Source organism: Ochotona princeps, chromosome 7, assembly GCF_030435755.1.
Source record: "Ochotona princeps isolate mOchPri1 chromosome 7, mOchPri1.hap1, whole genome shotgun sequence".
Classification (NCBI taxonomy): Eukaryota; Metazoa; Chordata; class Mammalia; order Lagomorpha; family Ochotonidae; genus Ochotona; species Ochotona princeps.
The window spans coordinates 1,786,806-1,857,603 of NC_080838.1; the positions used below are offsets into that span (position 1 = coordinate 1,786,806).

A 70,798-nucleotide genomic window follows, 5' to 3' on the forward strand; every position below is an offset into this window, starting at 1 on the left:
AAGCTCAGGCTCTCACTGTGTGGGGCACATGCACGAGTGAGTGACTGACACGTGAATGAATGCAGCACCCTCTGGTTGGGGGCAGAGAAGAGGATATGCGCTGGGAGGGGCCAGGCCAGCAGCCGTCCATCTCCTTCGCTTCTCTGTCCCCTCAGGGTTTCTCTGGACTTTCCTGGGTCCTGCTGCAGCACACCATGAGGGCATGAGAAGTGAGGCCTCAGAATCCCACACTGCCAGGGAGAGGTACTTCCTGCTGCCTCCAACTGGACAAAGCCCTCGGGGCAGTTCTCAGATGCCCTTGGCCCTGGACCTCCTGAGGGAGGAAGGGAAGCCCCATGGGGGGCTGCAGGGCTAGAGAACCATCAGAAGACGAAGCACCAGAGCCCTGTTTGAGCTCAGAGGCTGGAGCTGTGGGTGGGAGCATTCCAGTCACTGGCAGTCACTTGTAGGGGGGGACAATGCCTTCCCACAGCACAAACATCACTTCCTGGGCCCCAGCCCTGGGGACTACAGGCATCCCACACACCTGGGGCACTTGGGCTGCTGTTGGAGTGAGTGTGTCCAGCCTCTGTCCTCCAGATGAGCCCGGGAGCCCGCTCCAGGAGGTGCCTGGATAACCCCACGGAGCCCACAGGAAGGAGAAGAGGTGGGTATCAGCAGGAATCAGCAGGCACCTGCACCTGCTGGCTTCACCCACGGAGGACAGGGACCACCGGCCATGGGAAGTGGGTCCTGGCAAAGGCATGCAGGAGGACGTTGTGCTGGAGCCTCCAGGAGTTTGCAGCCCTCCACACGTGTCCGGGCCTGCATACTAGTCTCTGACTTTTGAACTGATAGCTGACCTGTGTGTGCCACTGGAAGCCACACAGGGTGTTCCAGCAGCCACAGAATGGGCCATGGGGTCACACACCATCTGGAGAGCTCATCTACTGGAAGCCAGGGATTCTGCTCACGGCAGACTTGACTCCAACCAGGGGTCCCAACAGTGACTTCCTGGCCCAGTGGCTGGGCTCCATCCCAGCCTGGGCACTTGCATGGGACACTGGGATGCTGGGGGGCTCACTTTTTGGCTCCATGACTGAGTTTCTCCACTTGGAGCCATCGCAGGTGCTCCCCACTGCCTCAGGGGGCTGGGGCCCATCCTACACGCATGCCCAAGCATGCTGGGGGCACCATGCAGAGCATAGCCACTCGTCCACCTGACTGGAGCATCCAACACCGAACTCTGAGGAGCAGATTGTGCCCTCAGGAAGCTGCCAGCCTTCCTGCAGCTCAGCTGGCAGTTCCCAGGCATCCAGTCTCCCAGGTGGCTGAACAGCCACCTGCTTGGCTTGTCCAATGTCCACCAGGCGCTGGACCCACACCTGCTCTCTGGCCAGACTTGATGCAGGCATGCTTTGTTTGAATCATCACAGTCCAGAAGCTGCTGCGTGGGCTCACAGAGCTTGGCTGGCATCGCCTGCAGACTCAGTCAGCTTCCTGCGTCTAGCCTGTGGTTTGACTCCAAGTTCAATGCTGCCAGCATGTGGCAAGGGCCCATGTGGGTGGCTGAGTGGACCCTCTCCCAGACAGCCCCCACCCTTCTCTTGCATTAGCCATTTGATGTTCAGACACACTTAGCTTTTATCTTGTGGATCCTCTGGGTACCAGCCCTGCCTGCCACCCTGCCCGACCTGGGGTAGCATCCGGCACCATGTGATTTATCACATTTCCCTTTTCTGGAGGATTCTTCGGTCAGCTGCTATATGTGGACAGCCCTGGGCCTGAGGTTCCCTCGGCAGCAGATCCAGGCTCTACTTCCTGTCTGGGATGTGGCGGTGCGATGCTGCCCGGAGGTGGGAAAAGCTGGGGTTGTCCGTTCTCTGCACTTCGTCATTGCTCCAGTCTCTCTCAGAATTAACAGCTTACGAAGGGGCGAAGGGGTCCCTACAAGGAGCCTGCTCCTGGTGAAGGTTTCTCCCACTGGGCCCAGTGCTCACCAGCGATTTCCTGCATGCTCTCTTCCCACAGGCGTGCTCACAACAGCATGGATGCCCCTGTGCTCTGCAGACTCACTGGGGTTGTCTTAGTCACTTGTCCACAATCTCTCACTGCTGTTCTTTATCTTGATGCCCACACCGGGCCAGGCACAGCCGCCACAGGTGCTTCCTGTGGCCCGGCTGGCCTGCAGCTCTTGAGCTTATGTGCACTCCCTGATGTGGAAATCACCCACGCTGGCCTGCTGCTTCCCTGCTTCTGTTCTGCAGTGTTGGCAGCACTCACTGGGCATCTGCTGGCTGTATCCAGACCCCTGGCAAGCCCCTGCCAGACACAGGGCCCTGGCAGGAGCTGAGAGTGTCCTGACTTGCATGTGGTTATAAGGGAGATTGTCTCAATGTACTCTGAGGCCCTTAACACCAACATTTGAGAAAAGTTGCAAATGACTGTCATTTGAGAAGACCCCAGAAGGACCCCCAGCCTTTGCAGGTGCTAGGCTCTGTGTGGCTTGAGGAAGGCAGCATCCCAGGCCAGCTGGGCCAGCATAGCGGGCTCTGGGGTGGGCAAAGGGCCTGGCTGTGAAGACCCACGTGTCCAACAGGAGAGTCTACAGGTGCAGTACACAGTGCCAGGTCCTGGCTCCAGCTTTCTGCCATTGCTCACCCTGGGAGGCACCAGAGATGGTGTGAGTACCGAGTTCCTGCCACGGACATAGGAGACCTGGATGGAGTCCTGCTCCCTGCCCCAGCCTGGTGGTCATGGAGACAGCAAACCAGCAAATAGTATCTCTCTTTCTGCCTCTGTCTGATTCATTAACTAACTGTAAAAAGCAAGATGGCCCCAGACACCTTCCACGCAGGCCGGCAAGAGTCGGAGCTAGGCTGACTCATCAGGCTTTCTCAGCTTCCTCTTCACCACGGAGCCCCAGCAGAAGGCTGGGAGCCCCAGATCTCAGCCCTGGGGGCAGGCACAGAGAAGCCCCTTGCTGGCTGTTTCTTCCTTCTCCCTGGCTGAGGGTCTCCCTGCAGATCTCCATTACCTAATTGCAATATTAAGGCCATCCATCTCCCGGTAGCAGAGCCGTAAAGCCAGGGTTTTATTGCCCACTTACAGCACAGACCCTGACTGTTCACAATTATTCCACAATTACTGCTATATTGTTAAGTAAATAGCATGCCAGAAGCAGCAATTCCAGGGCTCATAAATATATAAACAAGCATGGGGGTGCGGGAAGCAGATGGGACAGGCGCAGGTGGCCACAGCCAACACAGTGCTTGGAGACCTGCAGCCACAGCTTTCGCCCAGCAGGGTGCTGGCAGCCGTGGGTGCCCAAAGGGCAGAGCTTTAGGTCCAGTACCCTGCAGCTGGGTGACCCAACGCAAGACATGGGCAGCTGCCTCAAATGGACACAGTCCTGCCATGCCAAACTGCCCTTCGCATGGGCACTCTGGGGACTCCTGACTGGGCCAGGAAGTGTTTGGGTGGAATACAGACAACCTGACTCCCCTGCCTGCTTGTTTTAAACAACAGTGTCCACAGCATCTTTGCTGATCGTAACCAACAATGGGAACCTGCCCAAAGGTCACCAACAGGAGGGTGGACAAGCGAAGGGTGCTCATGTGGAGGCATGAAATGCCAGCCTGTAGCCAAAGGAAGGACCTGCTGGCCCACACAGGCACACAGCTCCAGTTTCCACTCTGGGTGACAGAGGACAGAATCCAAGGCGCAGTGGTGCTAGCTCCTGCTGTGAGAAATCCCCAAGCTGGCCACAACTCCTGGTGAAGAAGCTCCCCTGATGTCCCAGTGTCTGGTACTGCCCTCCCCCACCCTGCCAGGCCCTGCCTCCAAAGTTCAGAGCAGCCCAGATGCTTCCCCAGCCACTGCTTCCTCCTCCACTGCCCCAACCCCCAACCCCCAAGCACCATGGCACTGATAATCCCTAGGGACCTTATCTTCCCTGGCCTGTGACCTTAGAGATTCAAAAGTGGGAGCCAGGCCACACGTTATCACCGAGAGAGTTGTGGGGCGAGCTCACAGCAACTGCCGGCTGTCACCCAGCGAGGCACCTGGGACGGAACACAGCACACTCCCACCCCTGAGTACTGACAGGGCCAGCCCAGGACACATGCCAGGTCCATTGTAACCAAGAGCACACCCAGCCATGGGGCCAGAGCATGGGACACGTGGCCAGATGAGTGGCCTTGCCCAGAAGTGTACACCTGTCCATGCCCACATGGCCAGACCACGCCCTGAGCCAGGACATGTGGCTGGCAGACCAGGCTTAAGGGTGAGCACCTGCGGACCTCCCTCAGTGCCTGTTTGCTCCTCCACAGGAATCACCAGGGACCCCATGGCTGCCAGTTGGACTGAGCCTCTCCAGGGGCTCCTCACTGTCCTGCTCTACAGCCCGTTCTCCCAAAGGTTTAAGCCCCTGTCCTCCTGCTGTTGGCATGGCAGAGGTAGAAGCTGGGGCCATGTTCACCTGCTCTGGGCTCCCTGAGTGCCACCCAAAATCAGCCAGATGCAAAGGACTCCATCACCGGAGCCGGCAGCTGGGCATGGTTTCTGTCGCCCTTCAGCTCACATTACTTGAGGGCCCTTCAGAAGTTCTTGCCTCACAGACAGGTTCCTCCCATGATTTTAAGACAACAGCAGTACAGTGAGTGGGGGTGGGGAGGGGTGGACGCATCTGTCCCAGGAGCTGGAGGGCTCAGTAGGAGTTGGAGAGCTTCCTGTCCCCACAGCTGCTGTGGCTGCAGCGCGGGTGGAAGCTGAGCAGGGACTGCCAGGCATGCCCTGGAGTTTGAATCCTAGGTTTCGCACAGCCCACCCTCCTTATGCTCAGGAGTCTGGGGTCTGCCTGGTGGCGTGTGACACTCAGCACTTTGGTGCAGATCAGATGGAGGGGCAGCTGCTTTCTGCAGCCCCTGGTCTGTCCCATCTGCTGGCAGGGAACCGTTGCTGCTGGAATCCATTCTCCTTCCCTTTCTCCCTATTTTTTTCTCTCCCTCCCTCTCTCGGGAGAAGAACCCATGTCAGCCCAGACTAGGATGGCTGATTGCCTGCTCCAGATGACTTGAGGTGGTCAGGTATCTGGGACCATGAGCTTCGGGCACCGGGACCTGCATAAGCCCCAGCAAACCAGGACAGAAGACCCCAAGTTGGGGGTTCGAAACAAAGCTTGCTCCATCAAATGTGAGACAGGAAGGTGCAAGTCCTCCATTCAAAACTGTCCAGAATAATTCCCAGTGAAGGTACAGTAGAGTCCTAGACTGGCAGAGCGGCTGTGGGATCAGTTAGAGGGGAGGGTACTCTGAGGGAGCAGGTGATCCCCCCACCTCCAGATCCTGCTGACGCAGAAGGCTTAGGCACAAGCCAGAGACAGCAAGTGCGAAGTGAGGCCCCTGCCCTGTTCTTCCCCAGGTGTCTGCCTCAAGTCGTGCAGCATTGCCAACAGCCCTGGGCCTTAGCCCAGTGTCACCAATAGCCCCTGGACCGCACTGTCCCCAGTTCTGCAGTGTCACCAACAGCCCCTGGGCCTCACTGCCTGCCACCCAGCATCACCAACAGCCCCTGGGCCTCACTGCCCGCCACCCAGCATCACCAACAGCACCTGGGCCTCACTGTCCGCCATTCAGCCTCACCAACAGCCCCTGGGCCTCACTGCCCACCACCCAGCATCACCAACAGCCCCTGGGCCTCACTGTTCACCAACAGCCTCTCCAACAGCCCCTGGGCCTCACTGCCTGCCACCCAGCATCACCAACAGCCCCTGGGCCTCACTGTTCACCAACAGCCTCTCCAACAGCCCCTGGACCTCACTGCACACCACCCAACATCACCAACAGCACCTGGGCCTCACTGCCCGCCACCCAACATCACCAACAGCACCTGGGCCTCACTGTCAGTCACCCAGCCTCTCCAACAGCCCCTGGGCCTCACTGCCAGCCACCCAGCCTCTCCAGCTTCTGCAGGCTAAACGATTTTGTTGCACGTCCCAGGTGTTAAGAGGGTGACTGATCCCCCAGGCCAGCAGCAGAGCCTCGAGGCCCTTTCTTCACCAAGGGCAACACCTCTGCATGGGAAAACCAAGGCCACCTGCAGGGGTCACAGCTACATTCTTGGGGTCAGTCAGCAAGAGATCAGAGCCTCTATCTGCTGTGTTCTACAGTCCTGTGGCCCTGGGCCAGAGGCCCACATTCCCTAACAATTTCCCTTGGTTTAATGGTGCTAACCTCCGAATGTCCCACATCAGGCACGAAGCAGAGGGCGCAGGTGCACAGCTGCGCAGTGGACGCGGCAGGAGCACTGAGACCCACTTCCGGAGGCTCACTTGGCAAGGGTAGCATCTCCTCCACGCCGCTCTCGGCCACCGTTTCCTCGTCCCACACGCCGGCCTCCACCACCTTGTAGCGGCTGTGTGGCTGGCGCAGCACGTGCGGGTCCTGTAGCGCCGCCTCCCGCTCCGCGGCCAAATCCAGGTCTTGCTGCGCCAAGTGTGCATGCAGCTGCCGGATCTCAAACTGCAGAGGGAGAAGGGCCAGGCACGTCGGCTAGGTGGGGAGGTGGGGGACAGGAACCCTGGCAGGGTTTGTCCCCAAAGAGGAGGAGTGAGTTGGTAAAGTGACTGCCTCGTGCGCGTGTCCATCGGACGAGCCCACCCTGGTCTGGGGCCCCCGCCTGCTCTGTCCCCTGCCGCGCTCTGGCCATGTGGCCTTGGATCTGTCTCTCCCTCCCCAACCTTTTTCCATAAGTTTTCACCTCTTTAAAGGACCTGGGTTGCCCCATCAGGGGGCTTTATGAAAACCACACATTTTAATTTTGGTTTAATTTTGGCCTTCTGTGTCTGTGGCTTGTGGTTGTTGGCATTTGGGGTAACTGGACTGTGACATTAAAAGATGGGGTAGGGCATTGGGGCAGGGAGAACTCTGTGTCCTCTGCTCAAGGAGCAGCAGCCGGGAGCATGCACAGCCCCCTGTCTGCCTGCCCCCTCCCTCCCACCTCCCCTGCCCTGCCTGCCCTCCCCAACTGGAAGTTCCCTCCTGGCTGGTGATGGCCAAGTACACGCAGCCTGTCCTGACCTCTCCCGGAATGTCAGGCCCACACCTCCAATGCCAACTCAAGCTGCTGGAAACAGGAGCAAAACCTGCTCCTCCGATAGCCTCAGTCCATTTCAGCTGCACCTTCTTCAAGTGTACATGGCCTGTCACTCTCCCTCACCCAAACACCTGTGCCCCAGTCCAGCTCTACCTCCAAGTGCTGGCCATGGCTGCCTCCTCCCCGGTGTCCACTGTCCCCACGGCCAGCACTCGCCTGCACCTGGGCAGCCACACTCCTTATCCCCCACCAGCACCGGCCCTCCCCACTCCCAGCTGGAGCCATGAGGGTCCCATAAGATCACTGCAGACTGTGACGTCCCTGTCACTCAAACGCCATGGTGTCCCACCTCTCTTGGGAAACTCCCGAAGCCTTGCAGGTGCACTGTCTGCCAGTGCCCACCTGGCCAACAGTCTCACCCTCTTTCCCATTGCCAGCCCCTCCACACAAGCTCACTGTCCCTTGAAGATTCAGAGACCATGCGCTCTCAGGGTCATTTCCCCAACTGCTTCTTCATCCTACAACCCCTGACCTTTCGTGGAAGGTAGCTGGCCCAGGCCGTGGGTCACAGCAGCCTGTCTGAGTGCTCGGCATCATGCTTACCACCTTCTGGCATTTTGTGTGTGTTTATTTTAATGTTCTCTTAGTTTTTCTCTTTAGGAAAGTCAAACATGCACACTAATAAAAGCAGTTACGAACACCAGCAAAGCTGGCATCCAGCAGCCACTCTGGGTTAGTGTCTGTGGGCTTTCTCTCTGGCATTGTTCAGGTTTCCCAGAGAGGCCTTTAGTTTCTTGCCTATGGATAAAACCTCGAGTTGGCTCTGTACTGTGCAGGAAAGTATGAGATGGGGAGGGCGGGTGGAGGGAACTGGGGATGGTTAATGCACCTCTGCCTAACCTACACTTGAATATTTTGTGTGCACATTTTTGAAAAAGATTTATTTCCATTTGATTTATACAGGTAGAGAGAGGGGGAACAAAGGGACAGAGCTCCCCCATCTGCTGATCCAGTCCTTAAATGTCCTGAGCAGGCGCTGGTGCAGTGGTATAGTGGCTAATCCCATGTGGGTGCCCATTTGAGTCCCAGCTGCTCCACTTCCCATCCAGCTCCCTGCTTATGGCCTGAGAAAGCAGTCGAGGATGACCCAAAGCCTTGGGACTCTGTCCCCATGTGGGAGACCTGGAGGAAGCTCCTGCCTCCTGGCTTTGGCCTGGCTTAGCTCTGGCCGTTTGGGGAGTGAACCAATGGGTGGCAGATCTCTCTCTTTACTAACTCTTTCAAGTAAAATAAATGAATCCTTAATATCTATATCTGTATTATCTATATAGATAGATAAAGATACAGACATAGATATAGATCTCCTGTAATACCTACCCATGGCTGGGCCAGGCCACATCCAGGAGCCCAGTACTCCATCCAGGTCTTCCACATGGCTGATAGGGATCCAAGTATTTGAGCCTTCCAGGGTGTACACCAGTAGGAATCTGATCAGAAACAGAGCACCGCAGCATCAGATGTGGGTACCCCAAGCAGTGTCGGTATCCCAACTACTGCAAAAAAAAAAAAAAAAAAAAAAAAAAAGCCCGCCCCTGTGTGCAGACTTAGCCAAAGCCCTGCCTCAAGGCCAGCTTCACCCCGTCTCCTTCTTCCTGGACTCCAGGGGTTTTCAAAGGAGAATTAGTCATGTCTCCCCTGACCCCTGCAGCAGGTGCCCTAGTAATTAACTCTCCCATCTGCAGTCCGCTAGATCAGCTGTCTCCTGTCTGCTCTCTACCCTCTCCTAGCCACCTGTCTCTCTATGATTCTCTGTACTTTATGATTCTTTTTTCTCTTCCTATCATTTGAGTGGCGTTTGGGGGAGGAGAGCAGGGTGTGGTTCCATCACCATTTCCCTTAGGGACTCCCAGCATCCCCTTCCTTCTGCCCCCAGGGAGCCATGTGCTGGTGAGGGAATGGGCTTGAAGAGGAGTCTGTGTGATGTCAGCGACTGTAGACTGTCGTCAGGATGTCACAGGGAGCTGAGAGGAAGTGTGTACCACAGCTGTACAAGCAACTCTTCTGTTCTCCGCTCCCCGCCAGAGTTTTCACACCCCGGGTCTGCTTTGGTGCCTGGTGCCCAGGAGGCACCCAAGAAACAGTCTTGAATTAAAAATGAATAAGCAAAGGCATGAAACTTGTTAATTGCATGAAATTCTGTACTTTAGATCAAGCCCCAAACTCTAGCTACAGTCTGAGCTCTGACCTTAGCCCAAAGCTGAGACCAAGACTGAACTTCAGTGCTAGCTGCACATGAAGTTCTGACCCTGGCCACACACTGGCCCCTGACCCTGGTAGTTGGTTAAGTCCTAGTCCTGGCCATGCCCTAAGCCCTGATGCTGGCCATACTCAGGGCCTTGATCCCAGCCACACTGAGCCCTGATCCCAGACATACTCTGAGCCCTGATTCCTGATCCCAGACACACTTGGGGCTCTGATCCTCTAACCCTAGTCCCAGACTCAGCCCTAATTTCTGATCTCAGGCTCTGGGACCTCAAAATCAAGTAGTTACATGGGCTGGGGGCTTCAAAGGGCCAGAAAACAGGGTTGGGTTGCTTCATGACTGGGTGCCTTCTGTGTAAGGGGACAGCATGCAAGCTACCCCCCTGGCAGCAGATCTCAGAGGGCCTGTAAGGCAACCTTCCCAGCCCTACTGGCCTGGGAGTCCTGCCTGGCCCTGCGTGATCTGAACTTCCTATGGGCACACCCTGTCCACTTTCTCCAAGCCCATGCATCTGGCCCCACAGGCCTGGCTAATGGCTTCCTGGCCACTCTAAAAGGATGCATTATTGATGGCTTGTAATTGATATGGAGCTGCCCAAGAGTGTCCCACTGGAATTCTGGCCAGACAGTCAGAGGCCAGCCAGGACTGGCCCTGCTTGAGCCCCCACATGCAGGCCCACACACAGAAACATGTCCTAAGCTGAAGAGGCAAACTCCAAACGTGTGGTAGTTCTCCTAGTCACCTGCCAAGAGGCCAGGTAAAACAAGGGTCCACATTGAAACTGTTCCGTGGTTTAGAATGAGATTTCCTCCCCTAGCTGAGAGGTGAGTGCAAGTAAAGGCAGAAGGACAAGAATCCCGTGGGGAGCCGGGGAGCCCTGGGGTGGGGCTGGCAGCAGATGATGTAGAACAGAGAGCTAGCTGACAGTTCAGAGGGGCTGGGGAGGTGGCAGGGGCCCCATTAGCCGAGCCTCACAGCACATCAGGGCGTGTGAAGGACAGAGTCTGCCTGTATTTGAAGAGCCACAGAAGCCACTGGTATGCTTTGGCCTGAATATTGGAGTGGTGGAGGCAGCGTGCAGTGACAGGCTGTGAAGGGACTGTGAAGATAGCAGAGTAGATGGTGGACCACACGAGGCCAGGGGGGCCATGGCAACAGTCCAGTCTGGAGGTGATCGCGGAGGTGGAAAGAGGCACATGGCTTAGATTGAAATGCTTTATGTCGAGAGAGTGGAAGTGGCTGGGTGCACTCAGTCCTTCACTGTGAGGAGCCAGTGACTCCTCCCAGGAGCACCGCAGAGGGGTCTGGTTGCTCTGAGCTCTGACCTCAGCTGTGATGGCCCTAGAAGACTCTGGTGTGACTTTCAGAGAGTGGTTCTGGATGCATGTGGATGCATTCTAACATGAGTGCTCCTCAAAGCCAACTTCCAGGTCATCAAGGGATCCCAGCACATCAGGACCCCTCAGATGGGGAGTGGCCTCCATGCTGGACAGAAGATGGAAAGGCCAGAAGCTACAGTGCACCCGTGGCAAAGCAGGGTCCCATAACCCTACTGGCAGCCCTCAGGACTACGGGGGCCTGTAGCCCTCTGAGCAGGATGGGAGGGACTCATTGAGTTCAGGGGCCAGGACAGGTCAGGGGTTACACCCTCCAGGGCAGTCAGGAGCCTGAACCCAGACCCTGAGTAGGTCCACGTGTGCCTCGGCACCTCAGCCTCACTGGGTGGCCAGTAAGGTGAGTGGAGGAGTGCTGAGTCTGTGGCGAGCTCTGTCTGCACCGGCCCCAGAGCAGCACCTGGGTGGGGACAAAGTACAAGTGCTCTCTGTGCTGTCTCTGGCTTCCTGCTGGGAATGTCCCATTCACAGAAGACCCAACTCTTCAGTGTCAGATAACGCAAGCCAGAATCTTCGTGTGTCATCAACAGTGTGTTGCCTATAGGAAGAATGACTAGTCATGCCAACAAGCAGGAAAAGTGGTTGATGACCAATATGTAAAGCAGCACACAGAAGCTCGCCTGTATAAACATTTGAGTTAACAGATAGGGGATTCAAAATAACTGATTAGGGGCTGGTATTTTGGTGTCTTGAGCTAAGCTACCACCTGCAATGCCATCATCCCATATCAGAAAGCCAGGACCAGTCCCAACTGCTTCACTCCCGACCCACCTCCTTGCTCTGGGAAGGCAACAGATGATGGCCCAGTAGCTCAGACCCCTACCCCGCCGCCCCACAGGAGACCTGGATGGAATTTTGGGCTCCTGGCTTCAGCCTGGACCCAGCTGCTGTGGCCATGTGGGAAGGGAGCCAGCGCACGGGGGATCTGTCTCTGTCACTCTGCTATTCAACTAACTTTAAAAAAAATAAATATCAGTAATATGTTAAAGGAAATAGTGGAAAAGATGGACAAAATGAATGCACTGTTTCTTCAGAGAACTAGACTCAAAGTCAGATACAAATTTTGAAAACAATACGTAATATATATCACACGCATAATGTTATTATATATTAAGTATATGGGTAGATGGGATTCATAGTATACTGGATATAGTAGAAGACAGATTTGTTAAACTTAAAGATAGGTTTCTAGAGAATTATCAGAGCTTACAGCAAGAAGACAGAGGTGGGAGGTGAGAGAAAATAGGGGAATAGGACAGGCTGTAACAGAGGTGTGAGTGTTGATCAAATGATGTAACATACTCACATTTAGAACCCCAGGGTGAGAGCAATGAGAGAATGGGTAGGATCAATTGAACAGAGAAGTCACAGACAAGAACCTTCCAAACCTAATAAGAAACCTCAAGCCACAAGTCTCAGAAACTAAGACACCCTTAACAGACAACAAATGCCAAAAAGTCCCTACCCAGACACCTGCTCAGAATGAGTGGCAAGGGCCAGCATAGCCCTTGGAAAAAAAGGTGCACAGTGGTGGCCTGGGTGACAAAGTGGAGCGAGTATTCCACCAACAGACAGGCCTGAGACCATGCCCAGAGTTAAGAAGAAATAAGGCACACCCAGAGCCCTACCTAAATGCACATCACAAAGCATTTCCAATTAGAGAATTTACCCAGATCAGGCAGGGTCCACAGGGAAGTCCTCTGCATGCATTACTGGAGGGGCCAGGCTTTTAACATTTGCCCAGGTGGGACCAGACCTGTCCAGGCAGCTGGGCAGCCACACCCAGCGCTCCTTAATGGGCTGGCTAAGGAGTTCAGTCAACACAGGCCCTGGGCCTGATCAATGCACACTTGGGCCAAAAGCTCGATGGGGTCTAATGCAACAGCAATAACCCTATTGCATCCTATTAGTGCGGTCGGCACCGACTGCCCTGCTTTCCGACCCATCTGCTTCTGGCACAGCACCCAATGTTTATTTCCATTGGCATCACCGTTGTTGGTCGCAGTAAAAATCGGAGGCAGTTACAAACACATGATTTAGGTGCCCAGTGACACTGGGAAGGACCTTGGCCCCTCTCCATCCACTGTGAAGATGATGGGGGTGGGGTGGTGGGTGGCCATAAATCTAAATCTTGGCAAAAGAATAACATAACTTATTCCTCTGATGGCTAATTTTATCAGCTAAATGGGCTTGTCACTGAAGCTATCAGCCGCTTTACAAATCACTTCCAGTTTGACACACACACACACACACACACACACACACACACACACACACACACTTTCCAGGGTGGATGGAGGGCTAGAATATTCCATCTAACAGGCCGTTGTGCTGAATTGCAGGATGGGAAGGAGCCCCCTGGAACAACAGCAGACCCCTTTCCGGAGGTTTCCCTACTGCTATTCCTGTCTTTCAGCTCCTTCTCTGAGCACAAAGGTGAGCCCTCTGTGTGCAAGCTCCCAGGCCTTTTCTTAGGGAAGCAGCAGGGTTTAGGGGGTAGCCCCTCCCCACATACCAACAATAGCCAGAGTGGCCAGAAGCTGGGGCAAGGGCCTGAGAAGGCCCCCTCCCAGCCCCAGTTCCCTCTGTCAGAGATGCCCAGGCATTTTGTTTGCTCAGGAGACAGGCCATGTGTTGCCGAGCCTCCTGCAGGGAGTGGGCAATAGTGTGGTCCCCATGTTCTGGATTAGGTCACTGTGCAAGGGGACTGTTCTTCCTCCTGGGCACACACACCTGCTCCTGTGACACTCCTCGGCTGAGAGTCACGTCTTCAGGGGTTTGGCTGTCCAGGTGGGTCTCAAAGTACAGCTGAAGATGCAGGGTCTCTGCCTTCTTGTTCCTGGGGCACAGCCTGGCTGGTGACCCACAAAGGCCCCAAGTTCTGGCCAGGCAACTCCTCCACCCCCACCCCGCCATGGCCCCACTGGGATCCCATCTGGCCCTTTTTGCCACCTTAACCAAGATGACAGGTTCAGGTATTTTTACCAGGTTCCCTTGGTTGGTTTCTGTTCATCTGTGTCCCAGATGTCAGTGCCTGGGAAGAGGGTGGCGGATTGAATCTGTCTTCATTTTTTGGCACCTTTCTGTGCAGTCTGTGGGCATCTCCCAGCTCCCTGGGGAGGAGGCCACATTCCTAGGGCATGACCAAACCAAGATGGCAGGAACCGGGGTTCCAACTGGGTAGGGAGTGGGATAGGCCAGGACCAGGGGTTGTGGTGGAATCTCTGTGTGGGTGGGAGGAGGGGGAAGGCTGCTTGACACTGGCAAATGTTGATGTTTGCTCTGCCCGCATGGCTCATGCATTGTTGATGTGGTGTGTACAGCAGGGAGCAGGTGTTCTCTGCCAGACCAGGAAGTAGGAAGGAGCTATGGGCTTCCAGGAGTGGACCTGTGCTGGAGGATCCATGAGGCCAAGCCCAGCAAAACAGAACATTTGCTGGCCCACGAGGAGTAGACTGGGGACTGCTCACCCTCAGCTTCTGGGCTTGAAAGAGATTCCTTCCTCTATCTCCTTCTCTGCCCACACGCAGGACCTCTCTCACCTCAGTGGGCCCTGACCCCCAACAGCAGCCAGAAAACTCCAGAAGCCAGCCTAAGAAACCCCCAATCCCACTTCTAACACCCTGGTTATCCCTGGAGGCCCTGCCCAAGCTTGCCTCCCATCCCTGCCCTTTCGCCCACACTCAGAATAGCCTACAGCTCCCCAAATACAATGCCCACACCTGTGCCCCACCCACACATTGCCCAGATCTCAGGTGGCCCTAACTCCATGCCAGCTCCTCTGCAGGCCTTCCCCGTGTTGGTACACAGAGCCCCCAAGCATGTGTCTTATGAAGTCTGCATCATAGCAGGTGTCGCCCTGGTATGCAACAACAGCCCAGCTCCCCGAGTCCCAGGAGAATAGGGCCCTGTCCTGACCAGGCTAGCATCCCTGATGCCTATCACCAGCCCAGAATGGAGCCTGCTGGCTTTGAGCAGCAAGCCAAGGGCTGTAGTATCCCCTGAGGGTCCTTCCCAGGACATGCATGTCCCCCTGGGAACATTACTCAGAGGTCTATTTGTGAGGAACATTCCTTAAAAAATGGAGAGGAGTGATGCATCTGAACACACATCCTCTAAGAACCAAAGGTGGACAGGGCTGGCCTGGGGCTGGGGCACCATGGGGGCAGATGGAGAAGCCATGGTTGCCCCTGGTGGGTGCCTGGGAATAGAGAGGGAGGTGCCCAGGGGTGGCCAGAGGACCCAGGCCCACATGAGGCAGGCAGCTCTGGGCTGGCCTGGGCCCTGAGCCTGGCAGCCTTGGGTTTAGCGTCTCAGGCTCATGGAGCAATCGGCAGCAGCCCCCTCTTTCCCCCCAGAAGCCAAGGGTCCCCACATCCCAGGGTGGGCCCTCACAGGGCCCACTAGCCATCCTTAAGAGCTAAGAGCACACCCAGCCTCTCATCATGGTGTGTGGGCATCGTGGGTGGCAACTGGCACCCTGTGGGAGGCTCAGCAACCTTCAAGATGAACTGGCGGAGTCTGCTGCAGTGTCACCCAGGTGACCGGGGAGATGTCCCAGCCCTGGGACTTGGGCTGCCCCAGCAAGGCAGTGGACAGCAGTGGGCAGAAGGGGAGGTGGTGGTGCCTTACTCCCTGCTCCTGACAGATCTGTGTCAGCCTTTCCAGCTGCTCGTCCTGGACGGCCTTGGCCTTCTCGTATTGCTGGATGACCATCTCCATCTCCACCTTCACCGGCAGCACGTAGGCTGGAGTGGGGGGCAGCCCTGTGAGCAGCTCGGCAGCAGCAGCAGGGCTCGCTGGGCCGAGGGGCAAGTGTGGGCCCCAGACTCAGTCCCCCCAGGATGGAGAGTGGGGCGGGGTGGGGGAGGACAGAACTCAAGGCATCCTGAAGCTGCACCCGTAACTCAGTCTCCCTCCTTGTCCACAGTGGTGGCACCCTTCACTGGGCTTAGTGCAGAGCTACCTGCAATATGGCCTGGGCATGAGGCCATATTCTGGGGTCAAAAACAGGAGCCAGTGGCTTCCTGAGAAGGCAGCTTGGGAGGGGGCAACTGATGCAGTGGTTAAGACACGCCTGGCTCAAATCCGAGGCCTGAAGTTCCAGTCCCAAAGCTGGCTCCTGACCGCTGCTCCCTGTCCATGCAAGTCCTGGCTAGCAGCAGGTACTTGGCTCAGGTAGCTGAGTTCCTATCACCCCCGTGGGAGACCCAGATTGAGTGCCTGGCTTCAGCCCAGCCCAGCCCACCAGCGCTGTTGTGCACATTTGGCGGTGTGAACCAGTGGCTGGGAGCTTTCTGTCGGCTTGTCTGTCTCAGGAGGTAGTGTTACGCCCCTCATCCACAGCAGGTGCAGCCACTGTGGAGAGCAGCTTGGTGCTTCCTGGCAAATGTTAAAGAGGGACCACCTGGCCTGGGAATCCCACTCTAAAACTAGGGGACAGGAAGACACCCACCCACACACAGACTTCTCCACTAATGTGGACAGGAGCACCTGTCCCAGTCACCAGAATACAAAAGGCTTTGTCTAAATCATCATTCGCCTCTGTGAGTCCACGACACTCGTGAAGACGTGCTTATGTGACTGAAAGGCGGAGTGACAGAGAGGGAGTGGAGGAGGGGAGAAGGGTCCGGCGGAAGCCAGGAGCCCAGATCTCCCATATGGGAGGCAGGGTCCCAAGTACTAGAGCCATCACCTGCTGCTGCTTCCCGAGGGGAGGGAGGGAGGGACATTAGCAAGGAGCTGGATTGGAAACAGAGGAGCCAGGACTTGGCCAGTCCCCAGTACAGGGCAGTGGGCATTGCAAAAGGTGGCTTAAAGCACTGCCCAACTCTGTAACTGATACACACATAGGAAGACCCAGAGGAGACATCCTGTGCCCAGGAGAGGGAGGGCCGGGGGGCTTTCCCAGGTAGTTCTCTGCAGCTCATCAGCCCTGAGCTCCCGGATGTCTCAGTCTCAACTCCTAACCTTGACCTGACTGTCACACCCTTCTTGTGCCTTCCAGAATGCAACCCTTCCTGGCTGTTTGGAGGCCTGGGTCCCTCATCTGACCACCATGTTCTCTAACCTTCCATGTTGCCACACACCTCGAAGCCTCCCAGGTGCTCCCTGGCTGACACAATAGCATCCATGCAGAGGGGAAATTCAGGACTGTGTTGGCAGTGGCCTTCCCCGGCTCCAGGCCCAGGGACTGCCTCCTTGGCTCTGCCCAAGACAAGAACAGCCAAGTGACATCCATGGGTGTCACCAGCATGCCTCTCACAGTGGGGGAGAAGGGGAACAGCCAGGGGGAGCGCTCCCTTCAGAGAGGACGCTGTGCGACCATGCAGCTGTCTGCAGTTGGCATGATGCAGTACGCACCACCCTACCCTGCCCTGTCCTGCCGAGGACGATGCTCTCAGCGGTCCAGGGCTGCTCGCATGGGGCCGAGCAGCCCTCAGCCCTCTCGCCTCAGCTTGCCTATCTGTCAGATGAGAGGAATGCGCAAGATGACCCTCCCTCTCCTCCTCCCCCACCCAGGGTCTTCTGGATTTCCAAAGTCCAGGACCCAACCACATTCCACTTTCATGAAAATTCCAGGTTAGGGGCTCCCTGATGAGAGATGAGCTGGGATGTGGGGTGGGAGGCCAGGGAGGGGTACTTCCCCAGGGCATGGGAGACCCTGGAGGCCTAGTTGCCTGCCTTCATCCCTGGGGACCAATCCAAGTCATAACCTCCACCATCTGCAATGAAAATCTAGGGCTTTGGGGGTAGGGGCCGGCCAGCAGTGTGGCGCAGTGGGTTTAGACCATCACCTGCATCCTATATAAGCACCAGTTTGAGTCTCGGCTGCCCCACTTTCAATCCCATTCCCTGTTCATGTCCCTGGGAAAGCAGCAGAAGATGGCCCAAGTGTTTGGGTCCCAGCACCCACGTGGGAGACCTAAGGTGTGAGGGGTCCTGACCTAGGGGACAGTGACACTGGGGAGGGAATTGACTCTGTCCTAGGGCAGAGGGAAACTTAGTCATGGTCCCAGGAGCAGGTGGGCAGGGACACACGTGGCTGCCCCCAGAAGGGCGGGTCATTGCATGTGCTGTGAGTAGCTGCACTGGCCGCCACCAGGACACTCACCATAGATGACTCTTTTCACGCACCACACCCGGAGCACGATGATGAGGCTGATGGCGTCCCAGGGGTTCCGGGGCCCGTTGGCCACCGTGGACGCCACCATCGGGGCCAGGGACAGGTTGATCAGCCCCGTCAAACACCTGTGAGGGGAGGCGAACCTCAGCACCCTGGGTCTTGCCGCCAGCCCTAGAGTCAGAAACCCTGCCCATGGTCAAGGGTGAGGAGGACCCCCTGGGCTGGGGCCGCGGGTGGCTCCAGTGTTTACCTCGATTTTGCTCTCGATGTAATCCCAGATGCCAAGCACCACAATCCGCAGGACAGTCTGGGAGGTGCGGAGGAGAAACAGAAAGAGAGAGGGTTTAGGGTTCTGCAGCAGCCCCCTACTTCTCCCCCACTGAGAAAATTCCAGAACTCAAGGTCAAGAGCACTCAGTCTCAGGGGAGGGTCTTCCCTACCCCCTACCACCTCACCTGCAATGGGTCAGGTGGCCCCTCTGCCTTTCCTCTTTGTGCCACTCCCCAGTGCACCCCTCACAACTCCCAACCCCATGCCAGCCTTCTCTGTGTCCCACGGTGGAGAACGAAGCCCCCGCCACCCAAGAGGGAGGCTAGGAGGGGCTCCTTGTCTTGGCTTTGATGTAACCCAGATGTGCCTGTTGTGGCTGAGCCGGTGGATGGGAATCCATGGCTCATCCCTGTGTCTTTCTGTGTCTCAAACACATACATAAACTATAAAAAAAAAAGAGCACAGATATGCTCTTGGGCAGGTTTTGCCCGGGGCTATCGTTGGACAGCAGGAGGAAGCCATGGGTCCCAGGATCCAGCTACAAGTGAACCTAGAGAGAGAGGAACAGCCCTTGCCACGCTCAAGTCCACACAGCGTGGAACAGATGGCTAGGGAAGGCCGGTGACTGGTGCACGAGCGCCCCCTGGGGGCAGCCATTGGCAAAACAGGAGCACACGGACTGGTCCAGCCTCTCACAGCTCCCAGCTCCACCCCAGGGTTGCTGCACCCGCGGGCTCAAGGGCCTGTCCTGGGCCTAGGGGAGAAATGCACAGGTGCGGGAGGTTCGCGCCCAGCTTCCACTCCTCATGGGAACAGTCTCAATAAACCCCCTTGCCAAAAACCTCTCCTGGAAATGGGTCTCCTTTAGGCTCTACCTTTGAAAGCCAGGTGCGTGTGTGTGTGTGTGTGTGTGTGTGTGTGTTTCCACCTCTCCCTGGCCCCTGCCCACAGTTCCCATGGCCCCCCTCATGGCTGCATCCCAAAGGCCACCTCAATCTGAAGAGTGCCTCCGTAGCTTCCCAGTCATCCCACTTCCCCACACCCCCTTAGCTTCCCCTTCCTGTGTGCTCGGCCAGGCTCTTGTCCTTTGTCTGTCACCCAGGACCCTGGTTTCTTTTCTTCTGGGACCCCCTGTGTCCCTGGGACTCCCCTCCCCCATGGTGGCAGCTTTGGTGACTCTGGAGTCCCCAAGCCCATGGCTATGGCTTTGTCTCCTCTCCTGAGTAGCTGTCCTCAGCCCAGCCAGCAGTGTCACCGCCTTGGGGGCTCAGCCAGAGGCCCTGGGGACTGCAGGGGATCCCTTACCTGCTCTCTGTCACCCCAAGTCCTTCTCCCTAACCTCCCATCCCCACTGCCCCATGATCTTTCTAAGCTAAACCGTGCCTTCCACTGGCTGGAAAAGGCTGTGTGTCCAGCTCCTTCTGGCTTGGAACCCTGGGGATCCCTTGCTGTTGCAGGCTGGCCCCAAGTCCAGGCCCCACACAGTCTTTCTGCCACCAGCTCGCCAAGTCTCCCTCCAGAACCCAGCATGCCAACTAAGCAAGTTGCCTTCCAGTGTGTGTCATGTACCCGGATGTGGGTCGGGAGACTGCTGTCTCTAAAGTTGGCCCCCTTAGCTTCCTCACTGGCCAGTTTTAGCCTCGTGGACCACCACTAAGGAAACAGCAAGATGGGGGCAGTCCAGTGTCTGATCTCTGCTTACTGTAGTACTCTGACTTACGCCAACCCCTGCTCTATTCATTTCAAAGATTTTTAAAAAAAAAAAATTTATTGGAAAGGCAGAATGGCAGGGAGATAGACAGAGATCTTCCATCCACTGGTTCACTCTTCAAATGGCCAGTTAGAGGCAGCAGCTTCCTCCAGGTCTCACACATGGGTGAGGGGCCCAAGCACTTGGGGTATCCTGTGCTGCTTTCTCAGGTGCATAGGCTGGGAGCTGAATGGGAAATTTGGAAATGTTACTTTGGGTAGGTTTGTACCCTGATGCCACTGCTGGGGTGCAGTCATCACAGGCTGTCCCATGTCACTTCACTTCCTATAGATGTGTCACTGAGCCACAGGTGACTGTAGGGACCTCCTCATTCTCTTTCTAAGATGTATTTGTTTTATTTCAAAATCAGTCACAGAGAGAGAGAGACAGAGAGAAAACTTCCATCCTCTGCTCCCAAAATGGCCACAATAGCTGGGGCTGACCAGGCTGAACCAGGAGCCAGGAACTCCATCTGGGTCTCCCACGTGGGTACAGGGAATCCAAGGACTTGAGCCATCTTCTGCTACCTCTTTTGAGCACATCAGCAGGGAGCTGGATCAGAAATGGAACAGCTGAGACTTGAGCTGGTGTCACAGAGATTTTACGCACTTCACCCACTCCATCACCCTGGGGACCTTCTCATTGGTCTGTTACAACCCAGGTTAACAGAGGAAGTTTATACCCACAATCCCACTTGAATGTCACTCATAGACCAGGATGCTTGATTTGCTCAGAGGTGAAATGACTTCCTCAGGGCACACTGCAGGTGAGAGCCTGAACAGGAGCCTCTCACCTGTTCTTCCTCCCTTCCCCAGGCCCACCACAATGAGGTGGCTGCCTGGTGGGAAGATGAAAGTCTGAACCCCTAGGGATACCTAGCAGTGTGGGGTGACAGAGCAGGTGTGATGGCAGGCAGGTAGCACTTACTGCTTGTACTTGGCTGGGATTTTAAAACAGTATTATTTACTGGAGAGCAAGATCTTGTATGCTGTGGCTAGCCTCCCACATGCCTGAAATAGCCAGGAGCTTAAAACATCCATCCAGGTCTCCCACATGAGTACCAGGAAAGCCAGGTACTTGAGCCAGCACCTGGTATCTCCCAGGCACGTTTAGCCGGCACAGAATGGCTGGGGCTGGAAACAGGCACGCTGACGTGGGCCGTAGGCATGCCAAGCGGTGGCTTAACTCACTGCACCATTTCCAAATCCAGCACATGGGGATGGGTGCTGAGAAGGGGATGGCACTATTTTTTATTAGCCAAAAGTGAAGAACTTCCTCCAATCCCTATGTGAGGGTTAAACTGGGAACATCCACATGGCACACGCAACCACAGAAAAGCACGGATGGGTGGCCGTTTGGTACTGTGGTTAAGACCTTGCTTGGGGTGCCTGATGGCTCCAGACCCTGTCAAGGTTCAATCCCTGGTCGAGATGTCCAGTAAGTTTGGACCAACTCCCAGCAAGAGCCAGCTTGACCTTTTCTAAACAAGTGCATTCTGTGTTTCTAGACTCTTCTTTATATATTCAACCACAAAGCACAAGTGACAGTAAATAGGAGAGGAAAAACCGGGTGTAGGATAAGCCTTTTTCTCCCAGATTCATATTATCTATCCCCCCTGTAAGTGATGGGCACACCACACGCTCTCCCGGTGGGATGAGGGCTGACCAACTGGGCACAGAGCCTGTGTCCCAGGGAGCGAGAGAACAAGAGTCATCCCAGCTGACCATGGAGGAAGGGTGGGGCTCAGAGCAGGGTGCAACAGGGCATGGCCCCAGTCTTGGGGTCCTGCCAAGCAGTAGGTACCAGTCTGGGCATTTTCAGACTAAGAATAGAACCTGATGTGGCCACCTGCAGCTCAAGGCACACCTGTGCCGTCCTTTCCCTCCTGGGAAACTTTGGTTCTTCCTGCTAATGCAGACCTGGCCTGGAGCAGGTGGTGGCTCACACACGTGGGTTCCTATGACCCACATGGGAGACCTGCATTGAATCCCTGGCTCCAGCTTGGCTCAGGCTTAGCTATTACAGCTATTTAGGGGAGGTGGGAGAATCAGGGGATTTCTGTTTCTCTCCCTTTCAGATTCAATAAATTACCTCTTGATTCCGTTTTCCATGAGCAGTTTGGAGCTCTCTTTGCAGGCTCCCGTGGGCCAATGCACCGTCGGGGGCTGAGGGTGAACCTCAGACTAGAGCCACGAGGACATCAATAGTGCTGCCACCTAAGCCACCCTGGCACTGCAAAATGCTCAGGAGAAGTGGCACCAAGAGGGAAGGTGACTGGTATATAAGATGATGAAATTCATGCACGTGAAGGGTTCTTGAAAATGTATGAACATGCATATTATGAGCAAACTCCAATGCACAAACTCCAACACCTTTTATCCACCCAAATTAGCCCACCTTTCAGCCCCATTTGCCATGGACTTTGGAAGAATTTACATACAGGACATCTACACAGTTCAATTTTAGAGAAACAACACATACGTTTGTAGTCTAAAAATGCTCCAAGCATTGGATGACTGGGAAAAAAATAGTAAATAAAAAGTGCCAGGGCCAGTGCTGTGGTGTAATAGCTTAAACGACAGTAGCCTCCCATTTGAGCACTGGTTTGAGACCTGGATGCTCCACTTCCCATCCAGCTCTCTGCTAATGCCTGGGAAAGCAGTAGAGGACGTCCCAAAACCGTGGGCCCCTGCACCCACGTGGGAGACCCGGAAGAAGCTCTTGGCTTTCGTCTGGCTCAACCCAGGTTGTTGCAACCATCTGGGGAGTGAACCAGCAGGTTAAAGGTCTCTCTCTTCTTCTTCTTCGTAACTCTGCCTTTCAAAATAAACAGTGTTCCTCTCCCCTTGAGGCGTCACAGTCCTCTGGGCCCCAGACAAGGCTCAGTAGTCTCTCTGCTGGGACAGCCCCTGAGCTCTGGCTGGGGTAGGTCTGCACAAAAGAGAGCTTGCTTCTGGGAGCCTGTGTCTGGAGCCCCTGCCATCCCTGCAGGCCCTGGGCTGCTTGCCACACCCCTCTGGGTTTCTGTTTCCTGTAGGATGCTCTGTGTACCTGCCCAGGCTGTGTGAAAGCTCAGGCGAGCTGTGAGTGGGACGTGGTTCAGGGTAAGGCGGGAGCCCCTGGGGTCCCAGCTTTTTGGGGTTGGCTGTGAGGATGAATCCCACTCACCAAGCCTGAGAAGGCTGGAGGTGATGCCCCTTGACCCACAGCCACACCCCCAAGCTATGAACCAAAAACAGCAGTTCAGAACAAGGGAGTGACATTTACTGTTGCCAGTCCCTGGGCCTGGGGTCAGTCCCTGGTCCTCTCCTAACCTGGCAGCACAGGGTGTTGAACCCAGCATTGGCCATGACTGTGTGGGTCATCCTGGACTGCTGACCCTTAGGGGTGTGGATGGTTCTAGAAGAACCTGTTGACATTTTCAGAAGCAAACACAGGACACTGGGACCTGAGCCTTCCTGTGGGTGGCGTCCCTGTCACCATGGATAGCAGGACTGCCTCCTATGCTTCTCAGGCCCTCTGGGGTCAGTGGGGCCAACTTTCTAGTGAAGCCACGGAAGCCCTCATGCCAGGTGACACTCTGGGGAGCCAGGTCTCCTTGTCACTCCACCGCTAGGCCCCAGGGTCAGGGAGCCCACTCCTCTCTGCTGTCTAGCTCCCTAGCCTGTGGGAAGCCCTCCAACTCCGGAGTGTCTCAAGTGGTTTGTCTCTGGTGGCGACAGGAAGGGACCCTGAAATAACATGGGGTCATAAATCTGGCCCAAGGATCATAAAAACCAAGCCTAGGGCATGAAGGGGTAAGAGCCGCAGCAACTGACTAGACATTTTTGTTGGCAGTCACACACACAGAACATTCCCTAAGGTCTGCATAGAGAGGCATCTGGCCATAGCCCGGGTGTCCATGGGACCTGGTGGACAGGGTGGGGGGCAGGGAGCAGCTGCTACTCAGCTCCAGAGCCTCAGGCCTCCAAGCCCTGGACTGCAGGAGCCAAGGTGTGCACAGAGATGTGCTGTGCGTGGGAGGCCCGCTGCCCTGTCCACCTCACCCCTGGCCATACTCAGCAGCATGGCCACAAAGCCCAGCTCTCTCCTGATGTGTTACAAGGGGTTTCTGGGACTGCTTGGGTTTCGGCTCACGCCACAAAAATTCACCTCCAAGCTCTGTTCTGCGCATACTGCCTGTGGCTGCAGGCTCACTCCTGCTGCCCCGGCTCAGTCCCACTCACTGTGCAAGACACCTTGACATCACTTGTGCTGAAGCCCCGCCCCAATGCTGCCTCCTTTTTGCATATGCAATTAGGGCTCCACCCCCTACCTCATAAAGGGAAGACTGGAATTGGAGTAATGGCATATTCCATTTCCCACAACACCTGTGCATGTCCCTGTGAGCCTGAACTCCATGGGCATCTTCACATCACCTCTGCCTTCCCCTCAAGCCTGCTGACCTACACACAGCGGGGTGGGCTGGTGGCCCGTGCATTGGACCAGTCCCTGGCTCCGTTAGGAGGAGCTGGTGTTGCCCAGGAGACATTCCTGTTCCCACAGGATCAAGTCCAGCTTGATCTCAACAGGAGGCCCTGTTCCCTTGTGGAGCTCAGTGCCCTGTGTCACACCCGCTTCCCTGCTGTGTGGCCTCAGGGCCTGCCACCAGGTAGGAAAGCCTGGTTTTCCCTGGTATTGGGGGTTGGAGGGGCCAGAGTTGTCACCCACCTCGGACAAGAACACGGACAGGATGATGAGGCTGATCCAGTGAATGACGCCTGCGAACTGGAAGGCGCTGGAAACTGCAACACAGGAAGGGCCCATTGGAGGGGCCACCAGCTGGCAGAGCCGGTTCCCGGGGACATTCAGAGGTGGCAGCATTTGGGTCAGAGAGCCACAGCCAACCACTTAGGGCAGCTGCCCAGGGGCCCAGGAACTGGTACAGGGGTGGGGAGGAATGTTGCACCCTGCGTGGCAGAGCTGAGAGGGCTGGGGTGGGGGCAGGGAGTGGGAAAGGAGATGGGGTGCCAGCAGCCCAGACGGCCTCTCCCGCTGCCCCACCAGGTTCAGGGATGAACGGCAGCGGTGGGCGGGAGAAGGTGCTGGCTGTGGGTCCCGCCTGCCTCACCTTCAGCTAGTGCCCCTTTCCCGAAAGTCCCAGCCAGGGACATCTCCGCTGGCAAGGCCTGGAGCAGGGTGGCTGGAACCTAGGACGCAGGACAGGTGGGGAAGAGAGATTGCAAGGACCCAGGCAGGGGTGGCGAGGACAGAATTGCTGTGACACTCTCAGCAGCCTGCCTGCCTGCCTGCCTGGCACCCTGTGAGCCCCCTGGGAACACTGTCCAGACTGGAAGGGCAGCCTAGGGTGTGCAATCCCAGGTGCAGGTGGGGGATGTGGGGCCCCCTGGCCTTGGGCCAGTGCACCCCTTCGACCAAGCCCCGAGGTGCGGCAGATTCTTTACAGTCCCGGGTCACAGGGACACCAGTGGGAACCAAGAAGCTGAAGCCCTGAGTGACTCAAATACAAACAAAAAAACACAAAAGTCTCTCCATTATTTCTCCAGTGAATTCTTGGGCTTTAAAAAAAAATGGTTTGCATGAACACAGAGCCATAAATCTCTGGTTGTGCATTTTTATGGGATTTAACATGCCTTTTATGAGTTGCTATTGGATCTCCTACCAAGGCCAATCTCCTGGAGATTTCATATTAAGAAAAAAATTCCAGCATTGGCTAGTTCTCTATTTCACTGCCCCCCCCCCCCCACCGAAGATCCCCACCCACCCCAGCTGCAACCTGCCCCCTCAGCCCTGCCTTTCCCCAGCAGAGCAAAAAAGCAGTGGGGCCAGCAGGGCTGGCGGGAGGGGTGATTCTAGCATGGTTTAATAGAATACAGGTGGAGTGTGAAGACACTTAAGGAAGCATGAGCTGCATAAAACCCAGTGAGGACCACCAGACAGAAGCCACTGGGGTGGGGCTTGCTGGGCCCCCTCTTCTGGAGGGGGTTCAATGGCTCCTGTGGTCCCACATTCCAGTTCCCAGTGCCAGCCTCTTAACCTGCCCCACCCCTCCCCTCCCCACTGCCGCATCTCAATTTGCTAGTCCAGGAGGAATGACCACACCAGGAATCTAAGTGTTACTGGTGGTGGTCCCATAGGACACAGCTTCATTAAGCTACAGAAAATTCCAAATACTAACAAAAGTGTTTGTGTGTGTGTGTGTGTGTGTGTGTGTGATGCATACAGGAGCCCCCAGCCTTTTTTTTTTTTTACTGTCTCATCAAGTCCCTGGTGGTGGAATGTTAGGCGGGGCCCAGCTCAAGAGACCCTCCCTTGGGTACAGAGGGGTGCCGGGCAGAAGGTGGTCCCCTTTGAAGCCCTGGGGCCAGGTGGTGGGTTGTGGGAGGGGGCCCCCTGGTGGACGCAGGTGCACATGACATATTCTCTCTGGCTACTCACAGTGGAGAAACTTTACATCTATTAGCAGTTCCAAGGTCAGGAGAATCACCACCAATATTACACAGGCTACCAGGAAACTGTTGAGACTCGCACTGAGCAAAAATACCTGCCACGTGGCTGCTCGCTTCCCACAGCACGGCTTCAGCCAGTTAGACCTGCGGGGACACAAGCCGGGAGAGGCGGGCTGAGCTGGGCAGCCCCAGCATCTCCCAGTGGGAAGTGCCTGGACTGCTTTTCCTAGCCCTGGCTCCTGATTCCAGCTTCTGCGAACCTTAGGCCCTGGGAGGCGACAGGTGCTGACTCCAGGGGAGTGGGCTCCTGCCCTCCACCGTGGAGGCCTGGGTGGAATGTTCTGGCTCCTGGCTTTGTCCTCAAGCTCAGCTTAAGCACGGCCATTGCAGGCATTTGGGGGAGTGAATCTGTGAGTAGGAGGAACTTGTCTGCTTAGCACACCATCTCTCTTTTGGTTTCTCAACCTCTCTCTAAATTTGCCTTTCAGATAAATAAATCAATCTTAAACAAAACAACAAAAACCCAATGACACTAATTCTCAGCCACCTCCTGGTGAGTCCACGGTGCCACCGGACTGAAAGTGGCAGCTGCATTGCTGGAGTTGGGGTGGGGAGTTCTTCATGACCCAGTCATAGGGGGGCAGGGAGAGTGGGCAGGGTAAAGCTTATGACTGTTCAGGGTACCCGGCAGGAAACTGGGCTTGTTCTCGTCTTTTCTGTAAGGTTTTATCTAGATACCTGTGGCAGTGACAGGCTGCAGGACAGACACAAGCTGTGGGAGCTGGCCCCCTAGAGAGAGGAAGGCCAGTTTTGGCAGGTGCTGGAGGAGTCCACGAGGGCCTGGGGGATGGTGAAGGAGGGGGCTGACAGTCACCATGGATTCATTCTTTGAATTTAAAACATGGATTTGAAAGATGGGTGGACAGGGCCCAGTATGATGGCTTAATGGCTAAATCCGCATCTTGGATGAGCCAGGATCCCATATGGGTGTCAGTTCATGTCCCGACTGCTCTACTTCCCATCCAGCTCCCTGCTTGGAGTGGAGGATGATCCAAGGCCTTGGGACACTGCACCTGTGTGGGAGACCCAGAAGAAGCTCCTGGCTTTAAATCAGCTCTGCTCCAGCTACTACAGCTATTTAGGGAGTGAACCAGTGGGATGGAAGATCTTTCTGTGTCTCTTCTCTGTAAATCTGTATTTACAATTAAAAAAAATAACTCTTGAAAGATGGGTGGACCCAGACACATTGAGATCTTCCATGTACTGGTTCACTTCCCAAATGCCAGCACCAGCCGGGCCTGGATCCAGACCCAAAGCCGGGGCTCCCTCTGGGGTCTCCCACTGAGGACTTAGCTGCCCTCCCCACCAAGGGTGCACATTAACAGTACGCTGCAATCAGTAGTACAGCTGGAACTTGGGCCAGGCCCTTTGGTTATGGGGGGTTATGCAGACACCCCAAGTGGAGTCTTTGTCTTAATTGTCACCCCAAACACTGGCCTGAGCTGACATTTCAACTAAGGCAGTAAGGGCGTGGCAATAAGGGGGGGATAAAGCCCGCAGGGCTATCTGGGGGAGTGCCCTCCTGGCCTGGCTGAGTGTCCAGCAGGCAGGGACAGTTTGGGGTACTCTGCAGGCAAGGGTCCTCCAGGGCAGAACCTTGCCAGAGCAAGGAGGGCTCCCCCTTCAGGAAGTGGGGCGGGGAGCTTTCAGACTGCCAGTCCCTGGGCAGGTGCGGCCAATGCTGCCATAGGTTTTGCCTACCCCCCCACTCCCCATCTCCCAGGTCCCAGCCTGCACCTCGCGGCCTTGGCCCCAGCCCCTGACCCACCTCCCAGGTCCCAGCCTGCACCTCGCGGCCTTGGCCCCAGCTGACTTCTGTCTCCACAATCTGCTGCTTTACATCATGTCCTGTGAGAGCCCAGGTGGATGCAATTGAAGTCCACGCGGGGAATGATGGGATCCAGGGGGCCGGAAGACCCGCATCTTCCGGGGCAGCGTTCCTCAGCTGCAGCTCCACCCAACATAACCGGGGGAGCCCCCAAGCCCCAGCGCCCAGGCCACCGACAGACACACCAGGCCACTTCAGCTACCTGCCTGTCAGGCTGGCGGCAAGTTGCAGCAAGCGCCAGTGACCCAGGTAAGCCTGAGAACCATGCCCCTGGGAGCTCGCGAGGACCTGGGGCAGTGTCAGCGCCCTGCACACCGGCTCTACCCCCCGAGCGGCTGGCTGGGCAGGAGGACACAGGTGTGTTGGCAGGGGGAGGACGCCGCGGGCAGTGCTGACCCCGGAGCCGCCAGCAGAGGCGCCCCCCCAATGTCCTCCCTGAGGAGCAGGTGGCCTTGGTGGGTAGATGGACATGGTTGTGTGCTAAGCTGCCTGGGAGAGAGGCCGCGGGGGTGGGAGGTCAGGCGGGGCTGCCTGCTTCTGTTTTGTCTTCAAAGGTGTTGGGTTAAACAAATCAGAGTCCAATCTAGATTATGGAAACACACTTAAAAAGGCAAACCCTCTAGCCTCTGTTGGCATGGTGTATTTGTGTGTGTGTGTGTCTCCCCCGTCCATCCCCATTATAACTCCGCGGTTAAGTCCTTGACATCCAAGGTTCTTAGTCCCTGAAATGGAGGTGTTGGCCTGTGCAGGCTTGCTGTGAAGGTGCAAAGCGTTAAAACAATCAATTCCCAGGAACTTCAGGACACGTGGCTTGCCATCCATATCAACTATGCCTGTTGGTCTGGGTGCTTGGCTTGGTCGTCTCGGGGGCGGGGTGGAGTTCCAATGTGTATTCCATTCTGCATCTAGTTATCATGTGCCCCGACATCGTTTAGGGGCACTTCATGAAACAACGGACAGAAAGGGGTAATTCAGTGATCAGCTTGGGACTTTGGTCGTTAAGTTGCTGGTTCACAGAGCACCTGGGCAGTCTCTAGCACCAGTGTCTGATGCCAGCTTCCTGCTGATGCCGGCCCTGGGAGGCAGCAGGTGGTGGCGCAAGTCCTTGCTGCGCAAGAGGGAGACCCGGATAGAATTCCCAGCTTCTGTCTTTGGCAGTGTCCAATCCCGGCCATTGCAGACGTTTGGGGAGTGAGCCAGTGGGTGGAAGCTTTCTCTCTCTCCTCTTTTTGCACTTGTACAAACAAAATTCACAGGAGATGCTGATTGTCTGGGGCTGCCTCCTGGTGAGCCTGCAGCAAGTAAACTCCTAGATCTTGCTAAAAAGCAAATATAAAGACCCGGCTTCTCCAGCCAGAAACCGTGTTGTTGACCTTGATAATGTTCCTGGAAGGCAGGTCCCCCGGGCTCCCTCCCAGAGATAAAAACAGTCCTGGCCAGAAGGGTTAGGCTGATTGGGGCAGTGGGGAGGTTCTGCCAGCCCTTCCCAGGACCTCAGGGTCACCAGCCTCAGACCAAAAGGCGAGCCCAGCTTGCTGTACCCACAGGGGAAGGGCTGTGTCCAGCTGAGGTCATCAGAGCCTACCATTTGCATGCCCCAGGATCTTAGATCTCCGTGCCTCCTGGCAAATGTCATTCCCGGAAGGAACATGGCCCATGAGGCAGGAGCTGGGATTGTGCCTAGTAAGCCACGCCTATCTCTGCTCATCCCACCCTCACCCTCTGAGGACAGGAGAGCCCGCCTGGCCACCACACACCACGCACAGGGGTACCCAGGGCACCGTGGCCAGGGAGTGGCTCCCAGCTCTGTCAGCGGCCAGCCTGACTGGGGAGGGTGGTGCTCTGCAGGCTGACCAGGACCAGTGGCCATGAGTCTGGCGGGCCAAGCCCTAGTACCTAGGTGCCCCCATAGATCGGGGAGCGTCCCCATTGCCTTCCCGGGTGACCGGGACTCCAGTCCCCTGCCCCGCCCACTGTGGCCAGCGGCGCTCTGCCGCCGTCTAGCGGTCACTCCCTGCAGCACCCTTGGTGCCTCAAGTGAAGTGGTCTTGGCCACCTAAGGTTACAAGAGAAATCATCTTATGTGTGCATTTTATTGTCTTCCTAATAGGTGCAAAGTCTTTGGGCTATAGTCCAAAGGTCTAATCTGTGCTTTCTAGTAAAAAAAAATATATATATTTTTGGTGGTGGGGCAGGAGGCACACTGTGACTCCCTGGTTGGAGCACTGTGAATTCTAAACTCACTGAAATAAGAGCGGGGTTCAGCTGGGGGTTGACTGTGGACGCATCAGTGAAATCTGGCACTCGAATCCCCCCACCCCACGGCCAGGGAGGGGGCCCTCACCAGTTACCCCAGGACACCCCTTGCTTTCCACTAAGGGGATGCGGGGATGCCCGAGGCAAGGCTGCTGCTGGCTTTGCTTGGGTGGGGAGCGTGCAGTCTGCACCCCTCCCAACCCCCCACCCAGGCGGGGGCTCCCCCTCAGCAGGTCCGGGTCCAGCTTCCGGCTCCCCACACCCCAAGCAGCAGCTTCCTTCCCTTCTACAGCCCCTACCCACCCCTCCCTCCCTTATCCATTCATTCCCTGGCTTGGTCAACACCCCCCTCCAGTTGCAGGAGCCCCCGGCCCCGCCCTGGAGGCACACTCGGCGAGGAGCAGAGCCGGCTGTCACCTCTGGGTGCACGGGTGCAGGTAGGCGAGGGTGCGGGGTTCCCCGAGCTGGGCCTGGAGGCGGGGTTCCCTCGGCCCGGACAGTGTGGGAAGCCATTAGGGTCACTGGGGCTGTTGTGGCCTGTTAGGTATCCCCCTGCCTCGGCCTTCTCTCAGCGCCACCCTGGCCCCCAGGTCTGGGCGCAATGGCCACCTGCCCGGACTTGGGACACTGGCCCTTCAGGAAGACTCAGCTGAGAGACTCTCACGTCCTCCTGTGACCAACACGGCCTCGGGGACGGCCGGCCCAGCTCAAATGGCACGGGGATGAGGGCCTCCAGGTGATGCGGCCCTTGGTAGAGATCATCTGGAAAGCGGGTGGCTCCCAGGCCAGCAACTGGGAAGGCTAGCGGAGGTGCGGATGGAGTGCTGGCTGCGGATGCGGACTGGACGCCCCTCAAGGCGGGAGCGCCAATGAAGGCCTCCATGGCCGCCCGGCCTGCCCCGGCCAGCGCCCCACAGTGCATTTTGGGAAATGAGGCGGTTGACGGGCAGCCCGTTTGTCCAATGGCGTGTCCCGTATTCCCGTCAGGTGACCCAATCCTAGCCACTAGGGCATGAGGAAAGAGAGGCTGGGTTGGCGGAAAGCTCTTTGCTGTTCTTGGAAGGAATGGGTGGGCGGCCATGGCGGCCTGGCAGACGTGAGGGAGGAAGGAGGTGCCGGACAGGCGTGGGGAGACTTGTTGCCAGGGGGACGGAGAGATGGGAGGGGTCTGGGCTTCGGGGTCTCTGGGAACCCTGAGGAGAGGTGTGTGTGGGGCGGAGGCAGCAGTAGCGGCCAGGACAGGGACACCATGGCGGCTGGCCTTGGTCCCCTTCTCCCCGTCTCCTTGATCCGTGCTCGGCGGCCCGGGCTCAAAGTGGTTGGTGAGGCCTGGGTGCCGGGGCCGGCTTCATGTTGGGGGGGCCATGCTGGGTGACGGCGGCCAGGCTGGGCACCCTCGCTACTTTTCATAATGACTGGGGTGGCCAGCGAGCAGCCGGCCCGGTGGAGGGCTACACCCGCGGGCACGTGGAGGGTGATGGGGCTGGATGGGGCTCAAAGACGCTAACCTTGAAGTGAGACCACAGCATGGGTGGGAATCGATGAAACCCCACGGAAGGCAGAATTGAGAAGCATGAAAATGGCTGAGGACAGACGCTGAGAACCCGACGTTTAAATCATAAATAGAGGATGTCCCATCCCTGAAAGGTGTTGGAAGGCTCTCTCACAAAAGGAGTGGGCATTTCGGCTTGACCCTCAGCTTAATCTTGCTTTTCCGCTATGGAACACCCTTAGGGGGACAGGCGATGGCTCAGTTCTCTGGTCCCTGCCTCTCATTTGGGAGACCAGAAGGAGTTCCAGGGCCCCTGGCTTTGCCTGGATATCATGAACACAGGGGAGGTGAAGCAGCAGAGGGAAGAACTTGCTTGCTATCTCTCACTCACTTTGCTGTTGTCCAAGGCAGAAACAGGAGGACCTAGAGAATGTGGGAGGCACAGGGGACCCCGAGTGGTGGTCAGGGGCAGGTGCTGGCCACAGGACAGTGTAAGGATCCATTAGGGACCGTGTGGCATGGAGACATCCACCATCTCAGGCCCAGGATGTGAGAAATGCTTATACCTGCCGTGGTGTGTGTGTGTCGGGGGGAGCACAGGAGTGCATGGAGAAGGGGACAGAGTGAATTTTACTGGGTAAACGGGGTTCTGCAGGTGGGTGTCGCAGGCAGCCATGTGACACCACAAATGTCCTTGATGCCACTCCTGTGCACTTAAAGGATGGAGCTGAGATGCCAGCTTTCCTGCTGTGTGTGTACGAGGGTCCTTTAACAGTTCATGGTAGGCAGAATCAAGTTTACATGGGGGCAGACAAGTTTCTTCTAAACCAGGCATTGCTTTTCCTAAGGTACATTTTTCACGGTTTATTTCCTCATGTATTTTGCCACTTAAAAAAACAACTTATTTGAAAGAGCTGCACAGAATGAGAAGCAAAGAGCTCTTCCATCTGCTGGTTCATTCCCCCAGAGAGCTGCAATGGGCCACGGTGGGGCCAGGCTGAAGCCAGATTTGGGAGCTTCATGCGAGTCTCCCATATGGGTGCCAGGACCCAAACTCTTCTACTGCTTTGCCCAGGCCATGAGCAGGGAGGTGGATTGGAAAGGGAGCTGCCAGCAGGGCAACTGATGCCCGTATGGGATCCCTGCATCGGGGTAGGGCTTTAGGTGCTATATGCCCACCCCTCTCCCACAATTTTTAACTTTTTCTTGAATCCCACTGAAATGGGCATTTGGCAGGGTGGTCTAGCGGGGCGCACATGTGTTACCATGTTACCTACTGTCGCAGCCATGATGTACACGGATGTGTCACACGTGGGAGAGACTGGTGTGTCTGTGACATGGGAGGCAAGCCCAAGTGTGCTGGCATGGATTCTGGCTCCATCCTTGCCTCTCTGGGCATACAGCATCAATGCTGTCCCCACTCTGCCCCGTCCCAGACTCTAGGATCCTTTAAAACCCTGGGTCAAGGGGAGGTGGTGGTGGCGGGGGAGAGGTTGTGCTGAGTGAGCTTTGCATGGTGTGGGGGTACCTAGCCCCCCTGCCCTCCAGCAGCACCACCCATGGTGGTGGAAAGACGCAATGTCCTGGGGACTTTAGGCTCAGAGCTGCTGGGAGGAGCCTCTCCGGGTTGCCACATGCTCCCGCTGGAAAGGCCAGGCTGGGAGTCCAGGGAACTTCCCCTGACTCCAAGTCGGCAGGCAGCCAAGCTCCTCCCCCGCCATCCCCCCAGCACCTGCTTGCTTGATGTCCTTCCCCCTGGCTCCAGGCTGCAGTCTCCCCTCGCTGGCTCTGGGAAGGCCTCAGGCTGCCAAGGGGTCCCCAACTGGGAGTTCCAGCAGCCTAGGCCAGTCCCTTCCTGGGGTTGCTTCAGTGTCACCCACTCCCTGGGCATTCCTGGGGATTTAACCCTAAACCCAGATCTGCCAGGGCCCTTCCCTTGTGTCCTCACCTACGGGGAGCATCCTGACACTGTGGAGGCCCACCTCAGAGGCAGAAAGAATAACAGCAAGGTTTCCCTCAGCTGTCTCTCTCAGGTTAGCAGGGAAACATCAGTGCATCTGGGTGCTGGTGTACACCCACATCAAGGTGCACCCAGAAGGCTGGTACACCCATGGTGTTACACCCATGGCACATATGAGGCACACTGCTCCAAACCAGAATCCTCGGAGAAGTGTCCCTGCTTCTCTGCACGTTTTCCCACCACTTGCCTTGAACTTGACAGGGACTGGGGCCAGTGCAAGGAATGAACCCTGGGGGGGGCAGCTTGAACATGATAGGAGGTACACTACTGCAAATGACCACCAGAGGGCAGTGGCACAGTGAGTCACCTGGTGCGATGTAATTTTGCAAGGCCAGGTGGAAATGTGTAGGGCAGGGGTTGGGAGTGGGCCAAATGCTGAGGCCTTGGGAGCACAAGGCCCTGGATGCTGCACAGGTTGTGAGTACATGGAGTTGACCTGAGCCCAGCCTTCGAGCCGGCTGGATGCTGACAGTAGCCCTGGCTAGGGCTACCCTTTGGTACCTCCTGTGTGTCCACTTGGCCTTTCCTGTCTATGTTCTGCTGACTTGATAATTCGGGAGGAAGTGCCATTTTCAGAGACAGCCCCTGGGGTGCCATGAAGGTGTCCGGTTTGGTACCTGTTGGGTGACTTAGCCAGGAAAGTACAGAGAGCCATGCCACGCTTAGCAATGCAGCTGTAGCTAAGGCGACCCCTGGAAACCTGCCACCCTCACCCTTAGCTTAGAGCAGCCACACAGTATGAACCGTTCACAGATATCTGGGAGGGAAATGTTTCTTAGCATGGGCTCTTAAGGTCTTACCAGCTGTTATGATCGTGTGTGTAAGGGCCATGGGGTAGGAGTCTTGCACGTCACCCCGGGGGCCTGGCCCTGCCCTTCTCAGACCTGGGCTTCTGGTGGATAATGGGTGGTTTGTGGCAATGGTGGGGCCGTGAGGAGTGAGTATCCGACCCTGTAAGCTGGGCAGGGAGGTGTTAAGGCTCCTTCAGTGTGGTCCTCCCTATAAGGGGAAGGGGCAAGGCTGGCCAGTCCTGACAGGATCCCGCAGGAAAGAAAGGCACCCCCCAATGGGAACTATCAGTCTCTGCTTCCTAACATCTCTCCTCTTTGCTGCCAACACTGCTGCCTCCACCACCCCTTGAAGTGGGGGCTGCCGGGGGGAACCTAGGGGGTGACCCAGGACTCGGGAGCCTGCACCGCTGGCCGCCCCTCCCCACCCCCAGCAGGCAGCACCTACCCTTCTCTTTGGTAATCTCCATCCAGGTTTGACAGGAGCTGCGAGCCGGCCATGGAGAGGTTGATGGCAGCCAGGGGCAAGTCCCGATCGGCAAAGTTCACCAAGAGCACCGGTGCCATGCTCTTGGTCTCCTTGTCCACGTGCTGGGAGATCTCAACCTCAGAGATTCCTCCTCCTAGGGCAGGCCTGAGGGGGATGGGAGAGAGGCACAGGGTGGAATCATCTCCCTGGCCACTGGGGGAGGGGAATGTGGCCGTGGAGAGGGCAGGGACTGAGCCTGGCCTTGTCCTTCACGGGCTGAGGAGTGGCAGTTGCCCAGATCTGAATGTAGGGGTTTCCGGGACAGGTGCCTGGGGGAGAGCAAGATGCAGAAGGGAGCTGCCAGCCGACAGAACCCCGGCAGATAGCACACAGCCTCTGTGGCATCACCCATGTCCTGGACTGGCCTCTCTTTTTAACATTGTCACCTTGGGTTTTTTATAAAGGTCCGGGAGTGTTCTCACGCCTGGCCTCCCTGTGTATTGGCGCAGACGGGTCTTGCTGGGGTCTCTGGACAACACTCCCTCCTCACTTAAACCTGACCCATGGAGGGAAACTGGGAGCTTCCTCTGGGTGACTGTTGGGCTTGCCCGGAGCCTTGCCATAATCAGACCCATCCTCACCCATCATGCACCATAGCCATCACATGTCTTGTCAGTGACCAAGCTAGCCTCTCTTCCCACTCGCATGCTCCTTCCTCTCTAGGAGTGATTGGCTGGTGAGCAAGTTTAGTGCCTTGCAAATGCTGCAGCTGGAAACAGCCCCGAGTCCTGGAGGTCAGACCCTGGAAATGGGGTGGCAGGACCAGAGACTCGGGGTAGGGGAAAACCTTTGCAGCTTCTAGAAGCTCCTGGAACCCCTGGCACATGACCTCCCCGTCACAGCACAGCTCTGTTCCTCCCATCTCCTCCTGCTGGGAGGACCTTGGGAGTGACCGGCCACTGCTCCCAGATGACCTGGGGCCATCCCGCCATCCACATCCTGCATCAAACCTGACCCACCTCTCATGATGCCATTTCTCATGGCCACGAGCTCCAAGAATGAACTGGAGCAGGCAGGCCCAGCCCTTACCCAGTCTGCAGAGTGGCCAGGTCCCAGTCCCTAGCCCAGCACCACGACCACACTGCTGGCTCTGGCAGTGCTGACTGGGCCAGGGCCTGGGCTGGAGACAAGATCCACAAAGAGACATGGCCAGAAGCCGGGGCAAGGCACTCAGCCACTTCATCGACTTGGTCCTTGTGGCCGGGGGTGGGCAGGCCTGTCCTACAGTGATCCATTTGGAGTCTGACACCTGCCACATCCCCAAGAGGATGGTAGGCCTAAAGGGACTCCAGGGGGAGAGAACAGGACAGTTCCCGGAGCAGCCTGGACTGGCCTGGCTTGGGCCTGACCTTCATGGGCTTCCAACGTGGTGGAAATTCAGCACTGGGTGCCCCAAGACCAGGATCCCCTGGTGTAGCTCTGGTGGACTATGCAAGGCCTTGGGCATGAATGTGCACACACTGCTGGAACTTGGCCTTGGCATGTCACAGCAGATTATGGAGGCTTCAGCCCCAGGCCAGGAGATCGAATCAGGGCCCATGTGGGATGCTGGTACTGCAGGCCGAGGCTTAGTCTTCCAAGACACAGCATCAGCCTCTGTGGCTACTTTTACATATTTAATCATTTTTATCGCAAAGTCAGATATACAGAGAGGAGGAGGAGAGAGGAAGATCTTCCGTCTGATGATTCACACCCCAAGTGACCACAATGGCCAGTGCTATGCCGGTCCAAAGCCAGGAGCCGGGAGCTGCTTCTGGGTCTCTCACGCGGGTGCAGGATCCCAAGGCTTTGAGCCATCCTCAACTGCTTTCCCAGGCCAAAGCAGGGAGCTGGATGGGGAGTAGGGCTACTGGTGCCCATATGGAATCCTGGCACATGCAAGACGAGGACTTTAGCAGATAGGCTACTGCGCTGGGCCCCTGTGGCTACATTTAAATGTAGTTTGCACTCCTGGGGGCCTCAGTGCTGGTCCTAGGACCCAGGGTCCAGTCCTCAGAGCCACACAGTTGCTGGGTCAGCTCTGTGGCCACACTTCTTCTCTAGCTCTCCCTCCCTCCCTCCCTCCTTCCTCTTTCTCTTCCTGCCTCTCTCTTGCTCTCTCTTGTGTGCGCTCTTGCTCGCTCACTCTTCCTCTTTTCCTCTCTGCAATCATTCACTCTGCATTGCCTTCAAGTCTAAGAGAGGCATCCAGGGAGGTATCAACCTTGACTCCACAGGGCCCTGACCAGGAGGCTCTCATGGACCCTGGTTTGTCAGCCACGGCCAGCCTGACGGCCGCATCAGGCTTCCTGGGCCAGAAGAGGTAGAACTTGTCAGAGGTCAACTGAGACCAGAGAGGAGTGGGTTGGGGGCAGAGGGCATACAGACCCCCTGCAACTCAGGGCTAGGGAGACAGGTGAACAGGACTGCCCTCTGCTCATGGGAGTCGGGCCTAAGCGGAGGGACCGGGAGGAAGCCAGGACTCAACAAGAATCCTTGGAACTTCTCTCCAGACATGGACGCCGAGGCCAGTCACCGGTAGATGGTGTCGTGCTGATGGCCAGTGGCCACAAGGTGTGTGGGACAGGAGGGCAGGTCTGGGAGGATGAGCAGTGCCCCACGATGGCAGCTGCAGAGCCACAGGCAGGACACGATGCCCAACCACTGGCTGCACCCATGTCCAGGGCAGCAGGGTCGTGAGCAAGTCTGTGCCTCGTCTCTGCACCTGTGAATGGGGTTAGTGACAGCATCAGCCTAAAGAATCAGCAGTGCACCTGACACTGCATGGCACAGGTGCAGGGCCAGGCCTGCCAGGACAGCGGGCCAGCAGGATCTGATGTCAGCATGCAATTTTATAAGTCAGGAAAGCGATGAGGAAAGATTTGCTTAAGCCTTGGTTTTTGGCACACTTGGAATTATTGATTTCGTATTGTCAGCACAGGAAAGAATCCAGAGAACAGTAGGAAAACAAGTGCCTGGTTTATCAAACAAAGGGAAAACAAACACAAGCATGCTGAGAGCCAGTAAATACAGCCACAGCAGTACCTACACCAGAGACATGGCCACCCTGTGTGTGCTCGCCACTCCAGGGACACAGCCACCCTGTGTGTGCTCGCCACTCCAGGGACACAGCCAACCTGTGTGTGCTCGCCACTCCAGGGACACGGCCAACCTGTGTGTGCTGGCCACTCCAGGAACATGGCCACCTCGTGGGTACACGCCATGGGCTGAAGGACACTGCCTGACACACCCCCAGCCATCCCAAGGGGACACAAATGCTGCCCCACCCAGTGCCATAGCCCCCAACCTCCCTGTGGTGTGTCAGGTGGTGGCTGCAGGTGCCAGTCATGGCCACACCCTGCAGGCCATGGCCTCTGGAGCTAGCCCATGGGAGGGGGGCACTTGGGTCCCCAGGAAAGGCTGACTGGCTGCGGCTGACACATGCCTTCCTACGGACAGGAGGAGCTGATAAACACCAGGTTTGCATTTGGTTTGGTTCTGAGATGCAGGAGCAACTTCTGCTACTCAAGTTGATCTGAGACCATCCCGAGGGACCCCACAGGAAGAGCGGGACTGGGGGTCCACTCCCCGATGACAGAGATAGGCCACAGAAGGGAGGACCCTGAGCACGGGCTGCAGGCAGCCTGGAGCTGATGGGAAGCCACGGAATCGCACTCCCCCGGAACCTTCCAAAGGAGCAGAACCCACTGGGCACTCTGGCTTTACCCAGTGCTGTCTTCTGAACTTCCTGCCCAGTGCCAGGCCTCAAATGGATGCCTGGTGAGAAGCTGCACAGTGTATGCATGGGTGGAGGAATTAATGAGCGAAGCAATGACGGTGAAGGAACTAATGAATGAAACTGGCTGGCCCATGGCCCTCCTCCCGGTGCGACCACACTTGGGCCTGACTCCTCACCATGAAGCTGGCCAGTGTAAGCCCCAGGATCATGGGGGGATCACAGGCTGGCGTTCATGCCCAGCCAATGCCACTGACAGCACCAAGGTCACTGGGTGGCCATGGGGTGACCCTACGGCTCTTTGGGTGCCCCTAGAAGGTGCCCAGTGGGCACAGAACCTGTCTGGGGAGCTCCCAAAGATACATTGGACATCAATTCCTCTGGCCTCTCAGACTTCTGCTCTGTGGGCACCAGTGGCTCTTTGAAAGAAATCATTTTTAATAGTAATTGTATGTATGTAGAGTCCACAAAGGGACATTCCAACACCGTGCATGCTGGAAATAGGACCACCCAGCAAGCGTGAGGTCACAGGAAATCATTCCTGTGATAGGGCACAGTGGAGGGCAGGAATTTGCCACAATGTGCCACACCTTCTAGCAGCAAACAGAAGAGAGAAGAGGCAGAGAACCAGTCGTACAGTAACATCAGCGGTGGAGAAATGGCAGGTGGGTGTGCGGTGCCATGGGTGAAGCCGCTCCTCCTGCTGATGTATCTAAAAGCAGCAGGGATGGCTAACGTTCCCACCATCCACTGCTGCTTCAACCACCTGCTGCCAAATGTTTGGTTCCCTGCCATCCATGTAGGGAACCCTGGATGGAGTTTCTGACTCCTTGCTTCGACCTCCTCCAGCCCTGACCATGCTTGGGGAGTGAAGCAGGGGATGGAAGATTCTCGCTTACTTGCTTGCGCACTCTTGCTATCTCTTTCTCTCCCTCTCTCTTTGTAACTCTGAGTTTCAAATAAATAAGTCAATCTTCCAGACCAGAAGAAGGGGACAGGTTGCTTCTCTTATTGGAGTTCTCTGGGTATTCCCATCAGGCCTCTCTGTTGTTTCCTGAGCAGTGTTTTGCAAGTCAACGCCACAGGACGTGGTGGGGCACAGCTGGCGCACCACACTGCCCACTTACCAGTGCCCATGTGCGATACCAGCTCGCTGGCCACTACTTGGCATCTGGCTCCGCGCTCAACAGGCTGCAGACACGCTCACAGAATACTCGGGCTCCAGGAAGTTCTACCTCATTCCACTAGAGGCCTGCTCATTGGTGAAACTCCAGGGGCTGGAAGCAGCGTCTCTCTTCCACCACAGCGTGTCTGCCATCACTCTGGGGTGTCCACGTGGAGCAGGAGTGGCATCCTGGATGCATCTGTGTCCCATCCTTCAGCGCCTTCTGATCACGTCAACAAACCGAGAGGCAGGCAGATGCAGAGCTGGACTGTAGAAGCCCAGCCTGGCACGCGCTTCTTCTCTGCCTTCATACGGGCATCACCCATCTCTCCCCATCATTCTTTCCTCTGCTGTCCACAGTTCCTCCAGCTCAGTCATGCGTGGGTGTTGCTGAATTCTTCACTCGGTGAGCACCTCTGTGTAGAAATGCCTTCGACTTCACCCATGTTTTATGGTCTTTCCGCGGATGGATTTAAATTTCGGTACCCAGCAATGACTGTTTTCTTTGAACAAACTTCCAGAAGAGAAAATGATGACTAAATGGGTCTGCGGATGTTTATAAAGGATTTGTAACTGTTATGCCAAATTACCTTCCCAAAAGGGCTTATCAATCCACAGTGCCCCCAGCAGTGTCTAAAAATGTACATTTGGGCCTGGCAGCGTGGCCTAGCGGCTAAAATCCTCGCCTTGAACGCCCCGGGATCCTAGATGGGCACCGGTTCTAATCCCGGCGGCTCCACTTCCCATCCAGATCCCTGCTTGTGGCCTGGGAAAGCAGTCGAGGACGACCCAATGCATTGGGACCCTGCACCCGCGTGGGAAACCTGGAAGAGGTTCCTGGTTCCCAGCTTCAGATTGGCGTGCACTGGCCCGTTGCGGTTCACTTGGGGAGTGAATCATCGGATGGAAGATCTTCCTCTCTATCTCTCCTCCTCTCTGTATATCTGCCCTTCCAGAAGAAAATAAATCTTAAAAAAAAAGATCAAATGTCTACTGTTGAAAAAAATATTTAAAAAAAAATAAACATAAAAATGTACATTTTCCCCTCTCTGATGGCACCTCCGATCCCTCTCTTTGAATTGCAGTCACCAAACACAGAGCAAAATGTGTCGACAGGGGATTTGTTTCCACTTAGGCTGCTCAGAGACGGGTTTCTGCCATCTGTCTCACGTCTTCTGTTGGCTCTGGAAAATTCTCAGCCATTACACCTTAAGATCGGGTCTCTCCCCAGGGACCTCCCACGTGGAAGGTGGTGGGTCTGCTCCCTCTGCGTGCACTTGGTGAGGCTGCCCGCTCCTGGCTGGGCAGCTAATTCCAGGCGGCTGCCAAGTCGCCCGTTTGAGTTTGATTTAGTGTGTGATTTCTGTGGCTGCACTCCGTCCCACCTGCTGGACATCGTGTTCTGGCTTTCTGGTGTCTTTCTCCCCTCTGACTCTGGAAATATTTCATACACATTTATTTTAACACTCCTTAGAGGTTGCACTATTTCCTGTATTTCTCAGTGTGTCATTTAGCCCAACCAGTACGGCTGCTGCTTCTCCCAGAGCTGTGATTCAGCTCTGCCCACGGACCAGCCTTGCTGCCAGCCAAGGGACCCTGCTGCCAGCAGCTTCCACTGCCCTCTCAGCTGCACACTCGCTGGCACCTGTGTGTGCATGCTTCTGTGTGCATACATGTGTGCACATACATGTGAGCCTGCACGCATATGTGTGCGTGTGCATGTGCGTGTGTGTGTTTGGGGATGAGATCTGGCCGTGCGTGTGTGTGTGGGGGGGGACGAGTTCTGTATGTGTATGTGTGTGTGCGTGTGTGTGTGTGTTTGGGGATGAGATCTGGCCATGTGTGTGTGTGTGTTTGGGGATGAGATCTGGCCATGTGTGTGTGTATGTTTGGGGACGAGATCTGGTTATGTGCCTCATGTGGCATGAGAGTCTCCACTGTAGACTCTTACTATAAATTTCTTGCTGGCATGCAACTAATTATAACTTTTATTATTATGATTACCATTATTATTTCCATGAGTCTGAGGTCCCAGGAGGCAGCAGCAGTCGCTGTCATCGATGTAACTCCCCAGAGCAAGTATGAACAGAGGTGAGAGATGACGGTCCCACTCATCCAGAGAAATGCTGTCACATCCCCAGGTTGCTACCGGACACTGAGTTCCACCTGCCAGGAGCACCCAAGCTCTTGGAACAGTCCTCCATTTAACCTTGCCTCTGGACCTGTGGGCTTCTCACTGAGAAGCCCCACCTTCTGCTCCCATCAGAAAACAAGGCCGGTCAAGGGCTTGAGACCCAGGTCTTACCCACAAAGCACCTGGAGGTCTTAGTTCTCCTAGAACACTTGGGGATTGAAATCTTTATAGACAAGATCGTATTGGATGAAGACGGGTCTTGGCCGACAACGACTGGCGTCCTTCAGTGGAAGGAAGGGCAGACACAGAAAGGGATGCAATGATGCACAGGGCAGCCACACCCCTCTAAGGCGAGGGTGAGTGCCGGGGACCAGAGAACTGCCAAACAACAGGAGTGACTCCATTTTGTTATTTCCTCATTTTGTAATGGTCTTGGAATGCAAGTTCCAATTAGCCTTCACCTAGATTCCTGGTAATCTTTCACCTGTAATTGTTCCCCCAAGATAAGGGTTGTCATGGTGATCTCCGCCCTGCCTGGCCCACATCCTGCTGTAGAAATCACGTCCCCCGCCAGCCCTTACCTGCTGCTTAAATTCTGCTTGAGAAAATAGTTTTCGGAGCTTGATCAGACATCCTATCTTGCTCCCATTCTTTGTGTCTCCTGTCCCCCCTAATCGTCGGTTCTCTCCCCAGGTCTCCATTGAAGACCCCGTGGGCCGGGGCCGGGGCAGGTGAGAGGCCATAGCAGTTGTTGCTCAGAGGCTCCAGAGAAGCCAGTCACCCATCCCTGGAGTTTGCTTCTTGGCCTCCAGTGCCCTGCATTGAGAGTAGCTTGTCCCCATCTGGACTCACTGTGGCCTAATTCCCTGCCTGGACCAAGTGGTCAGGAAGGGGGCCTTGAAAGGTGGCAGTTAGGTGCCAGGAGGAGGACTCTCAGGAGACATGGATGCCCACCTCTCAGTGTGGGGTTCTAACAGTAGGGGTCAAGCCCAGGGGTGGGGGTCAGGTCTAACAGTAGGAGTCAGGTGTGGGAGTGGGGGTTGGGGGTCAGTTCTGGAGTGGGGGTCCTCTGTGAGAGTGGGATTTATGTGCAGGAATGGGGTCAGAGCCCAGGGAAGTGTGCTGGGTCTGTGAGAGCTGCCCCACGCGGCCTCGGCCCCACATCTTACAGTCCCCTCTGCTTGCCATTGCCTTGTCATGCCATTGACCCACCATGAGGTCATCTAGCACACCTGTGAAGCCACCAGCTTGCCCTCACTAGGGGCTGAACTCAGCAGGCCACCTGACTATAGACTACAGCCAAAGTCAGTCTCTTTTCTTTCGCAGACCATCAATTTGGGGTATGCTCTTGGCAGAGAGGTGAAGACACTACTGGTGACACTTCTGTTCCACATTGGAGTTCGGGAGCTCAAGCCCATCTCCACTTCCGATCCAGCTTCCTGCTAAAGCGGCCCCCGGGAGCAACAGGTGTGTGGGCCCTTGCCATGCACTGGAGAGGCTTGGGTGAAGTCCTAGGCTCCTGTCCTTGACCTAGGCTGGACGCAGCTGCTGCAGCCATCCTGGGAGTGAACCAGCAGGTGGAAGATAACTGTGAATGCATGTCACTATCAAATAAATAAACATTAATAAATGAACATTTTAAGATGAAAACTGAACTTGGTAAAGAATCCCCTCTCCGGTGTTTTGCAAGAACCATAGAACAAACATCTCCTGTTGGAGGTCTCCATGCTGTTGCCTCAGCTGCTGGGGAACATGAGGATAGAGAACCCCTGTTTGGGGTCCCACATCTGTTGAGGCCAGGTGCCCTGGGACCTGCAGCGGGACCCCCTCCCCCAGATGAGGCTTTGAGAGGCCCATGTGTCTGAGGATGAACACCGCTGCTGTTGGAAATGCAGAGGGTTGACTGGGAAGGAATAGATCATGGGCAGATCTGAATATATTGCCATCGAAATTAAGTTGGGCAAGTCGGACGTGAAAGATTGGAAAATAAATCATGTGAATCTAGAAGGAGTCTAACTTCAAACTGTTTTATAGCTGACTTCAACCTCTCACTCTGCCTCAGGAAAGCTAAACGAGAAAGCAAAGCCCGAGTGCCATGCGAGAGAGAAGGGGTGGGGAAGAGAGGGAAGGAGAGACAGGCTGGATTTTGAGTCAGGGGACCTGTGATTAACGTATTGCCTGTACCAAATAATTTACAAAATTATACAAATGGTGCATATTTCATGCTGAAAGGGAGAAAATTATAGCACACATGTGGCATTTTATCCAAGTATCACTTAGCTGGATAAGTGGCTTCGGGGAGTTGTGCAAATTCCTCCTCCATAGGCTGCCTGTGCCGCCGAGAAGCCTTGCGCAAGCAGCAGGACCAACAATCCCAGGAGTCCAAGATCCTTGCAGTGGCATTCTGCCACTCATCCCAGAATGGGCCTTCGGAACCTGTGTGTCATTGCTGGACCAGTCGCTTCCCAGGTGCCCTGCCACCCACTGGCCAGGGCCATCTTCTCCCCTGCAAGGTGGCACAGCAGGAGGTCTACACACTTATTGCACAGCAGTGTTGGGTGCTCAGTGCAAAACATGAACCTCCCCCCAGACACCTGGGGTCTTCTCCCTTAACAGGACTTGCAGGATATGTAACAGCAAGGGTTGACAGCTGGGACCTGGCTCCCCCAGCAGCCACTGGAGGGTGGATGACATCCAGGCACGTGGGGGAATCCGTTTTCTGTTGGAAAGTGGGGGGAGGGGAGAGCAGGGTGTCCCCCTTTCTGATGTTCACGGACATCTGCCAGTCAGTCAGGTGCCTCTTCTCCAGACCACCTCCCAGAGTCTGCTTGCCACTCGCATAGTGATGCTGCTGCTTTGTGCCTCTCTAAGGGGTGTCGAGGAGCCAGCCACACTGTGCACCTGTTTCTCTCACCCCCTTATTCTCTGGGCCTAGGCGACTCTGTGCTTGCACCTTGCAAAGGAAGTGTCAGTGTTCCAGCCCCCACTGCAGGCTCTGCTCCTCTCCAATGCAGACGGCACAGTGGATGCAAGCGCTGAGCTGGGTGCCCAGATTGCCCATGTCTGAGGACCAGCTGGTGTTTCACAAGTTGAAGGTAGACTGCCAACAGTCATCCAGGTCCCCCATCACTGCAGTGTGGCCTGCTGTCTGGCTGAAGGACTCTCTTTAAGAGGTCCCAGGAGTTCTTTGGGGTGTCTGTTCCTGTTAACGCACCCCCACGGGCTGCACAAATTCTAAAGGAAGAAGGTTGTTCTGGGCTCAGGGTTGTAGCCCAGGGTCAAGAGGCCACACCTACCAAAGGCTTTCTTTTTTTTTTTTTTTCTTTTTTTAGATTTTATTATTATTGGAAAGCCAGATATACAGAGAGGAGGAGAGACAGAGAGGAAGATCTTCCATCCAATGTTTCACTCCCCAAGTGAGCCGCAATGGGCCGATACGCGCTGATCCGATGCTGGGAACCAGGAACCTCTTCCGGGTCTCCCACGCGGGTGCAGGGTCCCAATGCATTGGGCCGTCCTCAACTGCTTTCCCAGACCACAAGCAGGGAGCTGGATGGGAAGTGGAGCTACCGGGATCAGAACCGGCGCCCATATGGGATCCCAGGGCTTTCAAGGCGAGGACTTTAGCCGCTAGGCCACGCCGCTGGGCCCCCAAAGGCTTTCTTGCTAGCAGTCCAGAGATGACCCGGGTACCACCTGGCTGAAGACAGGAAGTGCACCTGTGAGCATATAATCTGGGCCCTCTCCTCATGCTTACAAAGTCGCCAGCACCCATTCTTGGAGACTCCACCTTGGTGACCTGACCCCATCTTAACCGCCTCCCTCAGCCCCACCTCAAAGCACCATGGTTAGAATACACTTCCTCCACTGCACACCTCACAGAGCAGACGCCACGTGAGTGTGGGAGGCAACAACCTCTATACAAACTATAGTGTATGGTGCTCTAGGATCAATGGTGCGGCCGAGCAGTTGAACCTCCATTTGCAATGCCGCCATCCTATATCAGAGAGCTACTCCACTTAAAATCCCAGTTCCCTGCTGATGCGCCTGGGAGAGAGAGCCATCGATGGCCCCGGTTCTGGATCCCTGGTCCCATGAGGAAGGCCTGGGTGGGATTCGGAGCTGCTGGCTCTGGCCTGGCCCAGCCCCAGGTACTTCAGGCATGCGGGGAGTGAGTCAACAGATGGAAGGTCTCTGTCTCTCCTCCTCCTTCTGTCACACTGCCCTTCAAGTCGATACATAAATCTTGTTTTTTAAAGCGACAGTGCAGGGGTCCCAGACAATCTTGGGGTACCCCTTCCTCTGGCTTAGGTGACCATGAGTTCATACTGATCAGAATCCTGGCTTTAACCCCAGACTTGTTTGTGTAAAGCATCTTCTCACGGGCTGTGCTGGGACCCCTGCACCCAGCTCAGCCCTTCCACCCACTGCCCGTCTTCTGCTCTCCCTGGTCCCATGCAGAGCCAGCAGGCGCCACAGACAGAGCAGCCCTCTTGCACTCTTCTTCAGCCTGGCGCCCTCTGGCTGACTGCCCTGCAGGTACACTTCATCCTGAGCCAGACCCATCAGGTAGCCACCTGAGTGCTCCTTGGCTGTGTCCAGGTTCCAGGAAAGGAAGTCCCACAGGTTCCCAGGCTGTCACTGTCGGGGCCCACCTGTCCTAGTGATGTCAAACATGTGTCTGTTCCAGAATAAGTGATTAATAGGCACCAGTGACACTCCTCTGGCATTGGGTCCCAAGGCCGCAGGAGCAGACAGCACCCCATCCCCACAGGGGATTGCGAGCAAGCTCTCTGGGCCTGCCAGGATGCAAGCACAGCGCAGAACATTCCATTCCAAAGTCAGGGCCGTGACACATGCTGACTTAGACTGCGTCTGCAGCCCTAAGACAAACAGGTGTTGTGCCCAGCACTGGAATGCAAGGCTTGGCAAGACTCTCTCGTGGACCTTGCCTGGATCTGGCCCTCAGCAGGTGACAGAAGATCCAGAACAGGGGCGCTAACATGCCTACTCTTCAGTGGGCACTGGACCTGAGCCTGTCCTTTTGCTAGCCAGCAGGTACACATGCAGAGAGATAGGAGTGTGGTTCTGCTGTCCTGGCCATCCTGGACCACAGGAACCCCACCATGTTCTGTGCCTCCTTGGAGGAACCCACGCCCCATAAATGTGTCTCCCTCTGGTCCCTGATCCCATCCCCACCCAGGACTTTGCTGCCTGAGCCTGACACCCTGTATTGTTAGGGAACAGAGCAGACCCTGCTGCCTGCCTGCTGGGCGGGCCTCAGTGGCATCTGATGACCAAATGCGTGTTACAACAGCCTTGGCACACAAGGAGACTGCTAACTTGCCATTGCTCCTTAAATTCTCCCCAGTGCACCGAAGGCTGGACATGTGTGTAAGCTGACAAGCCATCGAGTGCCTCCCCTGTGGAACTCCGAACGTGGCACAGCCACCTGTGAAGTGTGCCTTGGTCACTTCCCTAGTGACAGCAGGAGCTTCAGCCACTGCTGTCCAGCACCAGGAGGGAAAGTCCGGCCTTCCCAGGACTAGCCTGGGGGACATACTACCCTGCACTTCCACAGGACAGCTGCCAGGGATAGGGCAGTTTTTGCACCCTCGGAAAATGGAAGGCTTGTAAGGTGTCTGCGCCCAAACACTTCATCTTTGGCCTTCAGTGAGTCCCTACTATGTACAGAGAACACCTGACAACTTGTTCCACGCACAGACTCAGTCCCCACACCCCACGCCACATTTGCAAATCTCAAGGAATCCCAATAGGGGCAGGGGTATCCACTAACGGGGGACCAGGGTGCCCACAGGGCAGCCCCCAGCCCTCCCAGGTGAGAATGGCCCTTCCTGCTCAGAAGTGGGGAAATGTGGCTGTGAGGGGTTACCTTCAGGTGAGCAGAGCTGGTGCGGCCCAGAAGGACCAGCAGCCAACCCAGCCCAGAAGGATTGACTGGCACCAGCAGCGTGTAGTGGGTTCCAACATGACAAAGTACTCAGGGCGTCACAGAGCGGCTCACCTGCAGAGCCCCACTTTGACTCTGGCAGTCCCATGAGACACTGATGGGAGCTGACAGTACTGGATGGGGAACTGTGACAGACCGCAGCCCTGGGGCCACCAGGGAGCTCCAGCAGGCGCTAAGATAACATGACCGGGGCTTGGCTCACAACTGCTATGCCAGCCTTACTGATTCTCCTGCTGAGAGAGCCCCCCAGATGGGAGGCGACAGGCAGCTGGAGCAGAGTGCCCGTCGGCTCTCGCGGTCAGCTTGCCAGCTCTGACCGCTCCCAGCAGTCCTCATCTCAGCCGGAAAGCGAAGCTGTTCCCATGGAACTTCATTTAAGACCCTGCCTGAAAACATTAGGGCTGGTGCTGATGGAAGGCTCGCCGCTGAGCCCTGTCGGCAGCTGGGCAGGCAGGGACACAACTGCCAGCAGGGTGTTGGGGTCCCTGAGGGTCCCAGCAGGATGTTCCTTTCAAAGAACTCAGTAAGAGTGATCCCAGAGGTCCGGTCACGATAGCAAACTCAGGTCGCATGCACCGCTAGCCCCTTGCAGTCAGACGAGCCCGCTCCCCTCTCCTATGGGAGCCCTATGTCGTTGCTCTTTGGGGTTGGGGTAAAGGTGCCAGCCATGCTAGACGCCCGTGGTCTTCCTGAGCCACCGCCCACAGCTACGCAATCCAAGTTCCTGCAGGTCTCAAGTTTAAGGCCGACCCAAGAAGCAATTGCTTCACTCTTTAGCAGGTGTTTGTACATGGCTCACAGGGCAGCGCGAGGCAGGGGAGGCATCCTGGGGCCCAGCTCATGGCTGGGTCTGGGTCGGGGAGTCTGTACCGGGACAGGTACTGCTGTCATCCTGAGTTGTATAGTCAGGGAAACTGAGGCTCTGGGAAACAACTTTATGTCCAGCCCACAGCGTTTAGGGCTGAAGCCAGGACTTAGCGCTGGATGGTCTGAGTCCAGCAAGGCCACGCCACACCCAGTAGCCACTGCAGGCACCTGTCCCTGGTACCTGCTCAGGTCAGCAGCACTGATTTCTGGCTTGGCCACCACAAATATCTCCATCCTACTCACACAGCAGGGCAATCACCAGCCCAACCATTCTAGAACATTCCCATCACTGGTCCACTCAGAGATTTGCTGAAGCCCCACAGTGTGGGCACTGCTCGCCTTCTGCAGGTCAATAAACAAGCAAGAACCTGAGGTCTTTTGTTGGAGGCACCAGGTTCTGGGAGCCCTCGGCTGGTCACCTTCCCCACCTGGGCACACCTGGCACTGTGGGGTGGACAGCAGAGAAATGGGCCTGACCGGTGCTGTGGAGCTGGGAGGGTCCAGAGCCGAGGGGTAGGATGGCTGCACTGACAGCCACGGTCAGGGTCCCTGGCTCCTCCCACCCAGGTGTCCACCACAGTCAAGTGTGCAGGGAGGTCTCCCATGAAAGAAGAGGGGCCACATCCCAGAACTGCCAGGGGCTCAAAGCAGTGGCCCAAGGGCCATTCCTGTGGTGTCAACAGGGTCTCCATGTGCTCCTCACCCCCGCAGGGTTCCCTGTGAGCAGGGGCTCCAGAATGGTGCAGATAGGATCCCCTAGGAGCGAAGAGACACAGACAAGCCACTAGCATCCTGCAGCTGCCTGCGGGACCACAGACCAACCAGGAGTCCCAAGGTAATGGAATTGTTTGCCGGCCCAGGGCTGCAGGTGCCAGCTGGCCTGGGCTGGTGAACACAGCTCTCCAGCCTCTGCCCACATTGTTGCTCCTCTTCCCTCTGCCAGGGTCCATCCCCTGACATTAAACAGATCACACCTATACTCCCTGAGCACATGGCCCACCCCTGGCAATGACCGGAGGCCAACACAGGCCCCAGTGACATCATGGAGCCCGCCCATTCAGCCCTGCTCACCTGCACAGGGGCCATGGCAGTCTAGTCTTTTTCGACCAAAGTCTCCAACCCAGCACCTCCAACCCCATGTGCCCTGGCAGAACTGGACACTGAGACTGGTCCGAGCCACAGCGGGAGTAGGTGAACGGATGCCTGCTGGCCTCTGAGGGTGGGTGGACCAATTGGTGACCAAGGACAGTGGCCAGGACTGAGGGGTGGGCCAGGGACAGTGGTCCAGGAGTAGGGCGGGACCTCAGACCTGCCGCTGAGGAGCAGGGGTGGTGGCCCAGAGGCAGGGGCGGGCTGCGGTTCTGGGGTGGGCAGCCCTGTGCCAGCCCTTGGACATTGGCCCTCTGGACAGCAACACAATGTGGAAGGCGGTCGGTGGCTCAGGACCACTTAGTTCCCGACCACTCAGATAGAAAGTAATCATTAAAAACATGTAAATTAAGTTACCCTGGGAGCTTAATAGATTGATTAGTCATCGACTTCTTCCCTCCTGTTGGAGCTGAGCCTTCTGAAGCAATTAATCATCAATGGCTCTAAGCAGCCACTGAGGGTGAGTGGGTCTGGGTAGGGCTGGTGCTGCCAGACCCTGGGGAAGGAGGACCCCACCTTCACCTCCCTGCTCCCCCCTGGACTGCACACAGTCCCCTAGGTGGCTCAGACCCCCTGACCACCTGCTTCTCCCTTCAGTAACTGTCCAGCAGCCACTTTTCTTTAGCCTTATTTGTTCTTTTTTTTTTTAAAGGCAAAATGTTGGGCCTGGTGTGGTAGCCTAGCGGCTAAAGGCCTTGTTTTGCATGTGCCGGATCCCACGTGGGCATCAGTTTTAATCCTGGCAGCCCCACTTTCCTTCCAGCTCCCTGCTTGTGGACTGGGAAGGCGGTCAAGGACGGCCCAAAGCCTTGGGACCCTGCACCCATATGAGAGACTTGGAACAAGCTCCTGGCTTTGGATTGGCACAGCTCTGGCCATTGCGGATGCTTGGAGAGTTAATCACTGGATGGAAGATCTTGATCTCTGTCTCTCCTCCTCTCTGTAAATCTGACTTTTAAAAAAAGGCAAAATGTCAAAGAAAGGGAAAAACACAGAGAGAATGAGATCTTCCATCTACTGGCTGCAGCAACTTGGGGCTGGACCAGGCCAAAGCAAGAGCCTGACACTCCATGTGGGTCTCCCAGGTGGGTGGCAGGGGTCTGAGCTGAGCCAGCATCAACTGTTTGGAGGCATCCGCTGGGAGCTAGAGAGAGCAGCCAGGCCTTGGACCTGTGTGCCGATGTGGGATGCCAGTGTTGTAACAGCTTAACTCTGCCATGCCTGCGGCATAGAGAAAGGTGGGCTCCTGTCCTCTGCAGGTGAGCCTCTGGGAGCCTACAAAGACACGGCTGCTCATCCCTGCATCTGTGTTCTCTGTCTGAGCATGTGCTGAGCACCCATGGGGGCCAGGCCCTGCATCAGTGCTGGAGGACTCCTGGACCACTGGACGTGCTCAGACTCACAGGGCCCACCAGGGACCACAGGCTGGATGGGGAGCCTGGAAAGGAGTGTGCCAGGAGGACTCCAGGGGGCTTAAACACAGTGAGGAAGGCGGTCCACAAGGAACAGTGTGAGCCCAGCATCTCAGGATCACCTCAGCAGCACCCCCCAGGGAGGGCAGATGGCAAGAGGCAGCAGCAGAGCCCCCAGGGAGGGCAGGGGGCAGCAGCAGAGCCCCCAGGGAGGGCAGGTGACAGAGGGGACAGCTATAGAGCCCCCAGGGAGGGCAGGGGGCAGCAGCAGAGCCCCCAGCAAGGGCAGATGGCAGGGGGCAGCAACAGAGCCCCCAGCCAGGGCAGGGGGCAGGGGGTAGTTGCACAGTCCCCGAGAGTCCTGGTCCTGGTAACATCCCTGTCCTCCATGTTGGGACACTCCTCCCTAGCCAGCCCTGTGTGTGTCCCAACAAACACCAGCATCCTGTAAGGATGTTCCCCTGGGGGAGGCCACTCCTGGCCCTACTACAACCACCTGCCATGACACAGGACAGTAGCCTGTCCTGCACAGGACAGCGCAAGAAGGGGCACACTTCCAGAAAAAGAGATCAAGTTGAGGCTGGGCATATGGCCAGCCAGGGACAAAGGCAGCTGCTCATGGGCACAGGAGAGGGCCTCAGGGGCTCGTGTGATGGGCAAGCTGCAGGCTCCTCTAGAGCAGGACAAGACCAGCTCTTCTGTTCAGCCCTGCCCTCTGCCTCCTTGGGGCAGCCAGCACCCTATCAGAGCCATCCTGGCACACCACAGGTGCCTCCAGCTTGGGAGCAGCAGCTGGAGCACATGGGCACCATGCAGGGGTTCCCACCAGGGTTCATGGCCGGGTGGCAGTCTGAGGTAGGTACCTCCTCATCCTGGACCAGCCCTGGACTCTGGCCTGTGGGCCTCCACATGGAGCTCCATGCAGCTGCCCCCAGCGAGCTCGCTGAGTGTCGGGGCGCTGCCAATTTGTGGCAGATGTCTGAAGAAGCTATTTCTAAAACAGCAACTACCAGGAAAGGGAGCAAATTACTAGTCACTTCAAAGACTTTCACACATGGAGGATCCAGGCCCCGCGAAGTAATCAGGGCAATGTGTTTGCAAAACTGCATTATTTATATTGAAATACTTCATAGAGGAAAGTCAGGAGTAGAAATTGAAGGTTAGCAAGGAATGAAATAGGGGGTCACGCTATCGCCGCAAGTAGGGGAGGCCTGGAGTATCCTTCACGCGCCTCGGAAAGCAACTGCAGCAATCCAGGCCGCTATCCAACATTGGACTTTCAGGAAAAAGGAAGTCCCTGTGTCATACCTGCAGCCCACACAAAGTTAGCCCTGCCCAAGAGGCACCTGCGGTGTCAGACAAGTCACTCTCTAGGGTTCTGCCCATCTTCCCGCTCTGGGCAGGGTCAACAGGAAATCCACCACTGACCCAGACACAGAAGGAGCTGAGAGGCTGGGGCTGGTGAAGGACTGGGGCAGGACCCCAGATTAAGCCCCTGCTATCAGAGGTCGATGGATGGCTCTCCCAAGCAGAGGAGGAATGCTCTCTCCACTTCCGCAACCTCCTCACCGGGCCCTGACAACCTCCAGGGGCTCAGACCTTCAGTATCCACCCATCCACCCATCCATCCACCCACCCATCCATCCACCCATCCATCCATCCACCCATCCATACATTCATCCATCCATGCATCCATCCACCATCCATCCACCCATCCATCCATTCATCCATCCATCCACCCATCCACCATCCATCCACCCATTCATCCATCCATCCATCCACCCATCCACCCATCCATCCATCCATCCATCCATCCATCCATCCATCGATCCACTCATCCATCACCAACCTGTGTCATCTGCTCCCCCACCCCCGTCACCCAGCTGTCACCCATCCATACAAGCACTGAAACCCCCTGAGCAGCTCTGGGCAGACCCTGCAGAGAGTAAGGTCCTACAGAAATGGAAGGGCTGAGAGAAGACCTTGGCAGTCTCTTGACACCTACTGTGCAACACAGGCAGCCTTGCCGAGGGTTGAGCAGGGGCTCATCCATCATCATTCCTGGGTGGCAGGTGCATGGAAAGTGGGTGCACTTGTTGCCAGAAGGAGAGAGCCCAGGGAGGATCTGCTGGAGCATGGCGGAGACCAGCAGGGTGGCAACGGGAGGAAGAAACCTGACACAATCTGCCCCTAGACAGCCAAGAAAATGTGAGCAAAAGAGGAGCCTCTGAGCCCCTGCTGACGACAGTCTACCCTCCCCCCCCACCGCCCAGAGCAGCCGCTGAGCCCCTGCTGAGGACAGTCCACCCCCCGCCCCTCCCCTCCACCCAAACACAGTGGGGATAGGAAGGTGCGGGCAGTGCCAGCAAAGCCACAGTTAAGGCATAGGGCAGTTAAGGCACCAGCAGGGGCCAGCAGGCAGGTTGAGCATCTGCCTGCAGAGTCCAGCATCCCATAGGAGCTCCAGTTCAAGTCCTGGCGACTCCACTTGCAGTCAAGCTCTCCACTTAGGGCCCAGGAAGGCAGTGGAAGATGGCTTAAGTGCTTGGGCTCCTGCACCAAAGTGGGAGACCTGCAAGAAGCTCCTGGCTCCCAGCTGCAGAACGTCCAGCTCCAGCCATCGTGGCCATTTAAGGAGCGAACTCACAAATGGAAGATCTCTCACTGGAATTCTTCCTTTCACATAAAAACTAAATGAATCCTTTTTAAAGAGACACTAACACCTAACCCCATCTCCTTGCCTCTCTTGCCTCTCAGCTGAGTGTGACAGGCTTGTTTGACTGTAATGCCATTCCATGTTAAGAGGAATTTAAACTTCAAATAATTAGCCTGGATAGGAGTGGTCATCTCTATATGGCTTGATGCCACTCTTGGATGTAAACACCAAACTGTGGATTTGCTGGTGGAATCATCCAACGTGTGCCGTCCCAACTCTAGGGGTCCATGAGCACCTGTCAAGTTCTCGCGGTGGGGCGGGAGGCAGTAGGGATGCTGTTCCAAACTCCAAAAACTGTCTCCACTGCTCCTGGATCTCTCCTGGTGGACCCTCCACCAACAGCCCTGCCTGTGGCTTTCCGGGGAGCCAGAACGGTGGGAGAGAAGGGGCTCTGAGCTGCCTCCCCCCCCCCCATCGTGGTTGGCAGAGGCAGTCAACCGCATAATAGGGAAAACGGCTTGGAAAGGACCCCATGGAAGTCCCAGGTCATGCCTGTTTCTCAGGAGCACAGGCAACTTGTGTCCAATGGGAATGGTAGACTCAGCAATTGAACTTGAATCCACTTGGGGAGCTGCCTGTGAAGACACATCGCCTGACGTGGTACACACATAGTCTTCCCAGTATAGACACAACACCCTCTGAAGTTTTGCTCCCACATGTGGTGGAATGTATGCTCATGAGACCTCATGACATCATTCACAGATGGAGTGCCGAGAACTGACCACATGGCCCAGGTTCTTGCTCTAGTCATAGGTATGCCCAGCGGCCCTTTGCACGGCTTACAAAACACAAGTTCAAAACCAAAAATGTCTTCAGGCTACAGTGAGGCACAGACCAAGCTGGAGGCATATTGAGGCAGGGCCCTCGGGCCAGCGGCCATGTGGTCTATGGTTAGAGGACAGGCCTGCATGCTCTGAGTCTTGCTAGGAGCAAGCACGGGCTGAGCTCTCCAGCTTTGAACTGCAAGGCCTGGCTCACACCAGAAAGGATCCACTCGAAAGCACGGAAGGGGCCATGGACACAAGGCCCTTGGCCACCGGGCGCCCAGCCACCTCCGTCACTCACACACACAACCCCAGGCTGATCCCTACGCTGTCCATATCAGTAGCCACAGGACACAAGCCTATGCAGTTACCAACAATTTCCAAAGTTTCTCAAGGGGACGAGCTCCCCTTGGGCCTCTGCAACAGCCGCCCGGTCCCCTGGCCAGCACTGCGCCTCAGGGCAAATGCCCAGTGCCCTGGCCAGCACTGTGACTCAGGGCAGATGCCCACCCCAGAACCCCAACAGCAAATTTTTTCCTCTGCCTGTCCAGGGGCAGGGGCCAGGGCAGAAGCAGTGTCCACTCTGGGCTGAGCTCGGTTCTCCCCATGAGCTGCCAAAGGCACACACACACACAGAGGGATATGCCCGCTAACTCCCCACTACTGCTCAGAGCCCCTAAATGACTTTGAGATTAATCTGCCAGGAGACTGGCATGTTCTTCAGTTGGCTAATAAAGCAATTGGCTTGTGTACCAACCGTGCCCCCAGACATGGGAGCACACCCAGCCTTGCCAGGCCTACTTAATGCAAAATTGGTAATGGAATGTACAAGTTCTCAAAGCTCAGTTTATGAATACAAGAGTGAGGTTTGCGCACAAACCCAGCAGATCGCTGTGTACCACCAGCTGCTTGCAGCAGCGCCTTCAACACTCTCAGCCCGGCAGAGGGCAGGATAGGCCCCCACATGTGGGTCCCAGAAGTTGGCCAAGTGCCTGCAGGCAGGCAGGAGGGCAGGCAGGCAGGAGGGCAGGTAGGCAGGAGGCATGACCCTCACTGTGTGTGGGCCAGAGGACACGGGGTCAGCAAGACACTCACCTATTCCTGCTGTGAAGGGTGCCGGAAGCCTCTGCTCCAGTCGCCCTATCAGATGCATGCTGCAGACAGCACATCTGGTGGGAGTGGCTCTGGGAGACCTCCGCCTAGCCAGCTTCTTCTGCAGTCTCCCTCAAGGGCACTCCCACAAGGCCTTCCTTCAGCGCATCAGAGAGAAAACACAGGTGGAGCCGGACAGGGTTAATTTCCTGGGTCTGCAGGCAGAAGACGAGCTGCTCAGAAGGAAGAGTGGCTTTCCATCCCATGCCAGCATACTCTGAGAGACTGGGAACAGACAGAGCTCCATGTCCAGGGGACAAACCCCACCACACGCCACCAGGTCAGGGACAGACTGGCTGGGCCGTGCACTCCCCAAACGCTGCCACAGAAATAAACATCTTCCCTCCGGAATGCCAGTACCAACCTACGCTGGCTGAAAGGCAAGGGCGATGGCAAAGTCCTCCCACCCCGAGGCCCTGGGCTGGCCATGTGACAGCCTCACTGGGCACATGTGGCTCAGGCAGAGGACCCACAATCCCAGCGAGGAGCAGCTGAGGAACCAACACGTCTTGGCACCGCAGACAGCTGTGGGTATTGTCCTGATATGAACTACAAAATAGGTACTAGCACTTAGTTATGAAGCTTCTAGAAGCGTAATCACACACATAATGGCAGGTGGCCATTAGTCCTGTGGTGACACTGCTCTGGACTGCCATGGACCCTCCATGCCTGCTTGATTACGGAGATTGTCAGAAGGAGATAGGGGCCTGAGACAGCTCCCTTATCTCAGCATTTGGGCCCCAAAGCAGGGACATGACCTCACATGTTCTGCCGAGCTGGAATCGCTCCCCTAGACACAAGCCTGGCCATTTCCTGAAACTCGGTGCCTCTTCTGAGCCCTCAAGGCCCCAATTCTGGACGGGGGCAGAATTTTGGGAGCCCAGCAAGGAGCCAAGCCTGCAAGCAATGACTGCAAGTTATAATGGTATTCATCTGTCACAGGCAGCCAGGGGGCTGCTGCACACAGCTACTCGCTGTAATAACGACATATTGACCATGCGGGACATGTTTGATTAACAAGGCGATTTTATAAGCAAGCCACTATTGACAAATGGCCACAGTCTCAGGCACTCAAGATCAATACCCTTTAATTGAGTCAAATCTCAACAAATTCCATTAAAGCAAGATCCCAAAATGGCCCCAAACTAAGTGGGGTGTATTTGTGTCTAATCTCCCCCACATGAGTGGAGGATGTCTGAGTCACTGTTGGACTCTGGTAACAGTGCTGTTAGCTATTCTATCCAGGAGGGAGACACCAGCCAGGGTCGCTGCTGTCACTCTGTGGCCCTTCTCAGGCCCATGCTGGACACCAGTGAAACAGAACAGGGAGGACTCGGGGCTGGTGCTGTGGCATAGTATGCATAGTACACAGCGCAGGCATCCCATATGGACAACTGCTGGAGCCCCAGTTGCTCTACTTCCAATCCAGCTCCCTGCTAATGCACCTGGGAAGGTCACGGAAGGTGACCCAAGGGCTTGGGCCCCTGCACCCATGTGGGAAATTAGGATGGAGCTACCAGGGGAAGAGTTTCTCTCTCTCTGTCTCTATCTCTCTCTCCTCCCCACCCCAAGTGGTACTGCAAGAATGGATTGGATTCCCAACAGTGGCCTCTGCGCTGTAACACATTCACTGTGAGACCTGTAGGCCTGGGGTGGGGCAGGAGCCACATGCCTTCTCTGGCCCCTGATCCCTCCTGGCCAAGTGCTGGTGAGGCTGAGAGCAGCTCGTACCCTCAGGGCTGAGCTATGGGGGACTCTGTCCACCCAGGCCACCTTCATTCACATCGCCCGGCCCTGTGCCTGTCATGATCCCTGGAGCCCAGGACAAGATGGTGGGAGCCCTGAGGCACACAGATCAGGCGCTTGCTGCCTGGAGAGGCGGCCCCCTTCTCCCTCAGGCTGGTGCTGCGCTCCAACTCCATGAGTGGCTCTGGGGCTCCCAAGCACCTGCAAGCCCCTTGAGGCCTCCCTGGCTTCCCCTAACTGTAATTTCTCTCCCACGGTGCTCGGGACAAGCCGTACCAGACTTGGGCACTTAAAACAGCGGACACCTTACAATTTACCTTATAGCAGCCACAAGCCAGAGATCAAGGGGCTCTGAACTCCTTGGAAGGTCCTGGGGTGGTGGGAGAAAGTCTCCTGCTTCTGGCCTCTGGGGAATTCCAGGGGATCTGGCCTTGGGTTCCAGGACTCCATCCCTGACCTCTGTCTTCACCCAATTGCCCCCAGTCTGTATCCAGCCCCTCTCCCACTCTCATATTAATGCACTTGCTGAATTTGGGGTTCAGTGGAAGAATCCAGACCATTTCCTCCTCACAGGGTCCTCAGTCACACCTGCACAAGCCTTCTTTCAGGGTTAGCATTTCTCCTCACAGTTAGAATGCCGGCATCTGCATTCCACACATGAGAGCAGCCACGCCCCAGTTCCTCAGTACACATGCGCTGTGTGTGCATACGGACATGATGTGTGCATGACCCCCAGTGGGCTCTGTGTGCAAATTTGCAGGTGTGCTCTGTGTTTTGGATCCATGTCTTGCATACTCAAATGGATGCAATTAGCAAACGTCACCGAGAGACGTTTCTTGTTAGACCTGTGATTTGCTGTCCTGGCAGAATATTAGCCCCAAGAGTTATGGGACATAAACAGGGCTGGTTAACATCAAGGCCACAAAGCTGGTGCTTCTAGTGGAGCCTGGGTGCAGAAAACTCTATCTCCAGGGTTCTGGGGCTCTCTCCTCCAAGAAGCTACGAAAGTCAAGTGCATGGCGCAACCTCCGCTGGTGTCAGGGCACTCCCCACGTTGCTTCTGGTTGGAGTACCTTGTGTTTGGGTGGCTCAGAGCGGGGGTGAGAAGGGCGTCTTCCAGCACCCTGGGCACCTTTGAACCCCCACACTAGCCCCAGGGTGCTCCCCCTGACCTCCGCCACAGGCAGGCGTTTGTCCGAAAGCCCCAAGCTGGTGCCCAGAAGCTGTCAGCACAGTGCCCTCTTCTAGTGAGTCTTCCGCTCACTAGAGAGGATAGAGAACTGAGGGATGGACGCATAGAGACCAGGAAGGGTAAGTGATGACAGATAGATAGATAGATAGATAGATAGATAGATAGATAGATAGATAGATAGATGAATGCATGGGTGATGGATACATGAGTGATAGATAATGCGTGCAAAATGGAGCACTATATGGATACACTATAAGAGACAGACAGACAATGGGTAGGTAGCCATATAATGGGTGTATAGGTGGGTAAGTAGGCGCGTAGACACACACAGACATCAACAGATGGATGAATAATGATTTGATATACAGGTCAGCCAGCAGACTTCCAGACCTGAGGCTTGCAGGGGAGCCCTGTTGGGGGCCCTGGTCTTACAGGTAGGTTTGCATTCAGGCAGGCCCTGCCATGCACTGTGGGGGGGGGGAGAAGCTCAGGCACAGAGTGGAGGTTGGGCAGTTAAACAGGTATGTGCCACCATGCCCCCCACCCGAGACATGAGTATAGCCAAACCACAGAAAAGAGGGGACGGCGGTAAAGTAAGGGGTGGGGGCAGGACACAGGCTAGGGGAACCACAGCAGGACTGCTGACCTCAAACAAGAGTGGCCTTCCAGATGAGCCAGGCTATGGACCCCTCAGACTCAGGCCACACTGCACCGCTGGGGCAGAAGAGCTGGCTCCAGCAGCCACTGGCGTCCGCCTGATGAACTGGGACTGTCTGCTGGCCTGTCCAGGAAGGGTTCTCACACCAGCCCCAGGGCAGGCAAGTGCAGTTTCAAGTGGAAGAGGGGCTCTCTCTCTCGCTCTCTCTCCCCCACCTCATTGATCAACTCTCTAACATCTATCTGTAACTAGTGATCATTCATCATCTGTAATTTATCTGTGACCTATCCATCTATGCGCCCACTCTCTCCCTCATCTTTCTATCCCTCCAATCCATCCATCTCTCTCCCCATCTCTCCACCTCTCTATCCATGCAGCTACTCACCAATCACTCCCTCACATCCAGGTACACCTGCGGGCCCACCTGCGCAGGCTCACCAAGGGGTGAGCATACAGTGTGGCAAGAGGTGCTGTGGTTGGGCCTCGGGGCACCCTTGACCCCCATAGACAGTTCTCCAGAGCAGGAAATATTTTGTCTATTATTCTACTGAAATGATTTCAGTCTCATGTGGGCCAGGGATTGATTCTGAGAGGTCAAACATTCGGGACAACAGGAGGAAATGGCCTCTGGAAATGCTACCATGCATCATTTTACAATCTCCCCCAAATATCCCTGGACGACGGCTCTAGCCACACTCCGTCAGTGGCCCTTCTGCCAGGTCAGTGGGCTCTAGGGCTGGCCTGGCCTCTGGCTCGGCCCCGGGCCAATTCCAGCTTCATCAGAGAGCCTGCTGCAGCTGGGGTTGGGTTAACTGGAATTTACTTTGAAGAGCTGACTCTGGTGAGAAAATGAATGCTGGAGTCTTAATTTCTCTTCTCTTAAGCAACATCTTTTATGAACAATTTATCCCTTGTCTCTCAGCCAGGTGCCTCCATTTATTTTTAATGGCATCCCTGCCATCCTCCTGTCTCCCTCTGCCCCTGTTCTGCCTGAGTTCTCCGTCACCCGCGGAGCCATCGTTCTTCCCCAGCCATGCCACGCCACCACCCCCACATCCCCAGGCAGTCTCCATGGCTGGGACCTTTGTCCTCAAGCCCTTTAACAGCCGGACCCACTCATCCAACCCAACAAGCCATGTGCTTTGAGGAAGCTGGCCTTCCTGGTTAGTTTACGGGGCTGGGAAAGCCTGTGTTGCCAACATTCCAAATGGGCACTGGTTCACGTCCCAGCAGCTCCACTTCTGATCTAGCTCCCTGTTAATGACCTGGTCCAGTCTGTGGGCTCCTGCCACCCACACAGAAGCTCCAGATGAAGCTGCTGGCTCCCAGCTCAAGCCTGGGGGCGGCCTTCTCCGACACAGCTAGGCGTATGCAGTGTGTCTCAGCCCTGCAGCACTGTGGGCCAATGACACTGGGACTCTGAATCCAGCCTGCGAGCCACAGCCTTGGGGCAGCCTTTAACTCGGGCACCACAGGGCCACGTCTCTGTGCAAGTCCTTACTGGTGTCCCCACAACAGGGAGCCAGGCTCACAGCACGGTCTTTGGGATCCCCAAGGGGTCCCTCTCCTGTTCATGAGCCTCACTTCCTCACCTGTAACACACAGGTGACTGTACCCATTGCCAAGAGTTCCACTCAGCAGGGGAGACCCCAGGGCAAGGAGGAGGGCCAACGTGTGGCCAGCACCCTGCCACCTCAATGGATGCTGCAGGCTTATATCCATCACCCTTGACTCAGCCAAAGAGGCCAGGGCTGGCAGGCCCACCCCAGCACATCCCAGCCCTGAGGATTCATGGAGACATCCCACCCGCCAGCGGAGACTTAGGGCGGCATAAATATTGAGGATAATCCGGCAAATTCTAGGCTGTGCTAAAAGGCTGCAAATCAGCACTCGGGCTGGGTCCCAGTTCCCCAGAGAAAGCATGATTAAGTGTGACACTTTTTAAGTTTTGCTTGGATTTATTCCTAAAAGCTCCTTCACCCGGAGATGCAGACTCCTCACTGGCACAGATGGCTGCCCTGTCGTGAATCAGAGGTGGACAGCTTGAACCGGGTTCAGAGGCGGAGCAGCTCCAGCTGAGGGGGGAGGGGCAAAAGGAAGACACTCCACCTGCTTGTGACCCTGGGCTGCTCCATGCACTGGGTCTCCGTGACCCTGGGCTGCTCTGTGCAGTGGGGCTCCATGACCCTGGGCTGCTCCGTGCAATGGGGCTCCGTGACCCTGGATTGCTCCATACAGTGGGTCTCCATGAGCTGGGGCTGCTCCGTGCAGTGGGGCTCCGTGACCCTGGGCTGCTCTGTGCACTGGAGCTCCGTGAGCCTGGGATGCTCCATGCACTGGAGCTCCGTGAGCCTGGGCTGCCCTCTGTTCTGGGTCTCCATGAGCCTGGGCTGCTCTGTGCACTGGGGATCCGTGACCCTGGGCTGCTCTGTGAGCCTGGGCTGCTTTATGCAGTGGCGCTCCATGGCCCTAGGCTGCTCTGTGAGCCTGCGCTACTCTGTGCACTGGGGATCCGTGACCCTGGGCTGCTCCGTGCACTGGAGCTCCGTGAGCCGGGGCTTCTCTGTGCACTGGGGCTCCATGACCCTGGGCTGCTCTGTGCACTGGGTCTCTGTAAGCCTGGGCTGCTCTGTGCACTGGAGCTCTGTGACCCTGGGTTGCTTCATGCACTAGAGCTCTGTCAGCCTGGGCTGCTCCGTGCACTGGAGCTCCGTGACCCTGGGCTGCTCCATGCAGTGGAGCTCTGTCAGCCTGGGCTGCTTCGTGCACTGGGGATCCGTGAGCCGGGGACACCATTTCCTGTGAGCGAGATAGTATCCCACAGCCTGAATCAGGCAAAGACCTCATTAGTGGAGAGTAGGGTGGGGGAAGGTGTCCCCAGGTGTACCCACCTATACACTGGAGTACAAAGAGCTAACCTTAGCTGCATGTAGCCTGAGCCAGCAGGGGCAGGGTAGGGGGAGGTGAGAACAGAGCAAGTTAAAGGAGAAACCACAGAGCAACAGCAGGAGTGGAGGCCCTCGGCCTGGGGGCAGGCGGTGCCTCTGCTGGGGAGGGCTGCAGGGAAGCCTAGGACAGCAGCTTGTCAGGGTCCTCAGAGAGAGGCTGAGTGCCCTGGGTCAGCTGCAACCTGAACTTCCCTTTCCTGCCACAGCCCTGACTCACCACCCAAGGGGCTCAGGCCATGCCTTTTACCTGCTCCTCCTGACACCAGCGGCCAGCAGAGGCCTCTGGCTCTTGCTGCAGCCCAAGCAGCAGTTTGTTCAGGAAGCTAAATAGAGGGAGCCCCGCCCACCCAGGGGGAGCCATCTTCTGGAAACAGGAAGGACCTGCAGGGGGTCCATACTCCACCCACCACCTGCTGCAGCAGGCTGTCAATGCTGGGCCTGGAACTGACCATGCAGCCCCAGCACCTGCAGGGACCATCCATGCAGCCATGTTGCAGCTTGCTCACCACAGCAAGGGCAGTGTCCACGCTGTCTGTCTCCTGACCACTGGGCACTTCCTGGTGTGGCGTGGCCCCTCTTCCAAGGACTGTGAGCCCCTAGGCATCTTCTCAGAGGCAGTCTTCTGCTGACCCATTGGCCCCCTCATTGTGGCCAGGGGCCACTGCAGCAACTGGGCCCCTCCCTCATCTCCCCAGTCTTCCCTAGGGCCAGACAGGTTGCAGAGCAGCCATTTGCTGCCGTCACCTCCTTCCCATACCCCAGGAAGATGTCATGGGTTGCCTGGGCTCAGCTCCAGGTCTGGGTTGAGCCAGCTCCCCAAATCTCATTGTTCCCAGGCTGCACACATGCACAGGCAGCACCCAAGCCCTTGTCACACTCTTGTCGCTCCAGCCATCTCCAGCACATGAGCAGTAGAAGCAGTGTTTGTGCAACAGCCGGTCCATTGCAGTAGACACCGTGGTACTAGCCCTCGCACCTGGCCCCACTGTATCTTCTGGCAACAGCCCACAGCGCACTGGGAACTCACATTTCGGCTGTTTTATCGGTGGCTACCGTTGACCCCACCTGGCCTTCCTAGATGCTCTGACCACCTGGGTGGGGCTGAAACCCTCCCCCAGGGGATGCCTGCCAAGGGCAAGATAATGTCAGCCCGAGTCAGAGCTGGGAAATGGCCTCAGATCCCGAGCCTGGGTTGGGAGAGGGACCAGCACTGTGTTGTTGCAGTACAATAGCCATGTCCCAAATGCACTGGGAGAGCCAGCCCAGCCACAGCTGTGGCTTCTGCGTGGGAGGCAGGACGTGAGCACCCAGGCTGTGGGCCATTGTCCATCCTAGGGAAGACACGGCCACGGGAAGTGGGTGTGGACCAACTACAGGTGCAGTGCTACCCGGATGTTTCTTCCCCATCCCTGGAGAAAGGGGCAGTGTGTGTGACTGGGAGGCACATCCTGCTGAGGTGTCAGGAAGCCTGTGGCTGCACTGCAGCCCCTGACGCTCACAGGTCACAGTCCCTGTCCCCAAGGGGACACGCAGAGGACAAGGCCCTCAGGAGTGGTACTGGAGTCCTCACAACAGGGACCCAGGCAAAGCCCCTTGCCGCCTCGATACACCAGACCCCAGGACGAGGGTATCAGGACTCACACAGCCTGGACCATGGACTTGCTGAGCCCAAAGCTTGGGTACACACGCCAAGCCACCAGGGCAGAGGTGCCTCTTGGCACCTGTGGATCAAGACACAGTCCGCCTGGAGCATCCTTGATCCTACAGAGAGCCCCATGGATGGTAGGCTTCTGCTGATGGCCCTGACCCGGGGCTGCGTGTCCCTGCCCTGTGCACACCATCCAGCCTGGGCAAACAGGGACTCCCAGCTGATGACATCCCAGGCAACAGGTGCCAGGCACCTGCGGGTCAAGTCCAGGATCCCGCCAGGAGAGATGTGACGGAGAGGCTTCCCCATGGCTGCAGGACACTCAAGTCCTTCCTGCCTGTGATCTGAGCTGGCGGGAGGAGCATGCCCATGAGAGGAGCTGCACACATTCCCCACTCTCCAGAGCTCCTGTGATCTGAGCCAGCAGGAGGAGCATGCCCATGAGAGGAGCTGCACAAGCCCCTCCACTCTCCAGAGCTCTTTCCAGGAAGATCAGAGCTCTTACTGCCTTTGCATGGAGGCTCTGGCTTCCAATCAGGTCGACTTGCTACAATTAATTTTTAATGCATTTTCCAGGAGTTGTGTGTACACAGACTGTGTTATTTTATCATCTATTAGCATAGCCATCTCCACTCTCTGTGTGCTTTATTAAGTGAGGGCTAATTCATTACCACTTAAGATGTTGCTGTGTTAACCGATTATTCTCTGCATTTTCTTCCTTACACATTAAGACTGCAGCAGGATGTTGAGGACAGGCCCAATGGGAGAGCCAGGGTGCCCAGTTGAACCCTGAAGACTCATGACAGCTTGGTCACCCACAGGTACCCACAGTTGCCACTGCAGTGGACTGCAGAGGGGACCACAGCGGCCATCACTCAGGGGTCAGTCGCAAAGTCAGCTGTGGTCATAACACACACAAGGTGACCTGGCCGACCACGCCTGCACTCAGAGGCATCCCCTCTAGGCCTAGGCCACCTGGAAATGGCTCTTCCTGACACTGGTTATCCCAGGGCATGAGGGCCTCACATGGCCCCCAGGTCTGTGATGATGTCACGTTAGCCACAGCGAGAATCGATCACTGTTCACTCAATACATGGTCACCACGCCTGCCACTAGGAGGGGACAAGGGATCGAGGCCCTGTTTCCACTGCAGATACCACCCATGCTGACCACAGAGCTGGAGGGCAGAGCTGGGCAAGGCAGCAACTCCTGTTTACCTCTAGTAAAAGCCTTCAACCGAGCCCCAGAGATGTCACGGCACCCGATACAGCCAACCCAAACTCAACCCAGGAACTCAACCCGGCCAACCCAGGGACTCTGGATCCTGCTGGAGTCAGGAGCCTGCGCTCTGGCAGGTTCCCTCCATGCAAGCTACACTTCCTGCTGCTTGGGGCTGGGGCAGCTACTCTCGCTTCACCCAGGAGGGATAGTAACAGGCAAGGAAAACCTGCGGGAGCATCCTGGGCCCCTCCCTGGGTGGCCGGGCATGTTCTTGAATTCCAAGGAGAGATGTGGTGATGTTAGTGGAGGGCCAAGACCAGTCAGCACACACAGCAGAGGTACCCACCGGGAGTGAACTGCTCCCGCCACAGTGCAGGGCGGAGGTGGACGGAGCGTGCGCAGGGGCTGGGCTGGAGAGCTGCTTGTTTCCTTGCCCTTCTGTGGAAGCATCAGAAACGCCACAGGTCATGTTCACGATGGGAATTAGAAAGTGGTATTTCAACAAGCCAGAGGCCACCAGAGAGATGTGGCAAGTGGATGTGTTGGTCATTTTGGGCCACGACTGGCCCTGGCCAGCAGTTTCCTGGAATAAAAGGGTGGCGGTATGGGGGAGCTGGTGGCAGTAGAGACCTGGTGGGGACTGGCAACCTCAAATCTTTCTTCACCCTTGCTCCCTGGGCCTTGGTCCCTCTTGGGGTCACCCATGTGAAGGGGCTTTCAAGTCTCCAGCCCACACCTGCAGAATCAGAGCTCAGGGGGCGAAGCTTTTAGGGGCTCCCTGAGGGACGGGAGGGGTCCTACCACAGGAGCTAAGGTCCGGGATGCAGGCTGGACAGGCAGGTGGGCGAGGCCCCTTAGAGACCAGGTCCCCTTGGGGGGAGTTAGGAGAGCTTGGCAAGGGTACCTGGCTAGGGAGGCTCAGCCTCGGGTTATGCAGAAGGTCCACATGGGGTGGGGGCTCTGGAACCCGTGTGGCCCCTGGGTGTGAAAAGGTCTGGAACGCATCCAACCAGCACGCAGGTGAGACGGCCACATTCATAGTGACAGTGCCTATGGGCCAGCACTCACCGCCCCGAGGGCTCAGAGGCACAGCCTTGTGGCTTCCCGGCATGAGCAGCCTGTAGTGTGTGGGGCAGCCCACGACCTCCCCAGCTCTCCCTAGGTTTTTTAAAAATATTTTACTTATATATATATTCACACACACAGATCTTCCCTTCACTGTTTTACTCCACAAATGCAACAACAGGCAGGAGGCAGGACTGGGCCAGGCCAGGTCTCCCACATCTCCCACATGAGTAAGAGGGACCCACATACTTCAGCCAACACCTACTGTCTCCCAGGTCAAACCCAGCATTTCCCTATGGGATACACCTGTCCCAGGCAGCTCCCTGACTAGTCCCAGGGGCACGTGGGGAAGCCCAGCCACCTGAAACCCAAACCACACTACACGCCCCAGCATGCCTGGTGGCCCCAGCAACCACCCTGACCCCAGGGTTGAGGACCCCCAGAAACAAGGTCCTCGCAGCCTCCTGAGCCCTGAGGGCCCCTGGGCTCTGTGGGCCTGAAGAGCCTTGTGTTTTGATTCTAGGGCATCCTTTGCGCTGTCACTACCACCCTTTACCTAGAAAAATGGTTCCATACACCCTGCCTTCTCGGGTCGCTGTTCCCTGGGGCTCAGGAGAAATGCCTCCCTGTGTGGGGACCCACGTGTGCTGTCACATCCCACCCACAGCAGGTGGGACAATCCTGTGGATAGCCTTGTGGCTGGCTGCTTGAGCCTCCCCCTGTGACACAGGCATCCCTTGTCCGAGCACCAGCTGGAGGCCCGGCTACCGCTTTCCCATCCAACTCCCTGCTAGCGTGCCTGGAAAGCAACACAGGATGCCTGGGTCCCTGCATCCACCTGGGAGACCTGGGGGAAGTCGCAGCTTCCTGGCCTGGCTCTCACCCTCTGGGAAGTGAAATAGTAGACAGGCAATCTCCCCCTCACTGCGTGTCCTTCTGCTTTTCAGACAAATAAATGGATTACTCATCTTTTTTTTAGTGTGGATAATCCTAAGAGCTCCTTCGGCTTGCTTCTAAGGACATGGAAGGCTCTCCTCTCACTCACCCCTCCCACGGGGCTGTGCCCCCACTGCACAGGTGAGAAGGGCGAGGCAGCAGAGGTCAACAAGGGCACAGTGGCCATTGGCTCAAGGCAGCCTCACACTGGCCCCCCGCTCTCACCGGTGCCACCTGCTCCTTCTACCCTCACACCTGGTGGTGGGCTGGGGGTCTCCTCAGCTCCCAGAATTCCTTTAGGGAGACAGAAACAGGCCTAGCTGTGACTGGCTGTGGCATCCAGCGCTGCTCCTTTGGGGGAGTCGCTTCCTTCCCCTGCTGGGGAGGAGAGTGGTGAGCCAGTTAGGAAGAAGATGGGGATCTGGAACGCCTTGGAGGGCCAGTGGGCTGGGGAGAGACCAGGGACAGGCACCCGCAAAGTCAAGGGCACAAGTCTCCAGGGCAACCTGCTCCCCCATGCCCCAGGCAGCCACAAATCTCATAATCCTGCCTGCCTGGATGCAGGACATAACTGAGTCTCTCGGGCAAACAGGGACAGCCAAGAGGCGGGACACATGGCGCTCACGGGCCACATGAGGGACGTGAATGGGATGGCTTGACTCACAGGGACAGCCGAGAGGCAGGACACACGGCGCTTACGGGCCACGCAAGGGACATGAACGGGATGGCTTGACTCTGCTTATAGCAAAAACACTGCCAAGAGTAAGCCTGCAGCCTACCTCAGCTCCAGCAATACTGTGTCACAGTGGCATGCAGAGCAAACTCACCCTCTTCCCGGGTGGTGACTGCTGTGTGTATGTGCTCATGTCCAAGTACACATGTGTGTGATGGTGAACACATGCAGATGACTGTGTATGCGTGCATATATGTATCATACATGCACATGCGAGCAGACACATGGTGTGCATTGTGCACACATGCACATGGGTGTGTGTAGATGTGTGCATGTTTCCTGCATGCACATGTGTGTTGGTGTGTGCTGTGTGTACACGTGTGAGTCATGCATGCATGTGTGCGGTACGCAGAGCACCCGTTTGAGCTAGCCTGTTAGAGCATGGAGACACCATGGGGAGGATTTCCCAGTCAGATCTTGCACACAGATAGAAGGGGCAGCGATGGCTCAAGCCGGAAGGGTGGGGACCTCCAGCCGCCTGTACCGGGTCTGGCTGAGACAGACTGGCTGTGGGTGTTTACGGCTCTGAGCCGCCAGCCCCGGGCAGAGCCCAGCCAAGTGAGAAACCCCCCCTCGGAGAGCAAGTGTCCTCGGAGAAGCCTGGGCCTCCAGGGGCAGGCAGCTGCACACTCCCATCCCTCCCCCACAGTGCTCTCACCCTCACGGCCCCCTCAGCTCCCACTGAGGCCAGGCACTCTCTTTTGCTCTCTCTCTCTCTCTGTTTTTTAAGGCTGGAGTTAAATATTCTTCAAGTCCCTTTGGCTCCAGCATCAAACAGAATCACGGGTGGTCAGGCAGACCCAGAACCTTCTGCCATTCAGCTGCTACCTGCTGTTTCTGCCTCCTGCCAGCCTCTCCACACCCTGAACTGCAGAGTTCTGATGCTGGTTAGAGTCCACTGCCAAGGACCCCGCCCACGCCCGTCTGTACCCTCTGAGTGTTGGACAGCGTGAGGGTGGGGGGCCAGGCAGGTTGGTCCCCTCTGGCTCGGTGTGAACCAGACCTGAGTCAAGTGCTGAGAGGTTGCCCACACAGTGAGTGGGTAGACACAGCCTCCAGGGTTACAGGGCAAAGGCAGAGAGCTGCGCGAGGACCCCGCTGTGTCCCAGCACCTGTCACAGAACCGGCGTTTCTCTGATTTTAAGGATAAAAATGAAATGCTTACTCCCCACGAAGGGTCTGCAGGAGAAGTAGGCGAAGGCCCGGCCAGCAGGGCCTCCTCCTGGGCCTCCTCCTGCTCTGGGTGGCCATGCTCACCCCTGCAAGCCCCCTTGGGTCACTGCTGCTCTCCTCCCCACCAACCTGCCCTGTGCCAAGACCCCTCACCTGAAAACCTGGCCCCTGACTAGGTCTACTGTGTCCCCAAAAGATCCATGTCTGTCTTCCAGGGCCACCTCCCCAGTGCCTGGGCCATTTCCTCTTTTCATGTGCCTTCAGGACTGCCAGGCTAGAGGCAAGGAGTTGGCAGGGACCGCTATTGAGTTCACTGGGCGTCCTGCCCTGAAGCCCCTCCCACACTGCACACCCTGACCCCTCCCACACTGCCACTCCCACCCTAGGCCCTCCCATGCTGCCCACCCTGGGTCCTCCCACACTGCCCACCCTGGGCCCTCCCATACTGCCACTGCCCACCCTAGGCCCTCCCACGCTGCACACCCTGTCCCCTCCCACACTGCATACCCTGACCCCTCTCACACTGCCACTGCCTACCCTGGGCCCTCCCACACTGCCCACCCTGGGCCCTCCCATACTGCCACTGCCCACCCTAGGCCCTCCCACGCTGCACACCCTGACCCCTCCCACACTGCACACCCTGACCCCTCCCACACTGCCTACCCTGGGCCCTCCCCTACTACCACTGTCCACCCTAGGCCCTCCCATACTGCCCACCCTGGCCTCTCCCACACTGTCCACACTGACCCCTCTCCTCACAGTGGAAAGTCAGAGCTTAGCCTTAGATACTGGCTGAATAGCCGGCCTGGCTGCCCATTGGGTGTCCCCAGGGAAGTGTAACGCAGTATGAGTTCATTATAGTCAAATGACCTTGGCTGACACTCCATTCTAAACAGGTACCCAACACCATGATCACTCTGATTGTTCCACAAAAGGGTAAGAAAATGGGTGCTACTCAAACCCAGCACCCCCATATGCAAGTATTAAATTGCACCCACCCAGCATCTCTCCTGCCTTAAAGCTTGCTAGGTGCAGCTCTCTCTTGAGCAAGTCCACACTTCTTTGATGTGTATTATGATTTGCATGCAAATAATCCTTGTTTCTCTGGCAGTCTTACTTCTGTCTTGTCCTCAA

General features: G+C 56.4%; 1 protein-coding gene across 1 annotated transcript; it reads right to left on the reverse strand.

The window, feature by feature from the left end:
* Positions 1-4,008: 4,008 nt before the first annotated feature.
* On the reverse strand, positions 4,009-36,280 carry LOC131480854 (transmembrane protein 266-like). Its single transcript, XM_058667330.1, is given in 11 exon segments — positions 4,009-4,043; positions 6,311-6,500; positions 15,364-15,479; positions 17,846-17,967; positions 17,969-17,982; positions 18,108-18,164; positions 24,588-24,661; positions 26,316-26,470; positions 35,219-35,404; positions 35,496-35,568; positions 36,259-36,280. Coding segments are annotated over 11 exon segments (1,044 nt in total).
* Positions 36,281-70,798: the final 34,518 nt, after the last annotated feature.